The sequence below is a fragment of the Zingiber officinale genome, chromosome 4A (genome assembly GCF_018446385.1).
Source record: "Zingiber officinale cultivar Zhangliang chromosome 4A, Zo_v1.1, whole genome shotgun sequence".
In the NCBI taxonomy this organism is placed as follows: Eukaryota; Viridiplantae; Streptophyta; class Magnoliopsida; order Zingiberales; family Zingiberaceae; genus Zingiber; species Zingiber officinale.
In genome coordinates, this window is record NC_055992.1 from 118,219,260 (window position 1) to 118,290,947 (window position 71,688).

General features: G+C 41.7%; 4 protein-coding genes across 8 annotated transcripts; 2 read left to right on the top strand and 2 right to left on the bottom strand.

The window, feature by feature from the left end:
• The first annotated feature begins 12,055 nt into the window (after window positions 1-12,055).
• LOC121970743 (pentatricopeptide repeat-containing protein At5g57250, mitochondrial-like) lies at window positions 12,056-18,467 on the top strand. 5 transcript variants are annotated; one of them, XM_042521648.1, is made up of 5 exons: window positions 12,056-15,992; window positions 16,163-16,243; window positions 17,449-17,513; window positions 17,597-17,641; window positions 18,167-18,467. In XM_042521648.1, the coding sequence occupies exon 1, from the start codon at window positions 12,208-12,210 to the stop codon at window positions 15,448-15,450; it is 3,243 nt and encodes a 1,080-aa protein (XP_042377582.1). In that variant the 5' UTR covers window positions 12,056-12,207; the 3' UTR covers window positions 15,451-15,992; window positions 16,163-16,243; window positions 17,449-17,513; window positions 17,597-17,641; window positions 18,167-18,467. The 5 variants fall into 5 exon arrangements, with proteins under 5 accessions (XP_042377582.1, XP_042377580.1, XP_042377581.1 ...); XM_042521650.1 differs by having other exon boundaries at window positions 12,491-12,631; window positions 12,714-16,243; XM_042521646.1 differs by having other exon boundaries at window positions 12,056-16,243.
• A 927-nt stretch (window positions 18,468-19,394) lies between these two features.
• On the bottom strand, window positions 19,395-20,801 carry LOC121970744 (sufE-like protein 1, chloroplastic/mitochondrial). The gene is made up of 2 exons (XM_042521651.1): window positions 19,631-20,801; window positions 19,395-19,565 (listed from the first exon to the last, which is right to left on the bottom strand). Exon 1 carries the CDS (start codon window positions 20,767-20,769, stop codon window positions 19,633-19,635), a length of 1,137 nt encoding a protein of 378 aa, XP_042377585.1. The 5' UTR covers window positions 20,770-20,801; the 3' UTR covers window positions 19,395-19,565; window positions 19,631-19,632.
• A 268-nt stretch (window positions 20,802-21,069) lies between these two features.
• Window positions 21,070-23,023, top strand: LOC121970745 (60S ribosomal protein L23). Its single transcript, XM_042521652.1, has 4 exons — window positions 21,070-21,228; window positions 21,351-21,635; window positions 22,659-22,700; window positions 22,782-23,023. Exons 1-4 carry the CDS (start codon window positions 21,216-21,218, stop codon window positions 22,862-22,864), a joined length of 423 nt encoding a protein of 140 aa, XP_042377586.1. The 5' UTR covers window positions 21,070-21,215; the 3' UTR covers window positions 22,865-23,023.
• An 11,551-nt stretch (window positions 23,024-34,574) lies between these two features.
• LOC121970747 (probable E3 ubiquitin-protein ligase RHG1A) lies at window positions 34,575-39,335 on the bottom strand. The gene is made up of 6 exons (XM_042521653.1): window positions 39,080-39,335; window positions 36,962-37,793; window positions 36,037-36,881; window positions 35,209-35,304; window positions 34,987-35,130; window positions 34,575-34,886 (listed from the first exon to the last, which is right to left on the bottom strand). Exons 2-6 carry the CDS (start codon window positions 37,641-37,643, stop codon window positions 34,752-34,754), a joined length of 1,902 nt encoding a protein of 633 aa, XP_042377587.1. The 5' UTR covers window positions 37,644-37,793; window positions 39,080-39,335; the 3' UTR covers window positions 34,575-34,751.
• Between the last annotated feature and the right edge of the window lie 32,353 nt (window positions 39,336-71,688).

Here is a 71,688-nt window from a genome sequence, read left to right on the forward strand (position 1 = left end):
TGAACCCAGGCTACTCAAAAGCTCGAAGTCTTCAAAGTATAGTATCGTTCGACACTATTCCTCGGAATGCTCCTAGGGTCGATCAGAAGTTCGTAGAATCATAATGGAACTCTGATTACAAAAGGGAACGATCGGCTGGATGGACTAATCATGGGCGATCAAAGTGATGAGACCACGAGTTCTTGCAATGCTTAAAAGAAGAGTTGAAAAAACATACAAGGAGATAAAGCTTGTCTAAGCGGACAAGCATTCATTAAAACTTCAAAAATTTTACAAAAGCTCTCGATCTCACTCAAGGTAATCCAGGACGTCATCAGGCAATGACGCGATAAGCTTGTCTCGGCTTATGATGTTACTGGTCAGAGCTGCCGACAAGCAACCTCCCTCTCTGAGTTGGTTGATCATCCCGTCAATGGCCAGATCAAAAAGGTTCAGAGCCTGATCAGTGGCCTTCTCGTTGAAAGAGTATGAATGGATGTAATTCTTGTTGGGACCTTGACGTCCGCTAGAGGGGGGTGAATAGCGGCTCACCCAAATCGTTCGCTTCCTACGTTGTTAGCTTGCGCAGCGGAATAATACAAAAATAAATAAGCTAAACAAAATACAAGACAAGAAAGAATGCAAACCAAGCTACACGATCATTTACGTGGTTCGGAGATAAAGCTCCTACTCCACGGCGTGTCCGTAAGGTGGACGATCCCTATCCGTCGGTGGATTACTCCCCGGAAGACCTCCGGCTAGCTCAAACTCCTTGTGGGTGGAGAAACCTCACCACAAACTCACCAAGACCTCTTGGACACAAGGAAAACTCTTGAGCACTTGTAGACTACTAATTAGACCTTAACCAAGTCTAATTTCGTCAACTCAAACCAAGCTCCCAAGCTTTGGTTTTATAGCCCGCGGGTTGAAAACCCCGCCTACCAGTCGACTGCTAAAACATGCAGTCGACTGCCCTCTGTGGAAATTCGACCGTTACACCCCAACGGCTCGATTTCACACATTCTGTTCGCTGCCAGTCGACTGCCCCAGTCGACTGCACCAGTCGACTGCTAAAACATGCAGTCGACTGCTACAGTACTGCTACAGTACTGCTACAGTAACGCTACAGTACTGCTACAGTAAACCCTAATTCTTATATTTTACTCCGAGTACAATCTCTCAGCACTCGTCCCTGCCCGACCAACCTAGACCTAGCCTTCTAGCCTCCTCCATCAGCCTTGCGTCCCTCGGATGCCTCCGTATCCTTCACGTCTTGCCTTCTGGAGCTTCCATCGGCCTTGTCATTGTTGTCGGGTCTTCCTTTGCCAAGAGGTCGCGCCTCCGGGACTTCATCCATTGCCAAGTTACACTTGGACTTACGTTGCCAAGACTACATGCTTGGACTTACACCGCCAAGACTCATCCTTGGACTTTCCTCTTTTGCCAAGATCACACTTGGACTTCCTTGTTGTACCTGTATCCTGCACACTCACAATGCATATCAAATACAACAATAAAACTAACTTAAACCTTTGCCTAAACATCAAAACCTAAGGTCACTAGATTGCTCCATCTTCGTAACCTCAAAGCGGTTGGGCTCGACATCTTGATAAGTTGTCAAGGCCGCTCGAGAGGCCTCCAGCTCATCCTTAACGGTGGCCAGCTCATTGTTTTTGGTCGTGAGTTGGCCTCGAAGAGCAACTTCTTCGGCCAATCAGTTGATCAGCTCGACGACTAGGAAATCCTTAGCTTCCTTGAGTTTCTGGGTGAGAGCTCGGGCCTCCTTATTCTTCGGTTCGAGGTCTTTGATGGTCCGATTTTTCCTCGCATTGCCAACTCGATCTTGTTGTCGAAGGTGGTGACCTGCTTATTGAGCCGAGCCAACATAGTGGGTTGCCCTGTGCTTTTATCCCTCTCGACTTCTAGGAGCTGGTTACTCTTCTCTAGATCGACCCGTAGTTTAGCCACCTCGGCGTTCGTATGCTCTTGAGCGGCGGAGGATTGACCGCTCGACGCCTTCATCTTCTTCACTTCCTCCTAAAAAAATACGAGCCTTTGACACATGATCAGGCTCTCCACCCAGTACTGCAAGCAGAAAAGAGAATATAAGCACCGATCGGAAATAAACTATGGAAATGCAAAACTTACCCCAGTAGATATCTGGGTGTGGTTGTCTGCGAGCGCCCCCGGAGGCATCATCGCTGCACAGGCCCAAACATCAACCCATATTTGGGCAAGCGACCCTTGGATGATAATTTGGTGCTCGGGAGCTCGAGATTTGGCGCTAGACTCGCACCACTCTTCGGTCAGTAGGTGAAGAATCGTCGTAATATGGCGTTGGCCACTCGGGGCTGATTGTGCAAAAGTAGCTCGCCCAGACAGCCGTGATGAAGATGTCAACCGGATGCCCAACTTCTTGGCCTTTGATTTTGGTGGCATGAAAGCCACTGGCAGGGGTGCAAACTGTTCCTTGTGGCAAACCGGATAGGGAGGGAGTTCGATATGACAACTCAAGAGCAGCAGACTCATGGATGATAGCGGGGGTTGACGTCTCGACCCATTCGACAGACCGCACCCCCCGAACTGGCGGAGCGTAATGAGGCTCCGCTCGGCGCCTCTTGTGCCTGATTAGGGGTGGCAATGTTTGACCCGACGCCAAAACACGACCCAAACCAAACATGAAAAAATCAAGTTAGGGTCGGGTAGTTTCGGGTTCGGGTCGACCCAATTAATAAACAGGTCGGGTTCGAATCAACCTAGATGACCCAATTACAATCCGCGAACTCGTTTATAATTTATAAATAATTATAAATTTAAAGTTCAAACTAAAATTACAAATAAAAAAAATAAAAAAGTTAAGAAGTAAAAACCCTAGTACCCTACCCGTCCCGAGACTCCCGATCGACGCATATTCTTCTATTCTTCTTCAACGACCGACGCTGCGACGCAACAACCGAACTCCAACGGCACGAGAATCTTTTCAATTTTCATCTTCCAATTTTGATTCTTCTTCAGTTCTTCACCCTTCTTCAGAGCTCTCCACTCGCTGATGGTCGATGCTCCAACGCCGCAACGATCTAGCCCCGAGTCCCCAACACGACAACCCTAGAGTTCTAAATGTTGACCCCCAGATGCCTCAACGCCCTTGACATTGACGATCTGACGCGACGACCATCGATGTCGAAGCCACGACGCGGTGACGTCCAAGATAAGCCCTAGATATCGTCGCGGCCACCGAACGAGAAAGGTATCATCACGATTCACCCTCATTTCTGATTTCTCTTTTGACTTGAATGTCTTGAATTAAGCTTGAGTTGTCTTCTGTGTCTTCTCTATTTTTGTTACTAATATATTTTTTTATTGAAAATGATTTTGTAGGTAAAATATCGAAAGGAACGAAGGAGATGAAATTTTAATGGATATTGAAGATGACAGTGAGGATTCAATTCAAGAAATACCACAAGACTCGCAATCTTCTTGCCATAAAGATAAATCGAAAAAAGTTCAACCGTCAACAAAAAAGAGAAGACTTTCATCTGGAGTTTGGTCACACTTTAGTATGCTTCCTCGAAATTCAGACGGGAAACTCGAATGCAAATGCAACAAGTGTGGGGCTAAGTATGCAACTGATAGCAAAAGTGGTACAGGTAATTTACACCGTCATATTAAAAAATGTGTGAGAATGACTACAAAAGAAATTGGACAGTACATAATTGCTACGGATGAAGGTCCGTGCTTAACCACAAGAACAACCTTTAGTCAAGATAAATTTAGGGAGTTTGTGGTGCATGCAATTTTGAGTCTTGAGACATGATTTGCCATTTTCTTTTGTTGAATATGAAGGAATGTGGAATATCTTTAAGTACTTGGAACCGAGAGTTTGCCATTTCTCCAGAAACACTATAAAGTCTGACATTAAGAAGATTTATGGTGTTGAATTTGGTAGACTGCGTACTGAGTTACTTGCATGCCCTAGTAGAATATGTTTAACCTATGATGCATGGACTTTTATTGCAACTGATGGGTACTTGAGTTTAACTACACATTATGTAAACAAGAATTGGTTGTTGCAAAATTTTTTTTTGAATTTTTCCTATATTCCACCTCCACATATAGGGGTTGCTTTGGCTGAAAAGATTTATAGTTTGGCTTGTGATTGGGGTATTGAAAAGAAGTTATTTTCTATCACTTTGGATAATGCTAGTGCGAATGATGTTTGTGTTGAAATACTTAAAACTCAGCTTAGGTTAAAGAATGCTTTGATCTTTGATGGCACTTTGTTTCATGTTCGATGTTGTACACATATTCTCAATTTGATTGTATAAGATGGTTTGAAAGAGATTGACATTGCCGTGGATAAAATTAGAGAATCTGTGAAATATGTTAAGGGTTCTCAAGGAAGAAAGGAAAAGTTCAAGAATTGTGTTTCCCAAACTTCTCTAGATTCTAAAAGAGCATTAATGCAAGATGTTCCGACTAGATGGAATTCTACATATAGGATGCTTTCTAGTGCTCTTTACTATCGTCTTGCTTTTTGCCATCTTCAATTGAGTGATTCTAATTTTCAAAGTTGTCCAACTACAAAAGAGTAGGAAAGAGTAAAAAAAATATGTGGATTTCTTGAAGTTTTTCATAATGCAACTGTGGACTTTTTTGGATCTCGTTATCTAACATCAAACTTGTACTTTCCTCATGTCTTTGTAATTCAGTTGAAGTTATATGAAGAGTCATCTAGTCAGGATTTGTATATGAAGAAGATAGTTGATCAAATGTTTGTCAAATTCAACAAATATTGGTGTGAATTCAATATTTTATTTGCAATTGTTGTGATATTTGATCCTCGGTACAAGTTTTAGTTTGTTGAATTTAGTTATGGAAAGCTTTATGGTTCTGGGTCTCGAGAATTAATGAAAGTTAGAGAAACACTTTTTGGTATTTTTGGTGAGTATATGAAAGATTCAAATACTAGTCAAGCATCATCTTCACATTCTCAAGGAAGCAAAGAGGTCAATGCTCTTACATTTTAGGATGATATTAGTAAAGAATCTTCAAATGTTTTCAAGGTATGATATTAAGTTTTTGATGTTAATAGTAATTTTAGAATAATGAACATTTTGATCGTTTTGAATTATTTTTATCAAATATAATATTTTATTGTCTTGATATGCTATGAATTTGAGGATTTTGAATTTACTGTCAGTGCTCAAAAAAGTCAATTGGAGATATATTTAGATGAACCAAGAAGTAAAAGAACATCTTCAATTAATGTACTTGAGTTTTGGAGATCTCAACAATTCAGATATCCAGAGTTAGCTAAATTAGCTAGGGATGTTCTTGTTGTTCCAGTTTCAACAGTTGCATCTGAATCGGCTTTTAGTCTTGGTGGTAGAATTATTGACCAATATCGTAGTTCAATGTCTCCACAAGTTGTTGAAGCCTTAATATGCAGTAGAGATTGGCTTTTTGGAGAAAACTGTAAATTTTCCAGAGTTATATTTTTTTTAATCTAAAGTTGTATTTGTATTGTAATTTTTTCCTTTTTTTTCGTTTTTCGTGTAGATATATCTCTGGTCAAATTGGAAGATGTAACTCAAGACATTATGACTTTGGATCTCAACAAAGGTGAAACGAAATCTAGTTTGATGGAAGGTGCAAATTCAAATATTGGGTGATTAGATAATTGGTGAGTTAATGTCTTTTCATTAATCTTTGCATCATAAGTTTATTTCATAAAACTTGTTTTGGTCTAGAATTTGATGTTGTAATGTTGTTCTATTTGGATAATTAACTTTGCTACTTTGAATTGAAACAATGGATGGAGGAGTACATTTTGTTCAAAGGTTTAATGTTGAATTGTTGATCCTCTTCTACTCAAAAATCAAAATATCTAAAATATTTTAAGTTTTCCTTTCCTTTAGATTGATCATTCTTGGAGGTTCTTCCAGGTCCAACTTGAAACATATAACGATTCTTTCATTCTCTCTGTTTGAAGGCTAAAGCTAAGTTCATAAGAAAAGAGATGGTGACTGGTGAGCTTGTTCTGAGGTGGTGACTGGTGAGCTTGTTCTCCGAGAATGAAGTTCAAAATAGATTTTGTTTTGGCCAATCCATCCACTCATGTTTCTAAATAACTAAAGTTTTCTTGGTACTTTGCTTGTCTATGGAGTTGTGAATGTAAATTCTATCTAATTTGTTGCAAATTTGCTTGTCTTTTTTAACTTCCATTGATCTACAGGAGCCCGTGTGAGTTGATTTTGACAATTTATGTAACTCCCTCTTGGTTTTAGATGTTTTCATTATTATTGTCTAGTTGGTTTTAGATTTTGGCAATTTCGTTTGACTGTGAATGAGTTTGATTCGTTTTCTATCGTGCCGTTGCTGTGGTGAGTGTCTTGCGAAGTATCTGTTCGTTGATATGCTTAGCTGAGTTGCTGGTTGACGAAATGGGTTGTGATCTAGTTTTTTTTTTTATTTTATTATTGATCTCGACGCTATTAGTTTCACGATTTGTGTTGTAGAGATGCTGTGGAATTGGATTTTAGTGTTGTTATGGTTTGTTTTCATGAGGTCCCTGTGCTTGATATTGGTTTTGTTATGAAGCTTTGTCGTGTATTTGATAATGGTTTTGCTACACCATCCCTGATGGTTTGCATGAGAGAAAATGATTTTGAGAATTTTCGTGACATTTAGGATTTAAATTGTGCCTTCCGTGAAGTTTGGTTTGATACGTTGTGAAGTTCTTACATAAAATGCATTTTTTATGTTGGCTAAAATTGTATGTTGTTTCTGGAAATTTCGAACTGGTTTTGTTATGAGTCTGTTCTTATGCTGGATTTGAGTTTTGGGGTAGATTTTGTTATGAACTGGGTTCTTATGAAGTTCTAGCCTTGAGTAAGGTTCCGGGAATTTTCTTTAATTGAATTTGTGTCCTTCGTGTAGTTCAATGTTAGAATTTGTGTGAAGTGTACGCTGGAGAAAAATCGTTCTGCTATATGAAATTGTTTACGGGTTTTGGTTGTAAATTGTTTTTCTTAGATTGTTGCTAGGATTCAAATCTAACTTTGAAATGAATGTGTGCTTCACGCTGGGTTTGCGAATTTGAAAGGCTTTGAATAGAATCTGGTGAATTTGTTAGCTTTCATTATTATTGACTAGTTGGTTATATCATCATCACCTTTTGTCTATGTTCATGTAATCATAGATGTATATGCTTTAAGCAAAATGAAATTAGATTTGGATCTGTAGGAGATACATGTGTTTGTTTCTACCATGTCAATGGGTTTTCTAATGATCATGACTTTGTTTGTGCTGATAATATGATTGGGTACCAATCCATGGTTTGCAAAATTATATTTTTTGATCATCAAGTTATCTGCTATATTATTAGTTAATGGCTTAACTTGAAGAAATGCAAAGATTTGGTTAAATATTATCAGACATTACATTTAGAAATTTAGTTAGATTATGAAGAAGATATCAGCAGTTTTATGATATGGATTTTCATTTTTCAATTTGTGTAGATAAATGTAATTTTTAATTTAATATTTAAAAATTTTTTTTATCGAATTCGGGTCGAACGGGTCAAACGGGTCGCACGGGTCGGGTTCGGGTCAGGTTCGGGTCAAGTGCAAATAAACAGATCAAGTTTATGTTGAATAGTTTGACTCGAATTAATAAACAGGTCGGGTCCAGGTTGTTGTTTGCCAACCTCGCAAACCTGCCAACCTAAACCCGTCAACTCGAACCTAAACCAAATTGCCACCCCTACGCTTGATCAGTGGCTCGGTTGAGGAGGCTGAGCCCGAAGCCCCCTCAACTTGAATGACTGGCAGTCGTTCGGAAGGAGGTTGTGAGCCATCAGTCGTTCCACCACTTATCAAGATGGGAGACGCTTCGCTCTCATCTTGAGGCTCTTCTTGTGAGCCGATCGACTGCAGATCGTGACTCTCCAGTTCTTTCACAGCAGTCGCATTGATCGCAGCATCCGCAAGCTTCGCCTTGCAGGCCAAACGTGCGCATAACATGACTTTGGCTGCAAAAGAGGAAGAAAAATCAATTAGAATCAAAGGAAGGAGTAAAGAAGTCGCATACCTAAGCTGAACGGAAGTTGGGTACGGATCAGACTCAAGTCGAAGATATAGAGGACACCCTTCAGTAGTATCTTGTGGATGTCATACTTCTGACCGACTAACATCGAAGTTGCGTTGAAGTAGTCCGATCGGCTCTTGTACATCTTTAAGGGAGGCTGGGTCACCACGTCGAGCTGCCAGAAGGTTGGGAAGTCCGACTGCTTGGTAAAGCGCACAAAATAGAAGTACTCATTCCAGTGTTTGTTGAAGGTCAACATTTTATCAAAAAAACCAAGCTCACTCGGGCTTGGAAAAGAAAAGTCCCCGGCTTGGACGACTTGGGATAATAAATGTAATGAAAGAGCGGGAGAGTAAGGGGAATGTCGTGCAGGCGAAAAAGAACCACCACCCCCGCACAATAGCCGAAAGGAATTCGGTACTAGTTGATGAAGGGAGACTCAGAAATATTTACACACGACAAAAAAAAGGGGTGGACGGGAAACTGCAGACCGACGGTAAAATGGTCCCTAAAGAAGCAAATACAGCCGGGCGGCGGAGAATTTGGTCGATCGGAAGGAGAAGGAAGGACGACTTCGTATTCAGGAGGAAGCTCAAAAGCGGCTTTCAAACTCTCAGCGTCGCCGGCGTCAAACCGAGACTCGGTAGAGGTGTACCAAAGCCCAGAGATGCCAACGGGAGGCTGTGAGGAACTCACCATCACAAAAAATAAAGATAATGAAGAGATGCGAAGGAAAGGAAGCCTATAGATAGAATTATCGTCGGAATACATAAAGAAAAGCCAAAAAACTTGAGATAGGTGCGATTGGGAGGAAGTTTACGATAAAAAGGCCGTCGGAGGAAGCTTACGAGAAAAAGGTCGTCGAAAGAGCAGGAGAGGAGGACCGTAGCCGGAGCACAAATGGAGCGTTATCGGAGAACTCGAAGATAAAGTGTGCGAAGGCGGCGACGCGCACGGGTTTATAAACCTAGAGGTCGGCCGATCGGAGTCGTCCGATCTAGGTCGCAGAAACCTAGACCGAAATCTGACCATTGAATTTGAACCGTTAAACGTCACATTAGCAGCGAATATCCGTCTATCACGTCAGGCGTGCGCGCGGTAGTGGGCTTGACATGTGGCGCTTCGCTACAGGCCGACATTTAATGAGGGCATGGGGGCGCACTTAGCCTTAATGCGAAGAGATTTGCACGATTTCCCAAAAATCTAGGTGACGTAAGCCAGGATCATGCTCGCCCGAGACAACCCAAGAAAAGATTTCACAAGTATAGATGTTTGTTGTGCTGATCAGATTGAATGAGCATACCTACGGCCGAACGACAACCTTCAACAGGTCGACCGGCAGTGAGCAGTCACATCCAGATCAGAGACCAAGTAGTGCCGAAGGTCGATCGGGTGGAGAACTGCTCAGACAATTGTCCAGTCAGTCGGACTTACAACCTCCTTCGACTAGACTTAAGGGGGAGACATGTGATGCGGTGATGAGGAGGGGCCCCACCCCACTGAAGATAGCTACCACGGCGGAGGTCAAAGTCAAGACGGTCAACTATCCTCAGTCGATCGGGCGAAGCATGCCTCGACCGAGGGAGAAGACCTCGATCCCGTGTTCGACACGAGGGAGGAGTCAAACGACCTACGCTCAATAGAAACGATGTGCAGAAGCCGAACTAAGCGGATTCCTCGCTTGGCGAGGTAGCAGGTCTAGCATTGGCAGAGTTCAACTTCGGCCGAGCGGCTACCCCGCTCGACATGGCAGCAGGACTCGGTAGTGGCAAAGTGGAACTTCAGTCTAGCAGACAAACACGCGGGAGTAGCGAGGTTCTGGCCAACCAGACGGGGCACCAGAGCGACGAAATTCTGGCCGACCAGCCACCTGATCGACCTAGCAGTACACTCCCTCTAATATCTATCGACATCCTTTTGGGAGTTGGTGCCGTTGACATCAGGTATAGAGAACCAGGAGATCGTACGGCGGAAGCTTCCACTGTCACTTCAGAGATATGCTCGACCCATTAAGGTACTGTGTCAGGGACACTTTACTGACAAGTCTTTCATGGAAAACTTTGGGAAGCATGACCGTCTCGGGAGAGCGTGCATGCGCGCTGCAGGAGCTCTATATAAGGGGAGGTTCAAACATCGGCGAATGTATGCAATATTCACTGTTTGCGCTACAGTTTTCTTGTTGCTCCACCTTATACTTCATCGCCGATGACTGACTTGAGTGTCGGAAGGCCAACGCCGGGTACCCCCTTCCCTGGCTCGACATTGACATAGTTTGTGTTGTAGGTCCGAGCGGAGTCTACAAGCGGTCAGCAAGCTAGCATTCTATCTCATTTACTTTCGAACAGAATCAATAAGATATCGATTTGTTTAAAGATTAAGGAATAATTATTTAATAGTTGAATTTATTATCGGTTCTTTATCAAAAGGAGCGGCTACGTTTTTTTATTTACCAAAAGAAATCTCCTAGTTTTAAAACTACCAAAAAGAGTATAAAAATAGTATTATTCCTTTCCTACCTCTCCCGCTAACTCCCTAAATCCCCTCTCTCCATGCTATTTCCCAACACATCCCTTGGTGGGTCAGATATGGGAAAATATCAGACCCAGTGTGAGCCTGATATGGTCCAATATCAAACTGACATGATATGAAAAATATTAGGTCCACGCTGGGCCTGATGTGAGAAAATATCAAGCTCACACTTAACTTGATATAGAAAAATATCAGACCCACCGTGGACTTGATATGAGACGATGGGTCTGATATGGAAAATTATCAGACTTTTTTTAATATTGGAAGGAGGGATACATTAGAAAATGAGAATTTAAGAAGTTGATGGAAAATATAGAAAGAGAATAATACTATTTTTGATAGTTTTAAAATTAGGATGCGAGTAAATAAGAAAATATGATGACTCATTTTTGATAAAAAATCGATTTATTTTAAACTCTTAAGTTTAAAATTAATCGAGAAAAAGAAAGAAAAAGAAGGAGAGAGTAAGATAATGATGAATGGAAAAAAATAAATTGTGGGATGAAATATTATAAATAACTTGCTCCAATATATTAGACTTTAAACTCATCGTCGAAGGTAAATAATATAATTTGATCTCTTGATAAATCTTTGATTAGCATATTCATAAGTTTCTTCTTAGATTATTCTACTAGAGATGAACTACTAACAGCTCCACATTACCTCACGTGGTCTTGAAATCAAATTTTGGCCTTCCATTTAAAAACCTTGCCAAATTGCCATTTTTAGGAAGAAAATATGATTTGGCCGTCCCGTGCAGGATATGATGTGACGTGTCCCACTCGCCGTAGCTTGCTACCATCAGTGGCATCTATCTGATTGTCAGCCTGATCCAAATTATACCTTAGGGACGGTGAATCCAGAAGATTATGACTGGAGTCTACCGGCAGTTGGCAGAGGAGAAGTTGGAGTCGATAGTGGAGGAAAGTGGGTCCGATAGATTTCAGTCACGGGTAAAAAGGCGATAACACTTGTTCTTAGCGCTCCCGTCATATCTTTGCCCAAGGTTATCACAAAGGAAGTTAATCATGATAACAAGAAAACTAATGTGCAGTGAAAAGAAAGATACGTGGATCAAGAATTTATGCTCTGACTACTCCGCGCCCAGACTTCAATCACGATCATGTTGACAATGATCTTCTTAAGTTTACCTTCTCAGGATATAATTTGAATCGGAATCAATGGATGCCAACGATGGACACACTACGATGAGCATGAGGACACGCAAATTTCGAGACAGACGATTCCATCTCCTGAGTCATAGGATGTTGTTCTCAAGCAATACGGAATTAAAATCTATACAACATATGCATGTGAAGAATTTAATTTGGGGGGAAGAATTTATTTTGGACTAAATCGTCGACTATCAGTGAGCTGAATATTGATATATAAAAAATTAATTTGCAAAATAATTCATTAACATATTTTATTTTTTTATCGAATAAATATAACTGGAGCCAAATTTTTGGGCCGACCAACGACAGGCCCTAATCTGATCCCCGCCGCCGTTGCACTCCGGCCTCCGTCTCCTCACCACGGATCGCGGTCGCGCCGCCGTCCGCCGGCCTTGCTACTTCGGCACCCAGGCGAAGGCGCTCAAATCAATCGAACATGCCCAGGCTCTCAACGCCACAGAATCAAATGAAGACTGGCTTGCTCAGGCCCTCTGTTCGCTCACTCAATCTCCTCCTCCTCTTCCTCCATAGGGCACGCAAGCCAAGCCTTGCTCTCCATCTTTTCTCTCAAATAACCTCCAACTCCATCCTCGTCCATCCCTATGCTCACTCCCTTGTCACCCGTACACTCCTCCAATCCGGCCGCTTCCAGGAAGCCAAGCGCTTCATTTTCCGTGCTGAGTCGGACTTCGGTTTCACTCCCAAGAGCTCCCTCTTCGAGTCCCTTATCCATGGCCTTTGCGTCGCCGAACAAAATCCAGATGAAGCCCTAGCGATCCTGCAGGAATGCATTCAGCATCATAATTTTTGTCCCTCTGTCGGAATCTATCGTGCGGTCGTTTCGGCTTTCGGTTCTCAAGGTAGATTTGATAGAGCAGTACAGATCTTGGAGGCCATAGGCGATGAGAAAAATCTATTTTTGACTGATAATTTCATATGCAGTTCCATCATCTCTGGATTTTCAAGGAATGGGGTGCCTGCACTTGGTCTGGAGTTTTATGAAAGGGCCAAAGTTGCTGGCTTGGATCCTAATCTTGTCACCTTTACTACGGTGGTTGATGCTTTATGCAGAGAAGGGAGAATTGATGAGGCTTGCAATCTGGTTCGGAAGATGGAAGACAATGGAATGGTGCTTGATGTCGTTTTATATACCTGCTTGATTGATGGGTATATGAAGAGAGGTGAGATCATGGAAGGACTTCGGAAACATAAATTCATGATGGAAACAGGAATAAATCCAGACGCAGTTAGTTATACTAGCATCATTGACGGTCTATGTAAGGAGGGGAGTGTAGAGAAAGTGATTGGTTTTCTGACTGAAATGGAGAATCACGATATACAACCCAATTTAGTGACTTACACAACTATAATTCGTGGTTTCTGCTTGAGGAATAAGTTGGAAGAAGCACTTTGCTTACTGAGGAAGGCTGAAGAACTTAGTTTTGTCGCAGATGAATTCCTTTATTCTATCATGATTGATGGCTTTTGTAGGAGGGGGGACTTAGATGGTGCTTTCAATATGCTCGAGAAAATGGAGAAAAAAGAGATAAAGGTTGGGTCTGTGACCTATAACACGGTCATCAATTCCCTGTGTAAAATTGGTCAGATAAACAAGGCAAATGAGATCTCAAATGGGTTCGTCAACGATAATTTTACGTATTCTATACTGTTACATGGGTACCTCAAGGAAACAAATGTAGGAGGTATCCTGGAGGTAAAAAGGAAATTAGATGAGTCTGGCGTTATTTGTGACATTGTTACTTGCAATGTACTCATCAAGTCTTTTTTCATGGTAGGTATGGTAGAAGATGCTTGCAAGCTGTTTAATGAATTGCCTTCGATGGGTTTGGTTCCAAATTCAATTACTTATTCTACTGTGATTGATGGTTACTTCAAAGAAGGTTTGGTTGAAAAGGCACTTATGTTGTTCAATGAGTACCAAAGGAATTCAACATTCACTAGTTCTTCCATCCATGATTATATGATTAAAGGATTGTGTAGGCATGGTATGACAAAAGCTGCTATCAAAGTGTTTGAAGACCTTGTTGAGAAAAGTGTATTTCCTGATGCAACTACTTGTAGGATGCTAATTCAAACTATATTTAGTGAAGGTAATGGTGATAGTTTGTGGAGGTTTGTTCACAGAGTGGAGAACATAGACCCTGAGCTTCTCTCTTTAATATGTAATGATGTTGTCCTTTTTTTGTGCAAGAAGGGGCATTTTCCAATTGCATTGAATGTGTATATGCTCTTGAGAATGAAATACTTGCCGGTCAAGAGCAAATCATATGACGTGCTTCTGGAAGGTCTTTCACGAATTGGAGATGAACACACAGCTGAAATAATAATGGGTGAATTCATCAAACAATATGGAACCTTTGCATCTGATAGGTCAAGTGCAATCTTCCTTTACCTTTGCAAGAAAAGTGTAGACAAAGCTATTCATTTTTTGAAGTTTAAGAGCAGAAGGATCCTTGCCACAACAATTGAATCCCTTAAGAAGAAGGGTAGAATTGAAGATGCCTACAAGTTTTTATTGCAATCTGAAGAAAATGGTGTGTCGTTGGATTTATTTGTTTACTCCATCGTGGTGGATGGACTTTGCAAGTCGGGTTATCTTGAAAAAGCTCTAGACCTATGTGCAACCATGAAAAAGAAAGGAGTACATCCAAATATAGTCATCTACAATTCTGTGATCAATGGGCTATGTCAACAGGGATGTCTAACTGAAGCATTTAGGGTTTTTGATTCTTTGGAAAAACTTATAATTCCTCCTACAATTGTTACTTATTCTACTCTTATAGGTGCTCTGTCTAGACAAGGTTTTCTGGATGATGCAAGCAAACTATTAAAGAGGATGATCAACAAGGGTGTTATTCCTAATACATATGTTTACAACAAGCTAATAAATGGCTATTGCAGCTTTGGATTAGTTGATAAAGCCATGGAACTTCTCTCAGATCTAGAAAAGAGTTGTTTGAATCCTGACGCTTTTACAATTGCTTCTATTATGAGTGGATATTGTCAACAAGGGGATGTTGAAAGTTGTCTAAGCTTCTTTATTCAGTGCAAGAGTAGAGGGCATTTTCCAGATTTCTTGGGCTTCATGAGCCTCATAAAAGGGTTCTTTGCCAAGGGAAGGCAGGAAGAAGCAAGAGGCATGTTGCGGGAAATGTTGAAGTCTGAAGAAATTACAAAGCTGATAAATGCTGCTGGAAATGAACTCCATCTAGAGTCCTTGCAGAATCTTCTATCAGTTGCATGTGAGCAAGGAAAAATTGAGGAAGTCATACCTATTCTAAATGAAATTTCTTGTATGTTTTTTTCTTCAACAAGGTTTAACGGCCACAGAATGTTTACAAAACTGAATAAGCTGCATGATTCTGATATGTTAGACATGAAAGCTGAAAAGACAGAGGGGACACATATTCATCACCCAGAAAGTAATAGGGAGTCAAGGCCAGAACATGAACTTAGTTTGAAATTCAACATAGACAAAGACAAGGAAGCTCATGAATATCAGATAGTAAAACCACAGGGATACGACTTTGCTACCTACTATTCTACGATTTCATCCTTATGTCGCAGAGGGGACCTGCAGAAGGCTAACATTGCAATCAGAGCAATGCTTCAAGATAAAAAAAAGTCCTCAGTCAGCCACTTGGGACTCTTTGATTAGTCAGGACCTTTCTGTAGGTTTTGGTCTGCTAATGGACAAGTGATAAGGGAAGCTGAGACTATTTTTGTTTACTGTTTTCATTCAGCTCCTTGCAACACTTTGTTGGGTAATAATTTCTGCAAGGGATTAAATTTTGTGCAGTGAGTCAAACCTAATGTGAAGTAAAAACTTTACCTGGTATGGGGTCTATATTTCAACGTAAAGAATCCAGCTGTAGTCTCTCCAATATCTCCTATGACATTCCTGGATCTGTTTGAAAGTGGAAACTTAGCCTTGTTCCAGAGTTGGCACGGACCAAAAACCCTGTAGCTTGTAGATCATAAAACATGCACAAAATCCTGATGCTTTTTGACGCCAGCTGACTTTACCTTGGTGACCTGATCTCTGATGCTTCCAGTGTTTGTCAAGAATTAATGGTCTGAGGTTCCTTGTAATATCCATGGGGCTGTGCTAATTAAACAGAGTCCATCAATCCTCAAAAGCACACTGTTACGGTGCGCCACTCAGTCAGCTCGAGGACATCAATTAGTTCACAATTCATAGTATATCCTCTTCATTTAGATGTCAGCTAAAGTTTTACAATAGTTTTTGCTGTTGGTTCAACTGCTAACAGTCCGAGCCATTATTTTTCTCTTATTCATCCTCCCTTTCTATAATCTTTAAACCTTAAAAGTGGAAGGCAGTTGACTTTTGTCTGGTGGAAATGACCTAGGGAACACGCACATTGGTGCTAGAACAACAAGGATAAATTGTGAATTTCAGCTATTTTGAGCTAGCCTAGTGGCTATACAAGGTGATTGGAAAATTGTCTTCTTCTGGACATAAGGCGCATCACTGAAATATCCAACTTTTGCATGAAAACGTTAGCAAAATTTGCTTGCATTATTAATGTTTTATTCTTGGAGAAATCTCTATAGTTTGCATTACCAATAGAAATCACATTTAAGATAATGATACAACATCATTGTCATCAACATCATGCCATATTTGTCCCTACTATTTGGAGCCAGTTAATTTATGATACAACAACAACAACCAAGCCTTTTCCCACTAGGTGGGGTCGGCTGTATGAATCCTTTTACGCCATTGAGCTCTATCTCCTATTATATCATCATCTATATTTAAATAAATTTTATCTTGTTTTATTGTTGCTAACCAAGTCTTTTTTGGTCTTCCTCTTCCTCGTTTTATATGCATGTTTATCATAGTTTCACATCGCCTAACTGGAGCATTTATTGGTCGTCTAAGTACATGTCCATACCATCTTAAACGTGTCTCTCTGAGTTTTTCCTCAATAGATGCAACTCCTACTTTCTCTCTAATGCTCTCATTTCTTATTTTGTCCATCCTCGTATGTCCACACATCCACCTTAACATCCTCATCTCTGCAACTCTCATCTTCTGTTCATGTGCTCGAGTCATAGCCCAACATTCAGCTCCATATAACATAGCAGGTCTAATTGCGGTTTTATAGAACTTACCTTTAAGTTTAAGAGGTACTTTACGGTCACATAAAACACTCGACGCTCCCCTCCATTTCACCCTGGTAATGGTTAATTTATGATAGTGATACAAAAATCAAAATTATTAATTCTTAAACCTCTCAGAAAGTCCTCATACAAATTTGGTAATGGTATAGATAACCATCCTGGTATCTTCTCATCTGGTTATGCCAACTGTATTTTACTAATTAACGAAACACCACCTCAGGTAATGCTGAAATGTAGAGGGCATGAGAGAGTATAAAGTCACCACCTCCCATTAATCTCACATGGTTAAGTGGAAGCCCTTTTGGGCTTCTTGAATTTCATGGGTTCACACCTGTTGCACAAAAATAGAATATGGACTTGATATTAGCTTCATGTTAATTTAGAAACTAGAGGATCACTAACTATTCATTCACCTTTTTCTTTGCTAATCGCCTTGTAGTATGTATGACTGTTGATTTTTTTTTTTTCCCCTCTCTGTAGTGTTTTCTGATCAATTATTAAATTGCAGAAAGGAATAGATGAAAAATTGGGAAGCCACTTTAGGACATAATCCTGAAGCTTTTTTCAAGAGTGGTATGAGGCATGCTTGTTATATACTTTTGCTATCGAATGAGAATCAATTTCTATTACATTTGATCAAATCTGTCTCTCTGTAGGTTATGCTCTAGGTAGATATGGAAGTTAATGGAGTGCCTTTGAAGGTAATGTAAACTATAAAGACTTAGTTGTCATTTTTAGTTCTGCAGAAGATGAATCCAGCAAATAAGTGGATTTTGGATAGATCATATTACAATGATAAGCAACCCATTCGTAATTAGTTTATCACTAGGAAAGATGGGAAAATCATATGGCATCTATTTTTGTCCATGGGATGAAAGATAGTGCCACTTCAGTTCCATTATCATTCTCAAGTTAAAATACATTTGGTCTGTTGAATTGTAGTGTTTGGTACACAAATTTGAGATATAGGTCTCAAACTACATGTAATACTTATCTTGTACTAATTTGAATTCTGTGAACTCTAAACTTTCTTCAAAATAATTGAAAGGTGATAAAGTTATATAGAGATAAAATGCCTTTGAATAATCTGATGGAACCTCCTATATTTCAGCCTATAGAAAAGCCATCAATCTTTCTTCTGGAAGGCTTGACAATGGTTTATTTTTCAGTATTACAATCATTGTTCTTTCAGACTGATTTTAGTTATCTTATCCTTATGTTTCCAGGCTTTTGTTGATAGTGGAGCACAATCTACAATATTTTCTAAAAGTTATGTGACAAATGTGGGTATGATGACCAGTCTAAGCCTCCCAGTCAATGTAGCAGCAATTGGACCTTCTATGCTAGCTGCCATATAGGAATGACAGATGGATTGCTCTATGATGCAATTTGGGGAAAGCAAAAGAGAAGATGCTTGTTCGTATATTAGGAGGCTCTATTGAAACTCCTTATCAGCATTACAGAGGTGTTGCTATTGCAGTTGGCCAGTCAGAGATATTAGGCTTAATGCATGTTGCACCAATTAAGGTACTTTTTGTTTTGACCAGTTCTATCAAAAACATGATCATTTGCAGATCTTTAGTTATTGACTGGTGATGGATCTGGCTACTCACTCTCATTACATGTTCTCTTTATTTGGAAATTTATTTCACTTTGATGGTTGATAAATCAACTTGTGTGATGGTACACTGTATTAATGTCTCTCTACTCGATCAATAGGTTGGCTTCTAAAATTCCATGTACATCAACACATGTTTACGAGGCAATTTATCTGTTTTACTATAACGCCGATAATAATTCTAAAGCTTGGATATAATATTTCAATTCATGAATCACTAACTGTCTATCTTGGTCATAGATTGGCCCATTTATTCTACCCATGCTTGTTTTTATTTTCTTTAATCTTTCAAAATGTTATGCTCTTTACGCCTTATAATTCCTTTTCAAGCGAGTTCCACACAGATAAACTGTCTCCCAAAGATCATTCTATCTGGGCCATTATTGTGCTTGACTGCGAAATATTCCGACTTAAGTTTGCATTTTTTTTTGCAGAAAAGGACATATATTCATGTATCCCTGATGAACAAAAACTCTCAAAACAAGCATCAATTTCTAGCATTACCAGTTGAAGCTTTCAAACTTCTCTGTTATTCAGTGTATCTGATACCTTGGCGTTGTCCTATGCAACTGAAGATTTTGCAATCAAGCGATGAAGTTCTTATTTGAAATTTTCTGAAAAGAGAGTTTACCAAGAACACTGCAAAAACACACTATGCCCATATAATGAACGTATCATCATTAGTGAATGTTTTTGGCTATTATTTGAACACTTCCATTCGTGGAAGCGTTTATTCAATGAATTCTGAGTTCTTTTACAATGTCCAAAGAGAATTCCAGCAAAGGTATCTCATAGCTGTTGGCAAGTGACTAAGCTCTGAAGAACAATACACAAACTGGAGCAGAAACAAGGAAAAGATACATATTTGGAAACTCAACGCACGATAACATGAACTAACATTACAACAATCAGCAATCATTAAACTTGAAAATAACATCACATATTCACTAAATGCATACCATCTATTGCTTAGTCTCTCTCGTTTTCTCTTTTTCTTTGCTAGAGATCTACAAGGAATAACAATTACTATGTAGACGAAGAAAAAAAGAAAGAAGAAATGAATAGTGAGAACCTTTAGCCAGAGTGAGCTTCTGATGGAGTCTTGGCATCAATGGACAGTGCATGCAATCCACTTTGCAACTCCTCTTGCAGCAGGTCATAGATAAGCCTGTGCCTCTTCACCAAGCTTTTCCCTTCGAACTCCTTCGTGATCACCCTGACATTGAAATGCGTCTCTCCATCAGTGCTTCCCCTGACTCCGGCGTGGCCTGCGTGGAGATAAGATACATCCTCCACCTCCAATTCAGACGGAGATAGCCCTTGTTGCAATCTCTCGACGATTCTCTTCTTTCTTCCACCAATATCATCCCTTTCCGATGTCTCATCCTTATCAGCGAGATTTGAGTTACCGTTGACCCGTGAGGCCGATTCTCCGGGGACTTCCTCGGCTTCGCCACCCAAAATTGAATTTTTCTCTTCTTTACTTGTTGTGCTTGCAGTCTTGGATTCTACAGGTTTACTTTCGCCGGTCTCGGCAGATTCGATGTACAGCTGGACGGCCTTCTGCTGCATGAGCTTGAGCATGTTGAGGAACCCGTTGTTCCTGGACGGGGTGAGGCTCTGGCGGAGGCCGAGGAGTTGGACGAAGTCGGGCGGCACGCGGGCGATGACGGTGGCGGGGGATCCAGAGAGGCCGAATACGAGAAGGGCGGCGAGGCCCTTGGTGAGGGCGGAGTCCGAATCGGCCTCGAAGCGGACGGCGGTCGGGTCGTCAGGGTCGGCGAAGGCGCGGACCCAGACCTGGGATACACAGCCGCGTACGCGGTGGGCGTCGGTCTTGAACGCGGGGTCGAGCGGCGGCAGCCGGGCGCCGTAGTGGAGCAGCTGCTGGTACTTGGCTTTCGGCTCGGGGACCGACTGGAAGAGGGCGATGATGTCGCGCAGCTTGGGAGGGAGGAGGGAGGCGTCCACGGATTCCAAATCTTGGTCATGCTGCCGCTGCTGCTGCTGCTGCTGCTGCTGCTGGGCTCGGAGGGGGATAAGGGAGGATCTTGGGAGAGATTGGAAGGAGATTGGGGAGGAGAAAAGGAGCGATCTTGATAGGCAAAGGAAGGAGGAGGCGTTGGAAGGGAAAGAGGACGACGAATTTGGGAGGAGCTTGGGAGAGGCGACGCGGCGGAGAGCGAAAGAGGAGATGGAAGACGACGCCATGGCTGGACACGGGGAGAGACGGAAGCTGGATGGATCTCTCCTTTTGTGCGTGTCCTTATCGGATCCTAAAATTCATACCCGATATCGGATTTGGATTGTCTAGCTACTTCCCGAACCCGATTTTTTGGAAACCCCCTTCTGTTTCCGGCATTGACTGTGACCACTGAATCAAAGTCAAACACGAGGTTCCGCCTATGCAACTGCAAAACATGTGGGTTAACGTAATTTTTGGATCGGGTCGGGTCGGGTCTTATTTCTGATATAAACTGATCCGATTTCATCAGCAGGCCCACTTAGGCCCACCATTTCAAAGGCCCAGTGGCATTCTCGTAAATTCATACAACATTGAAACCCTAGGTTGATTCCGTTCCTTCTATAAAAGTCCAGCGAGGGCGCAACATTTGTTATCTTCTCGTGGTGGCAGCCGCGCTTCATACTCTTCCAAGATGTCGAAGCGAGGTAATCCTCTCGATCTCTCTGCTGGCTGCTCGTAATTGATGTGATCTGCTGTTGAAGATCTTCGTCGTGGAGAAAGTTGAGTTTTTGTGACGTTTTTTATTTCTATTTGCGGCCTTTCTTAGGTCGCGGAGGAACGGCGGGGAACAAGTTCCGGATGTCTCTGGGTCTACCAGTGGCGGCGACGGTGAACTGCGCTGATAACACCGGAGCGAAGAACCTCTACATCATTTCTGTGAAGGGGATCAAGGGCCGGCTTAACCGTTTGCCTTCTGCCTGCGTCGGGGACATGGTTATGGCTACCGTCAAGAAGGGGAAGCCTGATCTTCGGAAAAAGGTCATGCCTGCTGTCATTGTTCGTCAGCGGAAGCCGTGGCGCCGAAAGGACGGCGTATACATGTACTTCGAAGGTATGCTGATTGATCTCTATATTCAAGTCGATTTTTTTTTTTTATATATTTGATTCATAACTTATTGTAAGGTATAGTTTTTTTAATCCACTGACTGCATGTCACTATACTTGGATTGAACGTGGTTGATTAATAACAAGTTGAGAATGTCCTTAAATTTTCTCTCTAATTTCTTATTCGGTTCTATGCAATTTCTTACTGAAGTACCCTCTCTTACAGTTAGCTTATGTGGAAGTTTGTGATCGTAGTGATGTGATTTAATTCAAGGGTAATAATTTTTGTTTACTGATTCCCGGTTGTAACAATTAACGTTAGGGATGGGAGAAACAAGGATAAGTGTCTGCCAACAGTGTTATTATGTAGGTTTTAAAGTCTCCTCCCCAACCTTCAGTATCTGTCTACTGCTAACATCACCTTGACTTCTACATGGTAGTGTGCTTCTACACTGGAAAATATATCACTTTTTTTTTTAAACTTCTTTCCACTGGTAACATTGGTGACAACACTGGCATTAATAACGACAAGGTGTCCTGGTACCACATTAGATGTGTAACAATTGCCATCTGGGATAGGAGGGCCAAGCCTAAACTACTTCCAATAGTGCTTTATATGTATTTGGATCGTCACCCCCTGAACCTTCTGTATGTGTGCTATTAATATCGTCTTGCCTTTCACACGGTAGTTTACTGCTTATGTTCCTACACTCTGAAGATTGTTTGACTCTTGGTTTCCCTCACAAATTGTGTTTGGTTATCCGTATGATATGCATTGGCTTATTTACCATTTTGCAAATATTACATTTTTGCGTCTCTGTTATAGTTATTTCTGTATGTATCCCTGTTCTATGTAGGATAAACTTTTTACATGTTGTATTGTCTCTTTTTAATTTTTACTGTCACTATAGCCTGTTAAGTATTCATGGACTGATTCCAAACCAGTAACTTTTTATTTTATTCTGCTTTTTGAGTGTTTTCATTGACATTTTCTCAATTATCTGTTTCTTTTGCTTTTCCAATCATACAGACAATGCGGGAGTGATTGTTAATCCAAAGGGAGAAATGAAAGGTACTATACCATGCTGTTTGGTTCTTGAACCCTTTGTGGTTTGATCATTTCAGGATTTCGTTAACTGTTTGATTGTGTCAGGATCTGCAATCACTGGACCAATTGGCAAGGAATGCGCAGACCTGTGGCCAAGGATTGCAAGTGCAGCAAATGCAATTGTGTAATTTGCTTAAGTTCAACCGCTGAGTTTTTAATGTTCACTTTTCAGACATTGGTTAGGCACCAAGGTTCTTTAAATTACTTGTTGAGTAGTTTTTATTTTGAAAAACCCGTGGAATGTTTCCATGTAGTGCTGATTCTACCATTTTGGATTTTGAACTCAATACTCTTTTTGGTGGTTCGTGAATTTCCAGTTGATAAATGATGATTTCTGGTGAGTTTTTCGATCAAATTACTCTAGTTATTTACCACTGTGATTTTTGTTTTCTAAAAGAATAAAAAAAATAATTTAATTTTATAATTCAACTGTTACGAATTAGGATTATGTGCTAGATTTTATTACTTTGATCAGTTTGTTTTGCTCATAATTATTGTATTTTAATTGTTGCTTATTAATTAATTAGATTGAAATTTGAATATTTTGATTTCTTCAATACCAGTTAATTTTAAGGGCAAAACATTGTAATTAAATTAAGTTTGATTATTCTCTACAGTTTATATCGATAATTTTTTTAAAAATGGTTACTTTGTAAATATATCGTACTGCGGTACCCTGTGGGCGGTGTGATGATTAAAATATAAGGTGTTATTATGAGGTTGGGATTGAAATGTGTGGTGTGATGATTAAAATATAAGGTGTTATTATATAAGGTTTGGGATTGAAATTTGGTGCTTCTGAGCATGTTTTTTTTTTTTTTTTTTTTTTTTTCATGTCTTGGCCATTTGGATTTATTGTTGGTGATCATTTGAGATTTACTTTTTTCGTGTTGACTAAGGATGAATTGATGGGTAGTTACATTAGTGGTTAGTAGCTATCTATGATTTATTTTTTTTGTGTTAATTTAGTGATAAATTGGTGGGGACGTATTTTGTCGTATAATAGTTAATTATTTTTTTATTCAATATAATTAGAAACTTCTTTTAATGATTCCTAAATAAAAGACAAACATTTTTCTAAAACAAATAAGAAGTATGCCCTTTAATTGAAATAAAATTAAAACTCGATGCAATATAAAAACTTCTTAAAAAAATACTAAAATTGAAATAAATTAAAATTTTGTAACATATATAATTTAGTTCCTATGCACATCCTTGTTTCATGGTGTAGGGACCAGGGTGCGGTGATTTGGAGTATTGTTATGTAAAATTTTGGGATCTAAACTTGGGCAATTGAATGTAAATCCATGCTCTCGATTTATTTTTATTGGAGCATTTTCGAGTAGCTAGATTTATACTCAATTCAATTGTTTATGAGTGTGTAAGATAAAAAAAAAATATGGAACCTCCCCTAGAGCCATGAGTGTGTAAGATAAAGATGTATAAGGTATCAAATCTCTCTATTTATTATTTTTTATTTAGCTCTGGCAATCCGATTTTATTTTTAAGATTTATAGATTAAATTATAGTATTAACCGTAAAAAAAAATCAAATTGAAAAAAAATTTAGTCACACTAACTCTTAACAACATAACATAAAAAGTATCATTGAACATCAATTTGTTTTCACAAGACATCACAAATCTTGGAATATTAATGTATTAACCAAGTTTGTTAGTATATATCAAAAAATTTAATTTATTCCCATAATTTTTAATCTATATCTACTCCAAGTGTCTTATTTGTTTTGTAATACGTCCCTAGGGTTATAGTAATGTAATAGGATATTTAAATTATCATCTAAATATCCACGATTCGATCCTTAGCTATGATGTATTTATAATATTTTTCTTTAAATAGGGAGTACAATTAAAGAATACTAGATTTGTGAATTGATTATCGTATGTGCTTTTCGATTTATTTTGATGATTGATAAAAAATTTTGATGGAGTCAAATTAATCATTTTAAAAATAATCAATAAAGATAACGGAGATTATCTTTAGTTTTTTTTTTTTTCATTTGTTTCGTAATCCCATTCTCCTCTCACTTTTATCTAAGAATCATTTAAAAATGAAAGAAAGTAAGAACCATCTAAAATGACAGATGCTGCACTTTTATAATACTAGTTGACTATTACCAATCACTGCTGCAAATATGGTGAAATCGAGAGGACAATGAGTGTGATGAGATACATAAGATCCGTAGATTTATGTTTCGACATCTCTATGATTTAACCTTGCTTTTTCAGTTACAAATATAATCATCATTTACTATCTCGAATAACCCTATGAGATTAACTTTTACCAATCACGCTTTCACAGACGATTAATCACCGGAACTTTAGAGATCATAAATAATAAACTATTTTAAAGATCATTTACATCGTGCTTAAATGATTCAAACTTAATTATCTCGTTGCATATGTTGGACAGTACATGAGTTGCAATGCAACATTAAGAAGATAAAAGGGTATTTATTCATCTCCATCTTTTTTCTATTATATATTATTAATACATCGATTACATATCAGTAGATTCTTCTCCTATATATTGATATGTCTATGAGCAATCGAGGAGGATCGGTGAATACACAGTGGAGGTGACGGTGGGCAAAAAGAACATTCTATCGTGATTTAGTTTATAGAAAATCTGAAGACGTTTCAAATAGTGATTTTCTGACAGTAGCAGCATCTTCGCCGACGTCTTCTTCGATTTTTTCTCGGGAAATCACTGTGAGTGGTTTACAGTTTTATCTTATGTTTCATGTATAATAGAGGCAGCAATGATATAAGAGCAATGCTTAAACATGAAATATATCTCTTCGTCGAAAAGAAATGTCTCTTCCGTCGTCGTCAGGCGAGATCGATTGCGATTTGTTGTAGTTATCGAGCCTTGAGAGATTATTAGCTATCGACTTCTGTGGCTGGAGAGTGCCGGCGACCACGTTGAGAGGCGGATGATCGATAGTCATGGCAATCGCGTTCGTCGCAGAAGAAGAGAGTGTTATGGTCGCGACAGAGAAGAGAAAAAGAAATTTAATAGATTAAAACAGATCTTACTCGATTTAAAATCTATGTGATCGATTAAACTGATGAAGCATAGTAAATCTGTATAATCGATTGATGTAATCGATTCAAACTAGCTATAATCAATTAAATAGATTTTTAATCAATCTAAGTAATTGATTAAACGATGATGCAATATTAAGTTCCGGTTCATCCGTCAAATATTGTGTTGTGAGAAAATATTTAATTTATTAAATAAAAAAGAAAAGAAATTCCTCTTTCAAAATCACGGGTAATGAATAAAAAAACGAATCTTTTGTATGTTTAATTAAGTCTCATTAAATATATTTATTAATTAATTATATAGCTGTAGAAATATATTATTAATTAATAAATACATATTTAATTAATTTATGGTTCAATTAATTAAAAATTAAATTAAATCAACTTGTTCAATCAAATCAAGATCTGATTTAAATTATTAGTTGATTTAATCAAATCAAGATCTGATTTAAATTATTAGTTGATTTAAGTAGACTAGTTTAATTCAATAATATCTAGATCCGGCTTAAATCATTTGTTGGTTTAACCGGATCTATTTATTATTGAATTAATTGGGATGGATTTGATTATATAAGTTGGACTAATCAAATATGATCGGATTAGTTCTATTGTGTCATATTTGATAAAAAGATTAGATTTATTCTAATGGGTCAGGCTTAATCCAATGGACATTGGATTAATCAAACAGACCTGAGTTTGATCAAAAAGTCTAAAATTGACTTAAATGAACTTAGATTAAAATAATAACAGACATAGGTCAAAAATCTCTGTCTAATTAAATTAGTTCTAATAAGGACAATGAACTAAACTTAGGATCTGAATTCCTGATCAACTGATCTAATGGGTCAGTCGACTTAAACTCCTAAAAATCAAGAAGATTTGTTTTTATTGATTTATAATGATGGTTCTATGCCTGTATAAATTGAATTAAACTGATTTTGTACTAGTTAGTTGGTTTTGTACTGACTTATTTAAATTCAATTTCTCAGATGACACGAACGATTACCACATTGACTCATCGTGAAGTGCGGCGAAACCAACTCCGGGAGGAAATCCAGGGGATAGAGTATAACTCTGCTTATGGAGTCAACGAACATGTTAGACAGCTTGATAGACTATTTTAGAAACTTGAGCAAAAAGGGTATCCAATCCATGACAAAGACAGAAGATGGGCTCTTGTTCAGTCACTACCAGAACATCTCAGTGATATAGTACACCAACTATGAGATTACTTTGAAGGGCGAATATGATATTCGGAGATGTGCCAACAGTTACTTCAATTGGAATGGAATCCTGAAGAATCTGAAGAGGATCCAGATCCCGAAGAAATGGATTGTGGAGAGTCTAAAGAGGATCCAGATCCCACAAAAATGGACCTCAAAGAATTTGAGGAGGATCCAGAAATAGACCTCGAAGAATTTGAGGAGGATCTAGAAATGAACCTCGAAGAATTGGAGGAGGATCCAATAATAGATCCAACCAAGGATTTAGAGATGAATCTTGTGGAATTAGAGGAAGATCCGGAAGAATGTGTAGTAGATCCAGAAATGGATCTAAACATGGATCTAAAGGATGATTTTGAGGCTGATCATGTCATCGTCGAGTCTGGGATGAATGAGATATAATTGCCCATTCTACTAACATTTATCTTAGTGGGAGTGGTACTAGCTTATCTATGTCACTAGTATTTTGTTTACGGTCATTATATACGAATAATATTAGCCCATTTAGTTTTTGAGTCATGTAATAATTTCTATCATTATGTACGAATAGAGTTATATTATGAAAAGTTATGTTATGTGTTAAAAACTTGAAAATGATTAGGGAGATAAGTAACATGATTCGAGACTTAAAAGCTATCGGTCATGAGTTAACCAATGAACAACATGTGCAGACAGTTATCCGTTCCCTTCCTGATTCTTGGGAAATGATGAAACAAAATCTGACTTATAATGAAAGTATTAACACTTTCACTGATGTCTCACGTCATGTTGAACTTGAGGCAGAGAGGAATGAATCTGCAAAAATTTCTGGTCAAGCTTTTGTAGCTGAAGGTTCTGGTTCCAATAATAAGAAAAAATGGTTTAAGAAAGGAAAGAGAAAAGGAAAGGAGACTAGTGCTGCGAAAAACCAAATCAAGAAGAAAGGAAAGAAATATGGACAAAGACCTAAAAGCAAGCTGACTTGCTACAACTATGGCAAAAAGGACCATTTTGTCGAGATTGTACTGAGCTTAAAAAGGTAGATCCATCTCTACCTTCTTTTCATGAACATAATGTTGTAATTACAATATTTTTAGCTAATTCTTATCCTTTATAGATTGTAGATTTAGGAGCAACGAAATATATAGCTCATGATAGAGCTACACATGTGGAGTACCATTAGGTACTAGCTAGCATCAAATGGATATATGTGAAAAATAATGCAAGACTTGAAGTCAAAGGAATTGACACTTGCAAGTTCAATCTATATGGTGGATGAACCTTGTTTCTATATAATATCCTGTATGCTCTTGAGATTCGATAGAATCTGGTTTCCATCATTTGTCTTCTTGATTTAGTTTATTGTGTATTTTTTTATAGTCATTGCGTGGAATTTCGGATTAACTCAGTGTTAATTGGGCATGATTATGTAACAAATGATTTTATGGTTCTTGATATAGAATCAAATAATAATGATGGTCGTTTTTTAAACATTGCTCTTACTAGTAATGCTGATGTTAATGATGAAATTTGGTATGCTAGATTAGGACATATAGGACAATAACGAATGACTAGATTAGCTAAGGAGGGTCTTTTAGGTACTCATGCTAAGATTGACTTATCTATATGTGAGCATTGCCTTGCTGGAAAAGCAACTAGGAAACCATTTGGAAAAGCTATTAGAGCTGAATCACCATTGCAATTAATTCATTTTGATATTTGTGGTCCAATGAATTTGAAGGCTAGAAATGAGAGTTCTTATTTTATTGCATTTATTGATAACTTCACACATTTTGGTCATGTATATTTGATTTCTCATAAATCTGAAACATTAGATTGCTTCATTCGTTACTTGAATGAAGTTAAAAATCAATTGGAATGTAAGGTTAAAACCTTGCGCACTGACCGTGGAGGTGAATATTTGTTTGACCAGTTCAAGATAATGTGTAATGAGAAAGAGATCATTAGACAACTAACTATCTCTGGAACTTCACAGTACAATGAGGTTGCTGAAAGAAGAAATATGACTCTTCTTGAAATGGTTAGGTCTATGATGGTGTAGGCTAATTTGCTAATCTCCTATTGGAGAGATGCAGTATTAGCTGCGGCCTATATACTTAACAAAGTATCTTCAAAGTCAGTTCCATCTACCCCACATGAACGTTGGACAGGCAGAAAGTCAGATTTAAGTAATCTGAGACCTTGAGGGTCAGTTGCCTATGTTCATGATAAGACTCACGAATATGAAAAATTGTGACCTAGAGGTAAGAAGTGTATCTTTATAAGATATTCTGAGATTTCTAAGGGTTATGTCTTTATTGGTGAGTGTTAAAATGGAACCATATTTGAAATAGAGTCAAGAGATGTTACTTTTCTTGAAACTGAATTCCCAACACGAGGTGAAGTTGATAAGACTATTCCTCTATATAAGATAGAGGAGGAGAATAATGTTCCTTTATCAACAAATCAAGAGATGCCTAAATCTAGTCAACCTATTGGGAGTAATTTGTCACTGAATGAGTCAGTTTCTCAACAGTCCAACCTACGAAGTAGTCGTTTGATTATTGCTTGGAGAAGGTTTGACATTGAGAATGAGGTATTGATGATTCTCCCAGTTGATGATGAAGAACCTCGAACAATTGAGGAAGCTTTGAGAAGCTTAGTAAGAGAAAAATAGAAAATTGCAATAGATGAGGAAATGAAGTCAATGAGAAAAAATTAAGTTTGGGATCTAGTCGACCTTCCTCTGGGCCGAAGGACTATTGGGAATAAGTGGATTTTCAAGATAAAGAGGAAAGCAGATGATTCAATTAATCGGCAAGAGGCTCATTTAGTTGCAAAAGGATATACCCAACTAGAGGGTATTGATTTTGAAGAGACATTCTCCCCAGTTGTAAAGTTTGTGTCAATACGTGTCATACTAGCTATAGTAACCCAATTTGACATGGAATTACATCAAATGGATGTAAAAATAACTTTTCTTAATGGTAATCTTGATGAAGAAATCTATATGGCACAGCCAAAAGGTTACATTGCTAAAGGCCAAAAAAATAGAGTTTGCAGACTTAAGAAGTCTATATATGGGCTAAAACAAGCATCAAAACAATGGAACATAAGATTTAATGAAGTCATTTTATCTTATGGTTTCGAAATGATCAATGAAGATCATTGTGTTTACCTAAAAAAGGAAAAAAGAAAGTTTGCCATTATATCATTATATGTTGAATAGAAGTCAAATCCTGGCTTTCATCACAATTTAACATAATAGATATGGGAGAAACAAAGTATATCTTAGAAGTGAAGATCATTAGAGATCGATCAAAAAAGCTTTTAGGTTTGTGATGTTGGTCATTTTACATGTCACTAGATACTTCAAAATTAATAAAGATTGGAACCCATTGAAACTAAAGATAAGAGTTGTAGTAAAGAACTCAAATCGTATTTTTTTTCCAAGGATAACTAATAAATGTGTGTAAATTCTAGATTCAAAGCTATTTTTTGGGTTTTCTTGTCACTTTGAATTAATGCATCATTGAATCAAGTTCATCAACTAATAGATTGTCCAAACATAATCATGACTAACAACATATAACTGAGCTAACAACTAACATCTCAAGTAAACCTTCAATTTACAAGCATAATCATAATCACAACAAAACAATTGAATAGAACAAGAATTTGCTGACTAAATAATCGAAACTAATCAAACTTGTAGTAAATGGAATGATAAATTCAAAATAGAAAATAGATTGCAAACTAAGCTATCAGATTATCAGATTTGAGCAAGTGATTTTGAAATCAAATGTAAAGTAAATGTTCCACATCTCAAATCCTAGATTCAATCACTCATTCTGCTGTGAAACAAATATGCTCCAGGGAACCTCCCTTCAAGCATCCAACTAAGAATGACCAAGCTTCCAGCTATTATCAGATGATGCTCACGGCTCCTGGATACCTCCATTCAAGCTCACTATCGGTTGGTAATCACATCGCCCAAGAACAGAGGTTGAATTCTGGAATTTCTTAACCGGATCAATTGATCAAATCGATCTAGTTTTGTTGCGGACTGAAGATCGGAATGACATCGGAAACTTCAAAAAACCTCCCTTCAAGCTCTGTTGAATGGCGAAGATCGTAAATCGGGAACCTCCCTTGATTTGGAATGCGACAATGAACAGAATCCAAATTGCGGACTGGGGTACCTCCCTCTGCTGTTCTCTGACCTCGGATGATGAACGGCGGTAGCTCAGAGATCGTCATCGGTGAAGGTGATGAGCTCTCAGATCTGGAATGTGGACGGAAGCATCGGGGACGAAGGTGAACAATTCCAAAATCATGAGAAGAGAAAAACGCTCAAGCTCACATTCACTGTAGCTTCTCACACCTTTTAAATTTCATCAGATCTCAATCAGCGGCTGAAAATACTTCAGATCTCATCTAACAGCCGGATAAATTCAGATCTGGATCAAAAGCTTCAGATCTTAATCAATGACTGTGATCTACTTCCCCATGACTAGGATGGATCAGATCTTTAATGGATGATTCAGATCTCTCTTGGTCTTGATGAATGGTCCAAATTAGTTCTGGATTGACTCTCCTTGATTAGCCCCATATTTGAGCCCAAATTTGGTCTGATCTGATCGGGTCCATGACCCTTTTGATGCCTACAAAGAATATCAAAATATTAGCATCAAATACCATGATTATAAGCTAATTTATAATTAAGTCCAAGATTAAATATAATTTATTAAATGTGATGTAAATATGAGTTTAACCTATGAGAAGATCATTAAAAGCATGCATTATCAATCAAAATATTGTAGCAAAATCATGGTTATCAGTTTGTCTTAAGAAGCTTATATCACTAAGATGTTACAACATTTTAATATGTTAGATTGTAACATTGAACAAACACATATAGCGAGAAGTACTATTTTGAGTAAAAGTATGTATCCCAAGACCCCTGAGGAAATAGCTGAAATGAAGAAAAAACAATATGGCAGTGTTATTGATAGTTTAATGTTCACTATGTTATGTACTCGTCTTGATATAAACTATGCTGTTGGCTTAGTTAGTCTTTTTCAGTCAAACCCAGGATTGAGAGACTGGAAAGCGGTGAAAGAGATATTCAGATATCTTAAAGGGACAGTAGATTATTACCTCTATTTCCAAGGATCAGATATGAGCTTAAATGACTACACAGATACAGATTGGGTAGGGGACCTTGATGATAGAAAATCTACATATGACTATACCTTCTTGTTGAATAGCGGTGTCATCTCATAGAACAGCAAGAAACAGACTTGCATAGTTGATAATGGAAGCTGAGTATGTGGCTTGTGCAGCGGTTGTGTAAGAGGTTGTCTGGCTAAGAAGGTTCCTGAAACATCTAAAGATTGCTGAGGACAGTGGGAGTCCTGCTACAGTGTACTATGACAGTCAAGTTGCTATAGCTTTTTCCAAGGATCCCAAATATCACAGTAAAGGCAAGTATATAGAAATTAAGTATAATTTTGTTAAAGATATGTTGACAAGAAAAAGATAATTCTTGAGTATATCCCCACACGTGATATGTTTGCCGATCTTTTTACTAAGCCATTGACTAAAGAGTCATTTCAGGGACATGTGAAGTCTTTAGGACTTCGAAGAATGTAACATATTGTAAAGACATTTAGATAAATGAAAATGTTATAATCTATTCAGTGTATATGTCTTTGTTACATTCGAATAAAAATCTCGATAAGCATGTTGGTAGATTGAGATTGGTCCATTCACATAGGCAATCATCTCTATTTGTTAAGTATAAATAGAGGTAAGACCATTGTTTATGGGACAACTTATGTAGTTGTGGATATAAACATACCCATAAGTTAAGGTCGCCTTGATAATTATATCAATATGAGATTATTTATATAATAATCAGAGTAAATGAATCCACCATTTACTGAATTTGTTGAAGGTCAGATTAGAATTCATATGTTGAATTCAAGATTAGATATTAGGAATGTCTAGGTTGAAATATGTACGATGTTACATTTTGAAAAAAAACATGCACTCTTTTTAGTAAAGAGAATAATATCGTAGCATATGATTCATACCACATGTGCTATGGCGACAAGAAGGGTAGCAGGAGAATGGATCCCTGTTTCTCTACTATGTGAGAACCTTGAGATTATAAGTTAATCTCAATCTTACCCTAAGTGACTATTTAGTTGCCTATTTAAAGTTCTGATCAGTGTCTGCCACTTTAGCATGTTTTCTATTAGCTATGGGTGATTCGGTCTATAGAACATAACTAGGAAAGTAACAGATTAGAATGAATAGATTCTAACTAAAAAGGAAGATTAAGATTGATTTACATCTGTGACATTTATTCACTGGTACCAGTTACATTTTTAGTTCAATATATAAAATATAATTGTGAATAATTGTATTGATTGGAGATATTGAACATACTCTTGACATAATAGTCATTATGAGAGATTAAAGATATTCATATTGATATAAATAATTTAATATGGGGTAAAGACAAGTTTTGATGTCTCTGATTCGTTCTATAGAAAAAAATAATAATAATCCTAGTTAGTTTTATTGACTATCCTTGGGGTGACTGGCCCGGTCCCATGGAAGTTTCCCACTGACCACTAGGGTAAATCGGGAAGTGCACGTAGCGACCAGCCCAGAAGCCTAGCATCTTTTTATTTGCGCCCCCCATTTGGAGGAAAAATTCCTACAAATATGTCATAACTGGGGTTCGAACCGCGGGTGCTTGGATGACAACTTGGATATCCTATCGCAGTATCGCGACACTATAGTCCCAGGGACCTGATTCGTTCTATAGAGCAGTTATGTAAGGTGTAACAATCTTCTTAGCAATGAATATTCATTATGCTTGCCGTCGCACGAATCATTTTCCCTAATGTATGAAATGATGTTCTTATTTGGTCTTTGTGACTAATTATTTGATGCTCTGGTTTTGTGACCTGATTATCATAAAGTCTATGTGACTTATTTAGTCTTTATGACCAATTAATGTTTTGCTCTAGTCTTGTGACATAATCATCTCGTAGTCTGTGACTTACATGGTCTTTGTGACCATATAAACTTTATGAATTGACTTGGACGAGTGGAAGATATTGGACATTGCATGAGTTGCAACGTTAGGAAGATAAAGAGGTGCCCATTCACCTTCATCTTCCTCCATTATATGTCATTAATGCATCAGTTGCATATTAGTAAATTCTCTTGCTATATATTGATTCATCCAAGAGCAATAGGAGAGGATCGGAGATTGCACAATGGAGACGACGGTGGGCAAAGAGAATATTCTGTCGGGATTTGGTTTGTAAAAAATCTACGAAGGTTCCAAACAATGATCTTCTCAGCGACAGTAGCAACATCTTCGTCGGCATCTTCTTCGATTTTTTCTCGAGAGGTCACAATGAGTGGTTTACAATTTTAACTTGTGTTTCATGTATATTAGAGGCAACAGCATAAACATTCATGACCAAGAATCAAATACCTGTGGGTGATAGAATTAGTTCTAGCATCCACTATTTAGTGTAGAAGTACTTTGGAATTCATCAGGAACATTCATTTCAAGCAAGCCTAAATATGAACATAAAAAGTAGCACCACTGTGCATGCATTTTCAAGGAAGAAATAGAAAAATGATGCCGGTCACATAATTAATTTAGCAAAGAAAAAGCCACTCAAACTCATCTTTTTCTATCCATTCTGAAACTTATCAGGCACCTTGAATGCCAGTGGCTTTACAGATAGGGCACAAATTCTTGATCCCTAGCCATTTCTTGATGCAGACGGTGTGGAAATCATGATCACAATCGAGCCGGCTTAGTTCCTGTCCTTCAACATACTCTTCCTGTCAATAAAGGGAGCAACATGATTTAGGTAGCTATTCGAAAGAAAATACTTCAACCGGTGAGTTGTGCCAAACACACTAAGGCATTGCATAATCATACCCGACAGATGGAGCATTGTTCAGCATCCTCTGATGGTTCCAATGAACTAGATATATACTTGCGTTGCCGTAGGCCGCTCAGGATTTTTTCCTCACTGAGACCACAGTTGACATTACCGATACGCTCTCCTAAAGCCAGCAGTTCCTGCACGTGTGATGTTTTTATGGTTAAAAGTTCGAATAATCCTTGCTCTAAGGAACAAGAAAAGACTGAGTTTATTACCTCATAAGACATATCATCGATGTCCATCCGCATATCTCGATATCTGTCATGTGAATGTCTAACCCAATGGACTGCCGACTCAAAAACCTGGGGACCCTGCAGACAAAAAATGTTAATAAGTCGAATGCCATCGTATCCAGGGATCCTATTTCTAGCCCTATATATGTATATCACCCAATTGCAATTTTCCAATTACTTCCTTGTATATTTACAAGTTACAAAATAAAGGTTTGATTAATTAAACTGTAACAAAAATTTTACAATTAAAAAGATTTTTTTCAGATGAATGAAGGGACCAATTTATAAGGAACCTTATTGTGATATTCATCCCTGACATCCGTGTTTGTTCATAGGTTAAAGGACTGCAAATGCCTATTTTTCAACTATGCAAGTCTCAACCTCCTCGTTGAAATTTATTTTCTGTACGTTTCGATAGAGTACACTATAGCACAACCAGGCTCCGTTTGACACTGGTTATAATTGAAACAAAATCATTTACAGGGACAGAAATGTTTCAAAAGATACATTATTTTCAGACGTGTGTCCGACACAACTAAGATTCATTCTTTTGATGAAATGCATGTGCTGGGAAAGAATTTGTCTAACCAATATTCTACGAAAAATATTCTTATAGAAAACATATACTGTTAGAGTGTACCTATCCATGTAGCTAACGGGGAAATAGAAGTATGAAATCTATGCTTTGATGTAGTTAGGTATGAAAACTAACAGGTGATTGGCGCTTAAAAGGGAATAAAAGGATCAATTGTAGAAAAGGAAAAACAGAAGTTGAACAGCCTTAAAAACAATAATCCATTCATTTTATACCTCTAAAATCCTGCTTCTTCCTTCTCTTCTTGCAGTTGCATGACTACTTGCGGACAAGGGAACACCTGAAACACCACCATTTTGGCTTGGCAACATATTTAGTGTTCTCGTGAATGAATGAGGATAAACACGGCTAACAGGTCCAAATTCACGATGCACATTCTCCGCCAACTTGGATGGATGATCATGATGCAGATCAAAGTTAAAGGGCTCAATTACAGCTTCTTGATTTAATGCACGACGATGGTGTAGGTGAGCAGTACAGTTCTCTCCTGTCAATTGATGGAACGCCAAGTTGGTGCCAACCTGTGATGTAGGTACTGCATTTCCAGATAAAATTGTGCTACTTCTGGCCAAACTCCTGTTTGACTGGTCTTGCACTGGCCCCATTCTGTTATGAGAAGTAAAAAATCGATGTGTGGTAGTACTTGAACCGCTAACAAAGTTTAGTTCCTCAGTAGCTTCATCAATACAAGGCATTGGAGACTGTGAAGAACTTCCTACTTCACTGATGGAACTTCCTAATACATGGAAAGGAGGACAGAGATCCAAAGTTGAGCCAGGAATTGCATGTGCAAGATGCTGCCTATTTGGTGTCACATTTCTACCAGTCAACCTAGAGTGCACTGAAGGATTTGATGGAACATCTAAAAAGGATATTTCAATAGAAGGCCAAGGATCACAGAGAGCAAAGGAATTCTCTTCTAGATAAAGATTAGGTGTAGATGTAGTAGCTTGATTTGCATGGGTGATTTTTCTACGTGTGTTCCTCTTGGAACCTACTTCATTTCCAACACCAGAAACCAAAGACCGGTCTTCAGAAGCTACAATTCTAGCCGTTATACCTGATGAGGAAGAGAGATGAGACATACTTTTCCAAAATAACATTAAAAAAGTAAGATAAAGGGCAACAAATTAATCTCACCATCATTGAAAGTTGTAGTACTTATAATAGGCGAAGACTCCCCACAAACTACATCGACATTTTTTCTCTTGTGCGAAGAGTTTGCATCACCAAGTTTAACATTTTGTCTTCCTCCATTGTCCTTGGAAAAGAAATCAGTAACTCTGAAAGAATTCTCAAAGGTTCTTGAAGGGCTTTCATTGAGAGAAACATGTGGCCTTTGCAATAAACCTCTATTACACGATTCTTCTGGAAGCCCTGGTTCAAGAACCTGGCTACCAATTCCAACTGGCTCTGCATTGCTGCAAGAATAGGCACAGAGATCATTAACATCATAAAATGGCGGGAACGGCACTCCATCGTTTTCATAACTGTTGGAAAGTCCTACATATTCACTAACAAAAGGCGACCAATTGTTTGCTTCAGATACACTTTCTCTTATCCAGGATCCAGTTGCTTCATTATTTGTAGAAGAACTTAGTGCCAAACCACTTTCTGTTTTTATTTGCTCATGGCTACCTAGGTTAGCTGGAGGCATGCTGGAGCTAGGCGCAAGTGGATCCCATATACTTAAGCTAGCAGTTTTTGGACCAGTGAAACTTCCACCTAGGTTATTGTCGGTGGGAGACAGTAAGTTTCCATGTAACTCATGGTTATCTTGTGAATCATTGAAAAATTCCTTCAAGGGTGTATGTTGATACATCACTAAGTGGGTTGAACTGGATGCTTGATCAAAACCAAAAACCTCCAAGGGCTAAAAACTACTCCTTAGCTTCTTATCACAACTGCAACCTCTGTAAAATGTGCTAACCACTACCAATAAATAAGCTTTTATATGAGAAGAGAGTCGTTCCTGTAAGGTGAACATATGGAAAAGGCAAATTAATTGGAATAAAAGACATCAATCAACAATTTCAAGAAAATTGAGTAACTCATAAGATTTCTCAATCGTCAAGACATGTTTTTTTATCAGCTTGTGGAAGTCAAAATAAATGCTTGAACCTAACAAACAAAATTGTTTGAACCAAGTACAGAGCAAATCCATACATACTTGTTGTGAAAAACCTAGACTCAATTGCTATATGGATAACAAATCATTAGACCTATAATAAGTCACCAGCCCTTAGTCATTATACAAAATATTGTAAAATTTTCAATCCTCATTCACTGAAATTGCATACGTTACCATGTTGCGCATTACCTAGGTAGATGTTCATGACAACTCAAATTCCTTACATTTTCAATATCCAGTTAATATGAAGTTTGAAGGTCTTGAACCTAAGATAAATTGGTTTTGACATACACAATTAGAGTGGACTACTTGAGGAAAAGATCTATGAGCTTAATGATAACAATCATCTCCATTTGTAAACAATTTCCCAACAAAACTGATAATTATCCAGTAAAAAATATGCTTTGTATCTGTATTAACTAGTAATTAGATGTATATCCATATCCATTACATTTTGTGCCAAGATGAGCTACAATCTAGTCTTATACTAAAATAAACTATGCTTTGTATCCATGGTTTTGTACCACTCCGACTATCAGTTGATTAAACGAACACCAAAAGAAGCTTGATTGAGAACTTGGTTTTCTTAATGCACAGATTAGCAGTTGTACTCTCCTATTTAAATGCAGCTCAAATACTTAGTTTCTTTGTTTTTGGTATCACCCCAAACTCTATAATTTGATCAGATATTCCGAAGTTTGTCATACATCTTTCCTTAGATCAACCTCCAAAGTTAAGATAGATCTTTCATAAAAACCATTACATAAACAATACAACAGATGCCCAATTCTCTCATGTAAAATCAATCTAAACTTTTACACAATGACATGCCAGATTAAGAAGACTCAGAAGGTATACGCGAGCCAAACTATGACCTAAAATAAGCGATCACCTCCCATTAGTCATGATTCTTATCTTCGTTCTGAAAAGGTTAGGGGACCCCAATCTAGAAACGATGCAATCAAGAACAAATAGCACTGGCAGTTCAAAACAATGACCACGCCATCAAACCCCAAGACAAATCCGGCGATCGTTACTTCCCCTAATTAACGGACGCAACAAAAACAAAGACTCAAAAAATCGCATACTTAACGCGTAGTTCCAATCATCCAACCAAAAGGCCTCACCTTCGAGTCAGAAAAGGATTCAGGGATCTCAAAAACCAGCCGGAAAGGAACCTCCTTTACCCCTCCGCTCCCAACTCCCCCTCTTTCCGTTCAACAAGCGCACCACCACCAACTCCACGGGGTTCGCCCCAAGCTCTCGCTCACAGGAGGATGAAGGGCGGCGGGGACCGGAAAGGCGATGTCGATCGATGGCTTTTCTCCGCTCGCCTCTGCCTTGATTGCCAAATCTTCACTAGAAAAAGGGTTAAGCGTAGCTTTTGGCGGATAAGAACCAGATAGTTTAACAGATATAAATTTCCAAATTTTGCTACGAAGATAAAAAAAATTATAAACTTTATAATTATATTATTAAAAAGTATTCATATATCTTACTATTATATTATTTAATTAAGAGTCTAAATTTTTAATAATTAATTTTAGTAAAGTTTAAAATTAAATTATATTAATATTCTGTAAAATTTATCAATAATTTTTCTAATTATTTTTTTTATAAAAAATATATGTAATTATGATTCTCTTTAATCCACATCTTAAGATTGACATCATCATCAACAAATTTTTTTTTATAAATATCTTATATTAATAATATTAGAAAGTATATTATCTATTCTTATTAGTTTAATATCTAATATAAAAAAAATTAAAGTAACTTTATATGAATAGTAATTTAGTTTTATTCCTAATTTATCTTCTAACTCCTCCCACTTTAACAAACATTAATTAACATCATTAACTATCTTCCATATGCTTTAATTTGCTTAGTATTATATCGAGTATTTAAGATAATTAATTAGTTATAAATATTTAATAGAATAGTATTTAAATATAAATAAGAAATTATTTATTAGTAGTATGTATGGTATTGGCTTTATATTAAAAAACTGATACTATATAAGAATTGGTATGGATTATTCATAATATTGTATAATTATTTGATAATTGTTTAATTATTATTAAAAAATTAATTATTATATTAATAATCACACAGTACTTCCTCTTGTATGATGTGCTTCAAATTCTTTGTATCATGGTGCGCTTCCCGATTTATCCGATGGTCGATAGAAAATTTTTATAGGGTCAAGCCAGTCACCCCAGGGATAGTCAATGAGGCTAACTAGGATTATTATTATTTTTAATGATGTGCTTCAAATTCTTTTGTACCCACCGGTAGTAGGGTTGTAAATGAATTAAATATTCATGAGCAAGTTTAGTGTTCGATTTAGTAAGAACTTATTTATGTTTATTCAATACACATAAAGTCAATTAAATGAATAAGTTTAAATAACTTAGCAAATTGAATGAAAAAAGGTTGAATACATATGTGTTTAGTTCGTTAGTGTTCATGAATAAGGATTTGCTCCCGACACAACATAGTGGTAAGAAGCACTGTTGATTACTCAATCACTCAGGGTTCAATTCTCATACATGATACCCTATGTCCGTAGTGCTCCAACTATTGGGACAGTTGGGTTGTCGTGTCAGAAGCTACTCACATTTCCAGATTTACCCAATGGACGAACCAAGGGGAAAGTTGTCCACCTCCATGACTAGTTGGACGCAAGCCAAATACTTGGATTAAAAAAAAAATGATGCAGATGGTAAATAAAGGTCCACATGTTGGATCCTTGACCCGGTCAATAGGGGGACCAGGATGCTTGCACAACGAGGACTTGATCAACACAGAGATTATAACCCCTTATGGGAGAAGTTCTAGAGTTTTCTTATCATGACCCTTTAACGACTCATTAATGGCCCCTAATGGGGGATGTTCTAGGGTTTTCTTCTTATGATCCTTTAACGACCCATTAATAACCTCTTAATGGGTAGGGATTTCTTCTCATAACCCTTTAACGACCCATTAATGACTCGTTAATGGGGAGAGACTATAGGGTTTTCTCTCTATAAAAGAAGGGAAAAAGAAGGTACGAGGGGATTCTCAAATTAGGTTTTTTCCTCTATTTTTCTACCTTATTTAGGCTACTATGAAAACCTCCATGCTAATTTAGGCATCGGAGTAGTTTTGCTGAAGCTCCTCCCGATAAACCCTTTGATATATGTTACTCTTCGTAGGAAATTGGGACATCGCTGGAAGAAATCTAGAAGAAGATCTCGATGTCATCATTCTTCGCGCTAGGATGGATTTCTGCTATCGCATCATCAGGGTGAGATTTCTCGATCCGAACAAATTAACATCGTCAATGGAAATGTAAGAGAGAGACATTGAGTGACTACTTTCATGATCTTTTCCTACGTCCAACTAAAACATATCCTTCATACAGATCTCGTGGAATTTAATTATTATTTTTATCAAATCTATTTTTTCTTCTCTTCGCTGTGACAAGTGTTGGTGCAATTGGCCTCTAGGGTTTCGATGTTTGACAATGCACCTAAGTTTGAATAGTTTGACCAAGGGTTAATCCAAATAGGACTTGATGTTTGAAAGAGAGTAGTCTAGTTAGGACTAGATGACTAGCAAGGGAAGTCCTAATCGAAGGATAGACAAGTGAGAAGTCCTAACGAGAGGTTAGGTAAGTGGAAGTCCTGGTGAGTGAAGTCGGGCCCTAATGAGTGAAGCTAGGTGATGGAAGTCCTGGTGAATGAAGCCGGACACTAGTGAGTGAAGCTAGGCAGTGGAAGTCCTGGTGAGTTAAGCCGGGCCTTACTGAGTGAAGCTAGGTGGAGGAAGTTTTGGTGAGTTAAACCAGGCAATGGAAGTTTTGGAGAGTGAAGCCGAGCCCTAGTGAGTGAAGTCGAACCCTTGTGAGTGAAGCTAGGTGGAGGACGTCCTGGTGAGAGAAGCCAGACAATGAAAGTCCTAGTGAGTGAAGATAAGCAACCCTAGGGAGGTAACTCTAGGTAATGTGTGACCAACTGGTTTCCGGTCAACCGCATGCGGTCGACCGAGCCAGCGAATCCTGAAATATGTTGACACTGTTTTACTTTACTATTTTATCTATTGTACTAACCCAGTGTGGAGGAGTTGACAGGTCTGAGGGAATCCAGATAGGTCAACGGACCGACCGGGGTCTACGAACCGGACAACTGGCAAAGTGGTAAGTTAAGGTAAGCCACTGGAGGAGAGTGACTTTGTGAGGACGCGTCCCGATTTGAGGGACAGTAGATATCGGTTCAGTTTAGGTCCATTTAGGATCCCTAAACTGAAACCTTGACTAGTTCCTAGTCCTGAGAGGATATGAACTAATTACTACTCTTTATTATTATTAAATTGCTCTAATACTTGTTTTACAGGTTATTTGGGCTAACATTATTTTGCAGGACAAAAGGAGAAAAGTTGTCTTCGGATAAACAGTGTCTGAGGCGCCTTCAAGCAGTGAAGGCGCAATGAAGGTGCCTTCATACTGTTCATTGAAGGCGTCTTCCGCAGGATAATTTTTTGCCGAAGTCGTGGATAAGTGCCGGGCTATTTGAGATCAAAGTTGCCTCATTGGAGGTGCCTTCCTTGGCTATGGAAGGCACCTTCCATGCCTTTTATAAGGCTGTCTCAAGAAGACATTGGAAGAACATCGATATACGAGCTTCTACGCATCGTTTTGAGCTTTCGACTGCTCTGGGCTTCTACTATGGCTCTGTTGCAAAGCTACTGTGCCCAACAACTGTTCCGAGAACTTTTGATCGTGGCTGGTAGACCGACAATAGTACACAAACGTTCCCACGCTTGATCCTACGTGTCGGTAACAAGTTCTATTTGTGTACTTATTTATTGCAAAAAGACAAGTGCAGTGTGTTGCACTTGTTCTAATATTCTTGTACTCGATTCCCTCTTCCGGAGGTACCGGAAGAGGTTTTTAGTAAATTACCCATCGATAGGTCTGTGAGACCTAGGTCTTGGTGTAGGAGTCGCCGAAAGCTCTAAACCAAGTAAAATCGCCTATGTTTTTTTTTGTCTTTTAACTTCGTTCATGTTTTCCGCTGCGCATACTCACGATTTTAAAAATGAGAAAATAAGTTTTTGAAAACCACTTGATTTACCCCCCTCTCACTGATGAAAATAATAGGTAGAGGAAAGAAATAACATAAAACTTTTTGATCATCTTATTACTAAAGCCAATAGACTTATTTATACAAATTATCCAAAATAATAATTGAAAAATTAAATAAGGCATACAATTATAATAATTATAAACATAGTATATATAATATACTTGAAAATATTATTTTTCTTATTTGATTCATGTCGATCTTGATTGTATGTCAAATATAATAAATCCCAATTGATTTAAATTAATTAGAGATTATTTTCATTATTGTCATTACCCCCGACAAACTCAATAGGAGTACCTGAACGTTGAATTTGAGTGCTAACTTGGTAAAAAGTTGTCTAGATAATAACTTAGTAAATATATCAGCAATTTGATCTTCTGTAGAGATATAAGAAATTGAAAGCTGTCGAGTCGCCACACGCTCGTGAACAAAATGAAAATCAATTTCTACATGTTTGGTACGAGCATGAAAAACAGGATTTGCCGCAAGATAAGTTGCTCCAATATTATCATACCATATTTTAGGCGTAGAAGTTGGGAAAAAGTGTAATTCTGAAAGAAGATATCATAGACAAATAATTTATGACGTTGCGTTGGCGATAGCTTTATATTTAGCTTCAGTACTCGAGTGAGAGACTGTAGGTTACTTTTTTGAAAGCCAAGAAACAAGATTTCACCCAAGAAATATAACATATCCACTAGTAGAACGTCTATCTTCGGGAGATCCAACCCAATTTGCATCACTGTAGACAATCAACTCTCATGAAGACTGACAATATAAAAGAAGACCATGTAGAATAATACCTTTGAGATATCGAAGAATTCTCTTAACACATTCCCAATGATATTCAGTAGGAGTATGCATAAATTGACAGACACGATTCACAACAAAAGCAATATCGGGTTGTGTAATTGTGGCATATTGTAGAGCACCAATAATATTATGGTAGATCAGGGGGTCAAACATCGAAGAGGAGGATAAAGGTGCAGTGAAACCACCCTCAATGATTGGTGTGGAGATAGGACGTGCACCATCCATTTTAGCTCATTGTAGGAGCCTAGTAATGTATTTTCTTTGAGAGATAAGACAACCTTCAGAATGTGAGAGAAAATATATGCCAAAGAAAAAATGAGCATTGCCAAGATCACAAACAGGAAACTCTTGACGGAGAAGATGTAGTAAAGCAGTAATGCCGTTTTGATCACTACCAATTATTAATATATCATCCACAAAAATCAGAACAAATATTGAAATTTCTCATTACATTTGTAGAATAGGGAAGAGTTTGTTTTTGAGCCAGAAAATCCTTAAGTATGAAGTCAGGTAGATAAACGATGAAACCATGCATGAGGTGCTTGTTGAAGACCATATATAGACTTCTGAAGTTGACACACATGTGTTGAAAGTTGCGGGTGGATGAATCTAGGAGGTTGCTCCATATAAACAATTTCTTCAAGGTATCTGATCCTGTCCGAATGCTGAATCAATGGACGCTGGGCACGTGGCGCTCCCCAGCTGCTGACGTGGGTCTTCGACTGGTTACACGAACCTCCGGCGAACCTGCACAGAAGTCGGGCCGGGAAGGGGTTCCCGGCGGCGACCCTCCGATGCTCAAGTCAGGCAAGCAAGTAGTGAAAAAAGTGGCTCCAAAGGTGTTCAATGTTGGTGCAACCTTAGGTCAAGGTTGACCTGGTTGACCCGACTCAAGTTGACTTGACTCGAGTTGTATTTTGATGTTTGACTTGGGAAGATTGTTGATGCAACTTTAGGTCAAGGTTGACCTAGTTGAGTTGCATGTTGATGTTTGACACTCGTGAGGGAGTTCTATTCTTGATATGGGACAAGAATAGATGTTTGGGAGATTATTGGTGTAACCGTAGGTCAAGGTTGACCTGGTTGACCTGAAAAGTCCAAGTATGGAGACTTGGCACTGGAAAGGTCCAAGCAGGGAGCTTGGCATGCGAAAAGTCCAAGTATGGAGACTTGGCACGGGAAAAGTCCAAGTATGGAGACTTGGCACTGGAAAAGTCCAAGTATGGAGACTTGGCACGGAGAAGTCTAAGCAGGGAGCTTGGCACGAGGGAAAGTCACGGTGAGTGAAGCCAGGCGGTGGGAAAGTCCTAACTGGGATGTTAGGCGGTGTGGAAAGTCCTGGTGAGTGAGCAGGTGAGAAGTCCCGTGAGTGAAGCTGGGAAAGTCCTAACTGGGATGTTAGGCGGTGTGGAAAGTCCGGTGAGTGAAGCCAGGAGAAGTCCCGTGAGTGAAGCCAGAATGGAAAGTCCCGGTGAGTGAAGCCGGTGGAGAAGTCCCGTGAGTGAAGCCAGCAGATGGAAATCTGGTGAGTGAAGCCGGTGAAAATCCTAGTGAGTGAAGCTAGGTGAAAGTGGAAGTCTGTGAGTGAAGCCGGGCATTGGAAAGTCCCGTGAGTGAAGCCAGGCGGTTGGAAGTCCGGTGAGTGAAGCCAGATTGGAAATCCTGGTGAGTGAAGCCAGGTGAAAACCCTAGTGAGTGAAGCTAGGTGAAAGTCCTGGTGAGTGAAGCCAGGCAAGGGAAAATCCAGATGGATCAAGGGTGATCGGACATCTGGTGTTGGGAAGTCCAAGTAGATCAAGGGAGTGATCAGATACTTGGCACGAAGAGGAAAGTCCAAGTGGGTCAAAGGGATTGACCGGACACTTGGTGGAGAGTCTTAGCAGGTCAAGGGAGTGACCAGATGCTAGGAATTAAGTACCAACAGGTCGAGGTTGACCGAATGTTGGTTTGGGAGACTTGGGACTTGGTTTGGGCAAAAACCAAGCTCTGGATCGGTCTGCAGACCGATCCAGTGATACGTTTGTGTATCTGATCGGTCTGGTGACCGATCAGATAACATACTGATCGGTCTGGGGACCGATCAGCATGAAGCTTGATCGGTCTCCACGACCGATCAGAGACGCAGCCGGGAGAGGTGGGATCGGTCTGTGGACCGATCCAGCTGTGACCTGATCGGTCCACAGACCGATCAGGAAACGAACAGAAAGGTGGGCAACTTTCTGTGAATGAAGCTGATCGGTCTGGGGACCGATCAGTAGGTTCCCTGATCGGTCCACAGACCGATCAGGGCACTAGCCGTTGCAACGCAACGGCTAGATTTCTTCTCCGCTGGCTTCTGTCTTCGCAGGTATAAAAGAATCGAGGGCATCTTCTGTGCGACAACTCTTCTTCTTCTTCTCTTTGCCCCTGCTTCTTGCTGTGCTTGAGCTTTGCTGAGCTCTCTACTTCGTGAAGCTTCGTGTGAGCTTCCCCGGCTGGTCAGCTGCTGCTGTTCTTCGTCAACGGAAACCAGTCGAAGGCAAGATAGTGTGTGTTTTTACATTCTTATTGTTCTTGCTTCTTGTTGTATTTCTTGTACACTTATCTTGCTGTTGCAAGAGACTTTGTGGCGAGGTTTCTCCACCCAGAAGGAGTGTTTGATTTAGCCGGTTTTCCGGGGACTCATCCACCGACGGATTGATAGGGCTCGTCCACCTTACGGACACGCCGAGGAGTAGGAGTTTCATCTCCGAACCTCGTTACATCGATGCGTTGAGGTTTGATCTCTTTCTTTGTCGTTTCTACATTGTATTTTCCGCTGCGCTAACCCTAATCGTAGGAAGAAACGCGAGAATTTGGGGCGGCTATTCACACCCCCCTCTCTAGCCGTACGAAAGATCCTAACAAGTGGTATCAGAGCGAGGTCGCTCTTCATCGGATCAACACCCGTGGGAGCAAAGCTAGAGATGGATCAATTCGGAGAAGACATCACCATTCCACCCTTCTACAACGACAACTTCGCATATTGGAAGGTAAGGATGATGTATTTTCTTAGGACTAATATGTGGAACTGGTTTTGTGTACAAGAAGGGTTTACTCCTCCAATGGATAAAGAAGGAGAGCCTCTAGAGAAGAACAAGTGGACAAAGGAACAAGTCCATCAATCCACGATCAACAATGAGGTAACTAAAACAATTGAATTTTCATTACCTACTAATATTTTGCGTAAGATAGGTGAATACAACAATGCCAAGGAGTTGTGGGATAACTTGGCCAAGTACCATGAGGAGAGTTCCACTTCAAGCCATGAAGAGGAGCCTAGTGAGCCAAGTAGCTCACATCATGGAGGGAGCGAATTGGGAGTTGAGGGCTACTCAACATCCAAGGAAGAAGAGGAGGAGAGTTCCTCTTGTTCAAGTTCGGAGCAAGAAGAAGAGACATCTACCTCCGGAAGGGATGAGGAAGAGAGCTCACACCCATCCCCAAACCTAGGTAACTCAAGCATTTCAATTTCAAATAAGTTACATATAATATGCTTTGAGTGTAGGGAATTTGGGCACTACAAGAGTAAGTGTCCAAAGAGGGTAAGGAAGACTCCACCGGCGCCAAAGGTCAAGGTAGCCGGAGTCCCGACACGCAAGGGCAAGGAGCACGTGGTGTGCTTCCAATGCAAGCGAAGGGGACATTATCGGAGTCATTGTCCGAGGGGGAGGCAACCTCACAAGGGCAAGAAACCGAGCACTTCTATAGGGGAGCTAAGGCAAACCCTAAGGTATCATTTAAGTCTCATTCGTGCAATACTAGTAAGATACATGCTAGAAATTTTATTGCACTAGTCAATAATGATAAGCATGATAACATTAGAAATCAATACACATGCTTAGGTGCCAAACATGTGAGCCTAGATAAGGATAACCCTAGGAAAGCCAACCCTAGAATTACCTCATCTAAGGTTAAGGAGAACCTAGGTAGGAATCCCAAATCAACTAGACACATGCCTAGGAATGCCTCAAAGAAAATGACAAATTCAAAATTGAGGTATTAGAGAGGAGAATCAAGTCTTGAGGTCAAGACTTGATACTTTGGAAAAGGCTCTTAAGAACTTGGAGAAGTCATCTCTAGGGTTTAAGGGTCAAAACCAATGTCCAAGGACAAAAAGGGTTTGGGTCACAAACCTAAGTCCCAAGTGGTCAAGCCCACTTATCATAATGTTCCATTCAATTATGGAACAAAACCTAGGGCTAGGAAGACCACCACCAAGGTCACAAGGAGTCACCCTAGAGTTGATCTTGATGAGTCCCAAATGACCAAGGCTTTAAAGCCTAAGAGGGTCATTAGGAGAGTTGCTAGGAAGTCATCCCTAGTGAATATTTAGTGAACCCAATGAGCTCTAATAGGTATTGGGTTCCTAGGAGCATCTTCTCTACCCCATAGATGGGTTAGAGAGTGTCAACTCAATTAGAAGGGTAGTTAACCCAACTTTGAGGAAATTGACACTCAAGGAGCATTTTCAAGGTCTTGATAACCTTTGGAAATGAAAAAGAATTATTATTTACTCCTTAAAGAGTAAAATGTGCCATTATGGAAAAGAATGATTTTAATTGGCACAATTTGAGGAAAACCTAGAGAAATACCATAATTGGGATTTTGGTTTCTCTTAGGGATATATGGGCAATCTAGGGTTAGATTTTAAGTTAGCTAAGGCTAAGGATACTTAGATACGGATTTAGGTATTTTATTTGAGCTAACTTGCCATGATTGGTTGCCATATGCCATGCCATGACATCATATTTATTTTATTATCATTTGAAATGTCATGATAATACTTAGGCTAGTTTATATGTCATGTGTTAGTTTAGTTTCAAACTTTATGCCATGACATCATGACATTGGCACATGTTCTCATTTATGATACCATTTTATGCCATGTCATCATCTCTTGCATTAATAATCAATTGAATTGATTTAAGGATGAAAAACATATTTTGATATTGAGATCAAATTTGTGTTTAGAAAATGCATGAGACCTTAGCCTAAGATACCTAAACCCATATCTCACATCAAAATTGACATGGATGTGCTTGATACACTTTAGATGTGTGTGAGATATTAGGATCATGAATTAGGATCAAGGTGCATAGTTCTTGTACCTAGATGAGCCTAATTCAAGATATGGAGGATCATAGGGAAAGCTTGTGTACAAGTTATGTGCATATAGCCCTAAGATTATGGTCCTAAATTCAAATGGTTTTAAAAGCATTTTAAAATTGATTTGAAAAACCTTGATGAAGCTTTCCTAGTGATAGCATTCATCATTGAACATTGTGATACAAAGTTGAGTTAAACTTGAACTTTTTCAAAGTTTTTGAACTTTGTATCAAGATTGAAAAATGGAAACTATCTTCATAGAAAATTATTTTTCCATGATAGTGTATGATATGAGGAATGTATCCTCAAAATTTCACAATTTTTCGAATTTTCTGGAATTTATTAGGGGTTTCTGAATTTCGGGAGAAGAAAAATCAGAAATCCCTGTGATCAGTGTCTGGATCGGTCGCTGGACCGATCCAGGGAGGGCTGGATCGGTCACTGGACCGATCCAGAGTGCTGTGGATCGGTCTGGTGACCGATCCAGTGAGGTCTGATAGCGTGCCAATGTGCTGAAATTCGACTGCATGTCTGAAATTTCGGCTGACAGTTGGTTTTTAGATTTATAAAGGTTTGAAACTCTCCAAGACATTGTTGGTGCAATGGTCAAGGGGGAGTTGGCCTTTAGGGGGAGTTTTAACTATTAGTCAAGGGGAGTTGACTTTTAGGGGGAGTTTTTACTCCTTGAGGATTAGTGATATGGGATTATCACTAAGTGGATTGTTGAGCTTAGTATCAAGGGGAAATTAAGAGTTTCAATGAAAGGTATGGGACTTTCATTAAGAAGAAACTCTTGACCTTGATACTCTCCTTTTTCTTTTTGATGTGTGTCAAAAAGGGGAGAGTGCTCATTGGAGAGTTATTGGAGAACCCAAGTTAGGTTATCGGTTTAACCTAAGCTAGGGGAAGAATGTCAAGGAATGTTCGAGGAAGAACATTGGAATTCTTTTTGATGTGTGTCAAAAAGGGGGAGAATTATTGGAGAACCCAAGTTAGGTTATCGGGTTAACCTAAGGGGAGAATGTCCAGAGAATGTTCAAGGAAAGAACATTGGACATTGGAAGATGGTTGGAAAACCTAAGTTAGGTTATCGGGTTAACCTAACTTGATTATGATTTTGTCAAACATCAAAAAGGGGGAGATTGTTGGTGCAACCTTAGGTCAAGGTTGACCTGGTTGACCCGACTCAAGTTGACTTGACTCGAGTTGTATTTTGATGTTTGACTTGGGAAGATTGTTGATGCAACTTTAGGTCAAGGTTGACCTAGTTGAGTTGCATGTTGATGTTTGACACTCGTGAGGGAGTTCTATTCTTGATATGGGACAAGAATAGATGTTTGGGAGATTATTGGTGTAACCGTAGGTCAAGGTTGACTTGGTTGACCTGAAAAGTCCAAGTATGGAGACTTGGCACTGGAAAGGTCCAAGCAGGGAGCTTGGCATGCGAAAAGTCCAAGTATGGAGACTTGGCACGGGAAAAGTCCAAGTATGGAGACTTGGCACTGGAAAAGTCCAAGTATGGAGACTTGGCACGGAGAAGTCCAAGCAGGGAGCTTGGCACGAGGGAAAGTCCTGGTGAGTGAAGCCAGGCAGTGGGAAAGTCCTAACTGGGATGTTAGGCAGTGTGGAAAGTCCTGGTGAGTGAAGCCAGGCAGTCGGAGAAGTCCTGGTGAGTGAAGCCAGGCAGTGGGAAAGTCCTAACTGGGATGTTAGGCAGTGTGGAAAGTCCTGGTGAGTGAAGCCAGGCAGTCGGAGAAGTCCTGGTGAGTGAAGCCAGGCAGTGGGAAAGTCCTAACTGGGATGTTAGGCAGTCGGGAAAGTCCTGGTGAGTGAAGCCAGGCAGTCGGAGAAGTCCTGGTGAGTGAAGCCAGGCAGTCGGGAAAGTCCTGGTGAGTGAAGCCAGGCAGTCGGAGAAGTCCTGGTGAGTGAAGCCAGGCAGTCGGGAAATCCTGGTGAGTGAAGCCAGGTGAAAATCCTAGTGAGTGAAGCTAGGTGAAAGTGGAAGTCCTGGTGAGTGAAGCCAGGCATTCGGGAAAGTCCTGGTGAGTGAAGCCAGGCAGTTTGGAAGTCCTGGTGAGTGAAGCCAGGCAGATTGGAAATCCTGGTGAGTGAAGCCAGGTGAAAACCCTAGTGAGTGAAGCTAGGTGAAAGTCCTGGTGAGTGAAGCCAGGCAAGGGAAAATCCAGATGGATCAAGGGTGATCGGACATCTGGTGTTGGGAAGTCCAAGTAGATCAAGGGAGTGATCAGATACTTGGCACGAAGAGGAAAGTCCAAGTGGGTCAAAGGGATTGACCGGACACTTGGTGGAGAGTCTTAGCAGGTCAAGGGAGTGACCAGATGCTAGGAATTAAGTACCAACAGGTCGAGGTTGACCGAATGTTGGTTTGGGAGACTTGGGACTTGGTTTGGGCAAAAACCAAGCTCTGGATCGGTCTGCAGACCGATCCAGTGATACGTTTGTGTATCTGATCGGTCTGGTGACCGATCAGATAACAAACAGAAGGCAAAGCAAGCTTACTGATCGGTCTGGGGACCGATCAGCATGAAGCTTGATCGGTCTCCACGACCGATCAGAGACGCAGCCGGGAGAGGTGGGATCGGTCTGTGGACCGATCCAGCTGTGGCCTGATCGGTCCACAGACCGATCAGGAAACGAACAGAAAGTTGGGCAACTTTCTGTGAATGAAGCTGATCGGTCTGGGGACCGATCAGTAGGTTCCCTGATCGGTCCACAGACCGATCAGGGCACTAGCCGTTGCAACGCAACGGCTAGATTTCTTCTCCGCTGGCTTCTGTCTTCGCAGGTATAAAAGAATCGAGGGCATCTTCTGTGCGACAACTCTTCTTCTTCTTCTCTTTGCCCCTGCTTCTTGCTGTGCTTGAGCTTTGCTGAGCTCTCTACTTCGTGAAGCTTCGTGTGAGCTTCCCCGGCTGGTCAGCTGCTGCTATCGTTCCGTGAAGTTGCTGCTTCGTCAACGGAAACCAGTCGAAGGCAAGATAGTGTGTGTTTTTACATTCTTATTGTTCTTGCTTCTTGTTGTATTTCTTGTACACTTATCTTGCTGTTGCAAGAGACTTTGTGGCGAGGTTTCTCCACCCAGAAGGAGTGTTTGATTTAGCCGGTTTTCCGGGGACTCATCCACCGACGGATTGATAGGGCTCGTCCACCTTACGGACACGCCGAGGAGTAGGAGTTTCATCTCCGAACCTCGTTACATCGATGCGTTGAGGTTTGATCTCTTTCTTTGTCGTTTCTACATTGTATTTTCCGCTGCGCTAACCCTAATCGTAGGAAGAAACGCGAGAATTTGGGGCGGCTATTCACACCCCCCCTCTCTAGCCGTACGAAAGATCCTAACATTCAAAACCATACCTCCGGCGAAGTATAAGGCTCCTTATATAGAGCGGTGAAAGAGCTCACGCACGTCCACCGAGGCGCATACGTGTCCGCAGCCCATACCTCGGTATGTATCTGTCAGAAAGCTTACCTGACGCCATACCGCTACAGTCCAAGCACACCTTTGATGGGATAACAGAACACCTCATTGTCAGACTTGGAGTATGGCCTAGCCATAGGACTTGACAGCTGTCATAAGATGTTCTTGTCCTTCTCTACCCACCACAGGCCGGGGTGCCCGTCCGGCCGGCTGGACGAGGAGTCCGTCCGCCCGACCCTCATCTTACGCACCGGTCGGACGACACTCACATCACGTCTGGCCTGCCGTTTGCATCGATATGCTGGGGAGATTTTCGGTAAGGTGCTATGTAGGGACTGTTAGCACTATGTTACCTTGTATCTTCGGCTAAGCATGACTTCCGCTCGGCCCCTCGTTACTGTTCAATCGAGCGCCGGAATCCCGACTCCTGTCGGGGCGCCTTTTACCATCAGTTATTCATCGGTCGGCCGGCCGGGAGGTCGGCCCATCCTTCTCTGGTCGGCCACCTGGCCTTTTGACTCCCGCGTGGCATTGACCCCTTAGAATGGGGGTCCCCTGTTCTAACCGCCGGATCACTTGCCTCCCCCTCAAGTCTAGTCGAAGGAGGCGAAGTCCGATTGACTGGACTGCTGATCTGACTGAGTAACGACCGATACATTAGTCCGCTCGGCCAGGCTCAGGGATGCTCATCCGTTCGGCGGTATCTTGCCCGTGCCTTGTATTGCCTTGGAATTCATGTCGAATCCTCTTCTCTACTGCCTACCACGTGCGTTGCGTGCGATACAGGGCGCTCATTAAATGTAACCCGTATCTTGCTGACACGTGGCAATCTTACTTTTGTCAGGGTATGGCGGTGGCGTCACCTCCGATGGGACAGCCGCCGTTTGAAATGAACGGCTGGATGATGACCTCGTTCTTCACGACCTGAATCGGACGGCTAAGGCCGTACGGGGCAAACGTTATAAATCTCGCGGCCCCCTCTCTCCGCCGCCTTCTTCTTCATCGACCTTCGACCCCCCGCTGTTGTTTCTGCTCCGGCGATCCTTATTCCCCGCCTGTTTGGTGTGCTCGCCATCTTCTTCCTTTCCTCAATCTTTCTTGTACCCGTAAGTCTTCCTTTTCAGCTCCCCTCCTCCTGTATTGCTTTCTTTTTCATTCTGTCGGCATTTTCTTTTAGTTTTTCTGTCAATATCTCTTCTGTTTCGACCATGGCGAGTAATTCTACGCCTACAGTCGCCGCTCCTAGTCTTTGGTATACGACTATAGAGAGCCGATTCGATGAAGAAGACGCACTGCGTCTCATTCGAGCGTATGAAATTCCGACTGACCATGAGATAGTTGTAGCTACTCCTTCCGATCGGCCTAATGATCCGCCGCCCGACACCATTTGCTTCTTCCGTGATCAATTTTTGGCCGGGCTGCGCTTTCCTCCACATCCGTTCATCATCAAAATATGCAACCACTTTCGCCTCCCGCTCGGCCAATTAGTCCCGAACTCGATTAGGTTGCTGAGAGGGGTGATAGTCCTTTTCAAATTGAATGATATCCCCTTGGACCCCCAAATCTTCCACTATTTCTTCTACCCAAAACAATCCGAGTGGGGGACCTTCATATTTCAATCTAGGTCGGGTTTCGTCCTATTTACCAACATGCCGAGCTCCAATAAGCATTGGAAGGAGCATTTCTTTTTTATGCGTCTCCCCGAACGGCCGGCCTTCCGAACGAAGTGGCAGACGGCGGTGCCGAATCAACCGGGTCTTGGCAAATTCAAGAGCCATCCGACGTATCTTCATGCGGCCAACCAGCTGGTCGGCCAACGTTACGATATCAACAAGTTGCTCCTTCCTGGAGTAATGTATATATTCGGCTTGTCTCCCATCCAAGCCGATCTGCCTTGTAGCATGAGTAAGCGATTCTTATCTCCCCTTTTTCTTTTGTTCTAACTGATTTATTCTTTGTTTCTGCAGCTGAAGTTATGTGGCGTGCTAAGGCAACCGAAAAGCTCAAGCTGAAAGCCGCCCATATTGAGGCGGTGAAGGACAAGGAATCGGCCGAACGGGGGCTGGTCCTGACCGGCCCTACAACTGAAGGGAGCGAGGGAACTCAAGGTGCTCCCGAGGCTTCAGCCGCCCGCATCTCCACTGACGAGGTCGCGGTCCATATCACAACATCTTCCCAGGTCGAGGAGGAAGGCCGATCGGCTGACGAGGCACCTTTGGTGACTCGAAAGCGCTGGCGTCTGGAGCAAGCTCCTCAACCGATCTCATCAGATGGGCAGCCTTCCGAGCGAAGTGATGCAGCTCACGCGGTCTCTGAGGCAGTCTCTTCAGAGCACACTCCGACGCAGGTTGGACTACCCCCGACTGTTTCCGAGACACAGCCTTCCACCTCTTGCCCTCTGCGTCGCCTCAAGCGACTAGGCGAGCGTCCTGCCCTGACCGGCGAGCCTTCTGGCCAGGCCACACCCGTCTCAGGAGGATCCGAGCGGCCCGAGGGTGATCAAAACAGTTCTCCGATTTCCTTCGGAGGAGTATCTATCGGCCGCCGATCGGCCCGCAGTCCTTGAACAACAAATAACCCTCACCGGCCCGCTCGCCAAAGTTTGGGAGAACGCGCGCATACGCGTCGCGCTCATGTCCCCCAGTCAGCTAGGGGACAGTAACCTGCAGCAGGCAACCGGGGTATGCCTTTTTGCTTTACTGATACTTTTTATTTTAGCTTTTAACTTAACTGTCTTTGTTCGCAGAGTTGGGTAGAGCAGATCGCAGTCAGTAATCGACTGGCTGAGCTGGAGGACGAAATGAAAAAACTTAAACTTTCGGAGGCAAACCAACGGCAATCCATTGTTGCTCTGGAGAAAAGCAAAAAGCTTTTGGAAGCCGAACGGAAACGAGCTTCCGATCTGGCGAGCGAGGTCGCTCGGCTTGAAGCTGTGGTCAAACAACGAGATAAAGAGATCAAGACGGCGACCTCTCGGAAGCGCAAGGCCATTGACGACATGAATCTAATGAAGGTGGAGATCAGAGGGCTAGAGCAACGCGTCAAGGAGCTGGATGCCCTCCTGGCCACCGAGAAGGAGAGCCGCTCGACCGATCTGCTCAAATTTGAAGGAGACTTGAAGATCTCCATGCCGCCAACGATGCTTCCCGAGCCGCGCTCAAAGGGTATCATGATGGGGAGTCGGCCCGCTCTGACGAAGTGAGGAAGGCATTTGTCCGCTCGGATGACTTCGGAGAGAAATTCACCGACAAGATTTCCCTCACTTTCGAAGAGGCGATCAAGGCGGCGGTGGATTACTTGAAGACTAAAGGCCACCTTCCCGCCGAGCTGACCATCCCCCCAGAGGATCTGGCTACCGTGATGGGCGTCATTCCTGATGCTCTTTTTGATTTTGACGTGTGAGGAGTGTTTATGTTTATGTACTCTTGCTGTTCGGCACAACTTATTTTTGCTATAACTTCTTTTGTTTGCCCAGCATTTGGCGTAAATAGATCCTCTTTCTGTTCTTGTAACTTTTGTTTTGGCAAAAATTTTTCTTTCGTCATGTTTAAAGTGTTCTTTAAAACTCCTCCGCTCGGCTTTATACTCTAACATGAGCTCAAGCCGATTGTCTTCAAAAAATGTCTTTCGCTATGCGACTCAAAGGGGTTTTCCCTATATTTTTGCTAAGCGAGCCGCTCGACCGTATGTTGGCCTTAAAGAACAGGCTCTGTCGTCGGTCGGCTCTTACCGCCGGAATGTATCACGTGGATGGCTATCCGCACGGAGGGTTTATAGACGCCGGCTCGTCTCTTGATATTTAACGTCGGAGCTCGACGGTCTTCCGCTCGGACGTTTATAGACGCCGGCTCGTCTCTCAATTTTTAACGTCGGAGCTCGACGGTCTTCCGCTCGGAGCGTTTATAGACGCCGGCTCGTCTCTCGATTTTTAACGTCGGCGCTCGACGGTCTTCCGCTCGGAGCATTTATAGACGCCGGCTCGTCTCTCGATTTTTAACGTCGGAGCTCGACGATCTTCCGCTCGGACGTTTATAGACGCCGGCTCGTCTCTCGATTTTTAACGTCGGAGCTCGACGGTCTTCCGCTCGGAGCGTTTATAGACGCCGGCTCGTCTCTCGATTTTTAACGTCGGAGCTCGACGGTCTTTCGCTCGGAGCGTTTATAGACGCCGGCTCGTCTCTCGATTTTTAACGTCGGAGCTCGACGGTCTTCCGCTCGGACGTTTATAGACGCCGGCTCGTCTCTCGATTTTAACGTCGGAGCTCGACGGTCTTCCGCTCGGAGCGTTTATAGACGCCGACTTGTCTTTCGATTTTTAACGTTGGAGCTCGACGGTCTTCCGCTCGGAACGTTTATAGACGCTGGCTCGTCTCTCGATTTTTAACGTCGGCGCTCGACGGTCTTCCGCTCGGAGCGTTTATAGACGCCGGCTCGTCTCTCGATTTTTAACGTCGGGCTCGATTCTTCCGCTCGGGCGTTTATAGACGCCGTCGCTTCGTCTCGATTTTTTCTTTTGTTATTCGTTTGCTTGACCAGCGTCCAATCTTAACTTTCGTCTCGGTCATAATTTTTCCGCGTCAAAGTACATTTGGTAAAGGAGCCGCCCGGCCATACGATGGCTTCATTCTCGCTAGTATAGCCGGCCCTATCACAGTTCGGCCCTCTCAACTAAGGACCATGCACAGAGCCATTCATCCGACGGCCTTACAGGCTCCGGCGGCCCGTCTTTTAACATCGAATTTTATCATCGAAACTCGATTACCTTCCGGTCGGAAGGTTTATAGACGCCGATTCGTCTCTCGAATTTTAACGTCGGAGCTCGACGGTCTTCCGCTCGGAGCGTTTATAGACGCCGGCTCGTCTCTCGATTTTTAACGTCGGAGCTCGACGGTCTTCCGCTCGGAGCGTTTATAGACGCCGGCTCGTCTCTCGATTTTTAACGTCGGAGCTCGACGGTCTTCCGCTCGGAGCATTTATAGACGCCGGCTCGTCTTTCGATTTTTAACGTCGGAGCTCGACGGTCTTCCGCTCGGAGCGTTTATAGACGCCGGCTCGTCTCTCGATTTTTAACGTTGGCGCTCGACGGTCTTCCGCTCGGAGCGTTTATAGATGTCGGCTCGTCTCTCGATTTTTAACGTCGGAGCTCGACGGTCTTCCGCTCGAAGCGTTTATAGACGCCGGCTCGTCTCTCGATTTTTAACGTCGGAGCTCGACGATCTTAAAGGCAAACTTGAACATAGCCGCTCGGTGAACACATTAGCCATCCTTTGAATTAAATTTGCTTCCTGCATTACAAGGGCATGGGCGACCAGAATATATGCAAAAATGAGTTACATCAGTGCACCTTTCACCCAGCCCGATAAGGCTGGAGATGATTCACGCTCCACGGCCGGTCCAGCTGGCGCCCGTCTTCATCCTCCAAATAATAAGCGCCCGAGCGGAGCTTTTCAATAACCTTGAAGGGGCCCACCCAAGGAACTTCCAGCTTGCCGACGTCGCCAACCGGCTTGACTTTCTTCCAGACAAGGTCGCCGACCTGGAATGATCTGGGGATTACGCGGCGGTTGTAGTTTTGCTTCATCCGCTGCCGGTACGCCATCAGCCGAACGGACGCCTTGGCTCGCTCCTCGTCGACCAAATCCAACTCCATGTTCCTCCGTTCGGCGTTGCCATCATCATAGCTCTGGATCCGGACGGACTCGACGTCGACTTCAACAGGAATGACCGCTTCGCCGCCATACACCAGGTGGAAAGGCGTGACGCCCGTCCCTTCCTTTGGAGTCATTCGAATGACCCATAAGACGCCCGGCACTTCATCCACCCAACTTCCTCCCAAATGGTCGAGCCGAGCACGCAGAATACGAAGAATTTCCCGATTAGCTACTTCAGCTTGACCATTGCTTTGGGGGTATGCTACGGACGTGAAGTGTTGCTCGATGCCATAGCTTTGGCACCAATCTTCGAGCAACTTTCCAGTGAACTGCCGTACGTTGTCGGAAACAAGTCGGCGAGGGATGCCGAACCGACAGATAATGTGTTGCCAGATAAACTTCTTGACCATCTGCTCGGTGATCTTGGCTAGCGGTTCGGCCTCCACCCACTTGGAAAAATAATCGACTGCCACCAATAGAAATTTTCGCTGCCCGGTCGCCATAGGAAATGGACCAACAATGTCCATTCCCCACTGGTCGAACGGGCAGGAGACTGTGGATGCCTTCATTTCCTCTGCCGGACGGTGAGAGACATTGTGATACTTCTGGCAAGATAGACATGTCGCGACGGTCCGAGCGGCATCAGCTTGCAAGGTCGGCCAAAAGTATCGAGCTAGCAGGATCTTTTTAGCTAATGATCGTTCGCCCGAATGTCCTCCACATGATCCTTGATGTACTTCTTGGAGGATGTAAGCCGAGTCTTCCAAGCTCACGCATTTCAACAGCGGGCGAGAGAAAGCCTTCTTGTAGAGTTGATCACCGATGAGTGTGAACCGACCGGCTCTCCTCCTTAACAGCTGGGCTTCATTCCAATCGGACGGTGTGGCGCCCGAGCGCAAGAACTCCGTGATGGGTGTCCTCCAGTCGCTTGGAAACGTGAGACCTTCCATCCGGTCGACGTGCGCCATCAAAGATACTTGCTCAATTGGCTGCCGGATGGCGACCGGCGTTATTGAGCTTGCAAGTTTGGCTAACTCATCGACCGCTTGATTTTCCGCTCGGGGTATCTGTCGAACGATGACCTCTCTGAAATTGGCTTTAAGTTTCTCAAAGGCTTCAGCGTAGAGCTTCAGCCGCGCGTTGTTAATTTCAAAGGAGCCAGAAAGCTGCTGAGCGGCCAGTTGCGAATCCGAATGAAGCGTTACTCGACCGGCTCCAACATGCCAAGCTGCCTGCAAGCCGGCTATGAGGGCTTCATACTCAGCTTCATTATTTGTAGCTTTATAATCCAGCCAGACAGATAAGTGCATCTTTTCTTCTTGGGGAGAGAGCAGCAGTACTCCGATCCCGCTTCCGAGCCGAGTGGACGATCCGTCCACATATATCCTCCACATAGATTCCGGCTCCGGCTTTTGCACCTCAGTCACAAAATCCGCTAAGGCTTGCGCTTTGATTGCCGAGCGGGGTTGATATTGAATGCCGAATTCACTCAATTCTGTTGTCCACTTAATAAGCCGTCCGAAGGCTTCTGGATTCAGCAATACTCGCCCGAGCGGGCTATTGGTTTTGACAATGATGGTATGCGTCAGGAAGTATGGACGAAGGCGCCGGGCGGCGAGGATCAGAGCGAAAGCCAGCTTCTCGAGCCCAGTGTAGCGAGATTCAGCATCTTTTAAAATATGACTAAGAAAATACACAGGCTCTTCTCCGCTTGCCCTCACTAGTGCCGAGCCGATTGCTTGCTCGGTTGAAGATAAGTAGATACAAAGTGGCTCACCCGCAGCCGGCTTGGCTAATACCGGGAGAGAGTTCAGATATGCCTTCAAATCTTCGAACGCCCGATCGCATTCTTCATCCTAGTGAAACTTAGTGGCCTTGCGCAAGATTTTGAAAAAAGGAAGGCTCCGGTCGGCAGTTTTGGATATGAACCGGGACAGAGCAGTTATCCGACCGGTCAAACGCTGCACTTCCCTCGTATTTCTTGGGGGCGGCATGTCTTGTAAAGCTTTCACCTTGCTGGGATTTGCTTCGATACCCCGCTCGATCACTATGTATCCTAAGAAACACCCTCCTTTTGCTCCGAACAGGCATTTATGAGGATTTAGCTTGACTCCATATTTCCGTAACGTTCGGAAGGTTTCCTCCATGTCTTTGAAGAGATCAGCCGCTCAGATGGATTTGATAAGAATGTCGTCCACATAAACTTCCAGATTCCGCCTGATCTGCTCCTTGAACACTTTATTCATCAAGTGTTGATAAGTGGCTCCCGCGTTCTTCAATCCTAACGGCATCACATTATAGCAGTAGGTGCCGTCGGCCGTCACGAAGTTAACTTTTTCTTGATCTTGCTGGGCGAGCGGCACTTGATGATATCCCTGATAGGCGTCGAGCATACATATCAACTCGCAGCCGGCCGTAGAATCCACCAGTTGATCGATTCGGGGTAAAGGGTAAAAGTCCTTTGGGCACGCCTTGTTAAGGTCCCGAAAATCGATGCATACTCTCCACTTGTTGCCGGGCTTGGAAACTAGCACCACATTCGCCAGCCAGCTCGAGAACTGGACCTCGCGTATATGGCCGGCCTCCAAGAGTTTCTCCACCTCCGCTCGGATGATGGCATTCTGCTCGGCGCTGAAGTCCCTTTTTCTTTGCTTTACTGGCCGAGCGTCCGGTCGGACGTGGAGCTCATGCTGCGCTAAACTTGGTGAAATTCCGGGCAGCTCATGTGTCAACCAGACGAAGACATCATGGTTTCTTCAGAGGCATTGGATCACCTCCTCTTTCTGATTTGCCTCTAAATCGGACGCGATGAATGTCGTGGCCTCCGATCGGGTCGGGTGTATATGCACTTCCTCTTTTTCTTCATAAACTAAAGAGGGAGGCTTTTCAGTTATAGCATTCACCTCGATCCGTGGCGACTTCCGAGCGGAATTTGCTTCTGCTCGGACCATTTCGACGTAGCATCGCCGAGCTGCCAGTTGATCTCCTCGTACTTCTCCCACTTTGTCTTCGATGGGGAACTTGATCTTCTGGTGGAAGGTGGAGACGGCCGCCCGGAACTCGCTGAGCGCCGGTCGTCCCAAAATGACGTTGTATGATGAGGGAGAGTCGACCACCACGAAGTTTGCTGTCCGCGTCCTCCTGAGCGGCTCTTTTCCTAGTGAGATAGCCATCCGGATTTGTCCGACCGGCAGGACTTCATTGCCCGTGAACCCGTAAAGTGGGGTTGTCATGGGCAGTAGCTCGGCGTGGTCAATTTGTAGTTGATCAAAGGCCTTTTTGAATATTATATTGACCGAGCTTCCTGTGTCAATAAATACGCGGTGAATAGTATAGTTGGCTATTATCGCTTTGATGAGCAGAGCATCGTCGTGGGGCACTTCGACTCCTTCCAAGTCTCTGGGCCCGAAACTTATCTCAGGTCCGCTCGCCCTTTCCTGACTGCAGCCGACCGCGTGGATTTGGAGCTGCCTGACGCTAGCCTTCCTTGCTCGGTTAGAGTCTCCTCCGGTCGGACCACCAGCTATGATGCTGATCTCGCCCCTGGAAGTGTTGTTTCTGTTTTCTTCCTCCCGGACGGACGGTCGGGGCCGCTCCCTGGACATCCGAGGATTGTCTTCACGCCTAGGAGTATGCTGCCGTTCGGGAGTCCGTCTTTGTAGGCGATCAGATATAGTTCGATCGGCTCCATGAGTTCTCTGTCGCCTATCAGACGATGGTGATCGACGACCACCACTTCGGGGAACGGGATGGGCGATCAGGGGAAGACTTCGACAATCTCTGGTATTGTGTGTGTCCGTCCGGTGGAATGAGCAAAACATGGGCGTCCATTTCTTCTTTGGCTTGGGCCGCTCGGCTGCTACTTCTTGCACGTGGGACCTACCATGGGGGGAGCGGATTGCTTCAACCCTTGGTCCTCTTGGTGGTTGATGAGCTGTGTGAGGCTTTCGCTCGGCAGGAGGAACCAGCTAGGTTGGAGTTTCTTTTTTCCGGGCTGCTTGGACTTCCTCCACGTTGATGTATTCGTTGGCCCGGTGTAGCATTTGGTCGTAGTCTCGGGGCGGCTTCCGAATGAGTGATCGGAAGAAATCCACATCCACGAGGCCTTGTGTGAAGGCATTCATCATGGTCTCCGAGCTGGCCGTTGGAATGTCCATGGCCACTCTGTTGAACCGCTGGATGTAAGCTCGGAGCGATTCGCGGGCTTCTTGTTTGATGGCAAACAGACTAACACTGGTTTTTTTATAGCGCCGACTGCTTGCGAAATGGTGGAGGAAAGCCGTTCGGAAGTCTTTGAAGTTTGAGATAGATCCGTCCGGCAATCTCCGAAACCACCGTTGAGCCGACCCAGAGAGGGTGGTGAGGAAAACCCGACACTTCACCCCATCTGTGTACTGATGCAGGGTTGCCGTGTTATCAAACTTGCCCAAGTGATCATCCGGATCGGTGGTTCCATTGTATTCGTCGATCGTCGGAGGTACGTAGTGCTTGGGCAGAGGGTCTCGTAGAATAGCCTCTGAAAATTGGCAATTAATCCGCTAGGGCGATGCGTCCGCTCGGGGGGCCTTTCCTTTTCTGTCTTCTCGTCTAGGCATTTCATCCGAAGAAGATCCCCGATCTCTATTAGTTGCTGCGGCTTCGGGGGTGCGGAATAGGGCCCGATGAAATGCAACGGTGGCTTGTGGTGCTTCCGCTCGGCCACCAGACGCTGACGTTGCTTGCTGCTCCGGCCGCTCGGTTGTTGCTTTCTGTTTTTGCTCCACAAGCTTGGCGACCCTCAACTCGATCAGAGCGTCGAGTTCCTCCGTGGAAAGCGTCACCGTGTGTTGTCGTCCAGCCTCGTCCATTGTTTCCGTTCGGATGCAGGAGCGTTCCCACAGACGGCGCCAAATTGATCCTGTCTGAATGCTGAATCAACGAACGCTGGGCACGTGGCGCTCCCCAGCTGCTGATGTGGGTCTTCGACTGGTTGCACGAACCTCCGGCGAACCTGCACAGAAGTCGGGCCGGGAAGGGGTTGTTGGAGCAATCCCAATGGTCCGCGGGATCATGTGTTTTGGTGTTTGGGCAAAGGGTTTAAGTTAGGTTTACCCTCGTTATTTGATATGTGTACTTGAGTTGTGCAGGACTGCAGGTGACACATGTGACTCAGGTTGACGGCTTCGGGTCCGATGAAGGATGACATTGAGGACAAGCCGCGGGCTTGAATGCATCTGAGGGATCGTGGACAAGGCAGCAAGGACAAGGGCCGAGGGAAGCGACTTCGAGGCATACGCGAAGGATGGCATTGGAGATAAGCCGCGGGCTTGGATGCATCCGAGGGACGAGAGCCAAAGGAAGTAGGCTTGAAGGCAAGAGGTTAAAGCTGCAAAGAAGAGTCAAGTGAGTCGTGAGGGTCCGAGTGCTGAGAGAAATGTACTCGGGATGGGAAACCCTAAGTTTAGGGTTGTACCAGTCGACTGGTACTGGGACCAGTCGACTGGTGGTGAGCACAGAAGCATTCTGTGCCCGAAATGGCTGGGATCAGTCGACTGGTCATGGGACCAGTCGACTGATAGATAGCCGTTGGAGTGCCGTTGGGCTGGCACCAGTCAACTGGTGCATGGACCAATCGACTGGTAACGGGCAAATCAGCAAGGCTGATTTCCCCAAGCTCTATAAGAAGGAGCTTGGGATGACCGGCCAACTTGACGAAATTAGACTTGGTTAAAGCCTAATTAGTAGTCATCTAGTGCTCTAGCAATCCAAGTGTTCTTGATTGAGTTGTGGCGAGGTTTCTCCACCGACAAGGAGGATTGTGCTAGCCGGAGTTTCCGGGGACTAATCCACCGACGGATTGCGGGATCGTCCACCTTACGGACAGCCGTGGAGTAGGAGCATCATCTCCGAACCACGTTACATCGAACGTGTTAGCGGTTTGCTTTTCATTTCCATTCTTGTATTTAGTGTTTAGCTTTCTATTTGTGTTTGTTTGTATTCCGCTGCGCTAACATCATAGGAAGCTAACGATTTGGGGGTGCCGTCTATCCAACCCCCCTTCAAGCCGGCCACCGATCCTCCAACAGGGGTTCCGGCGGCGACCCTCCGACGCTCAAGTCAGGCAAGCAAGTAGTGAAAAAAGTGGCTCCAAAGTGTTCAAAACCGTACCTCCGGCGAAGTATAAGACTCCTTATATAGAGCGGTGAAAGTGCTCACGCACGTCCACCGAGGCGCATACGTGTCCGCAGCCCATACCTCGGTATGTGTCTGTCAGAAAGCTTACCTGACGTCATACAGCTACAGTCCAAGCACACCTTCGATGGGACAACAGAACACCTCGTTGTCAGACTTGGAGTATGACCTAGCCATAGGACTTGACAGCTGTCACAAGATGTTCTTGTCCTTCTCTACCCACCACAGGCCGGGGGGCGCCCGTCCGGCCGGCTGGACGAGGAGTCCGTCCGGCCGGCCCTCATCTTACGCGCCGGCCGGACGACACTCACATCACGTCCGCCCTGCCGTTTGCGTCGATATGCTGGGGAGATTTTCGGTAAGGTGCTATGTAGGGACTGTTAGCACTATGTTACCTTATATCTTCGGCTAAGCATGACTTCCGCTCGGCCCCTCGTTACTGTTCAATCGAGCGCCGGAATCTCGACTCTTGTCAGGGCGCCTTTTGCCATCAGTTATTCATCGGTCGGCCGGCCGGGAGGTCGGCCCATCCTTCTCCGGTCGGCCACCTGGCCTTTTGACTCCCGCGTGACATTGACCCCTTAGAATAGGGGTCCCCTGTTCTAACCGCCGGATCAGTATCCATGAAGGAAAGCATTGGAAACATATAATTGGTGTATTGGCTAACTGGAGCTTACAACTATAGATAGTAGCAATCTGATAGTTGTAATTTTGAAGACTGACTAAAAGTATCATTGAAGTCAATACTTGGCTATTGATTAAAGCCTTTAGCAACAAGGCGAACTTTGTAACGTTCAATAGAACCATCTGCATGATATTTAATTCGGTAAACCCATTTAGAGCCCACAATATTCATAGATGGGGTACGAGGGACTAAGCGCCAGGTTACATTAAGAAGAAGAGCATCAAATTCTGTAGCCATCGCAGCACGCCAATTTGGATCTTTGACTGTCTGTGTAAAACTAGAAGGTTCAACAAAATTTAAAGAAGCAATAAGAGCACGTGGAAGAGAATAACGAGTGGAAACTGGTTAACATCGTGCATAAATATCACTTAGAAGAAGCATCCGCCAAGGAATATCATCATCAGAGCTACTCGGAGATGAGTGGTCAAACGGATGAGAATCAGAACTAGAGAGTGGATCACCACTAGCCACCGAATCTACAAGAACTTGTTAAGATGGAGCATGACCCAAGATACCATCTGCCTTGTACTTTCAATATGTCCTGATGAATCAATATGTGGGGCTTCTAGTATATTGCTTGGTGATATTAGATATTTGTCTTGATTATCTGAAGGAGAATCTGAGGTAGCAATTGCAAATGGAAATAGAGATTCATCAAAAATAATATGTCTAGAAATATACATTCGACCGATTGAAATATGGAGGCAACGGTACCCATGATGTAAATTACTATAACCAAGGAAAACACATTGTAAAGAGCGAGGGTTTAACTTGTGCTTAGAGTAAGGTCGTAGCCATGGATAACATGCACAACCAAAGATACGAAAGGAGTAATCTGGAAGACAATTATAATATCTTTCCAAGGGACACTTATTTTGAAGTAGTAGAGTGGGTAAATGATTGATAAGGTAGACTGCGGTTTGGACGACATCATCCCAAACTTTAAGTGGAACCGAGGTATGATTAAGAGCTAAGGCAGTTTCAACCACATGATGATGTTTTCTCTCGACGGATCCATTTTGTTCAGGAGTGTGGGGACAAAAGACTCGATAGATGATTAAGATAACGATGAAGCGCTTGATACTCTTCACCCCAATCAGAATGAAGGGAAAGGATTTTATGATCAAAATAGCGCTCAACATGTTTTTGAAAGCGACAAAAAATATCAAGAGATCAGACTTTCTTTTCATAAGAAAAATCTAAGTAAACTTGCTGAAATTGTCAATAAAAATAATAAAATAAAGAAAACCTTGATTAGATAGAATAGGAGCAGGACCCCACACATCAGAGTAAATAATTTCTAAAGGAAAACTAGAAGTGCGAGAAGAAGACACAAAAGGTAATTTATGAGATTTTGTTTTCATGCAAGCTTCACATAAATGAGAAGAGGAGGCTAAAGAAATTGGTGTTAATAATATTCTGAATAACACGTAGAGACGGATGACCAAGACGTGAGTGCCAAGAGAATTTATCAGTGTGTTCTCCAACAAACGCATAAGTATAGGTGGGCTGAAGATGATAAAGACCGTCTTTAATATTTTCTCGAAGTAGAATATTTCCTGTTATGGGATCCTTCACCAGACAGTGATGAGGATAAAATTCAAAGAACACATTATTTTTAAGAGCAAATTGACAGACGAAAAGCAATTTTTTAGTAATAAAAGGAACATGAAGAGTGTTGCACATGCAAAAAGTATGACTACATGAGTGAAAACATATGTTTCCAATGTAAGTAATTTGCAAACCTAAGCCATTACCTATTTGTACCATATCGGATCCATCATAAGGTGAAGTTTTTGTGAGAATATTATATTCTGGTGTAACATGATGAGTTGCTCCAAAATCCGAATGTCATCCTGAGTTCTCAAGTGTCGATGAAACTATATTTAGAGAGATAGAATGTGAGAATACTCCAGAATGAGATGACCGAGCTGTAGAATGCCAAGAAGGTGGTGATCGATTTGAAGATGCATGTCTTCCTTGTGAAATAGTTGGTTGTCCCAATACTACAGGACAACTAGCAAAAATTGAATCAAATCTTTTAGGATATTGAATATCAATATGTTCAACTCTGAGAGAAAATTGACATCTTCTCTGACTATAAAACCAATCAAATTTTCTAGAGCAATGAATAACAGTATGACCAATGATGTGATAAATTTGACATCGATTTAAACTTTACTTTTGGCCAGCTTAATGTCGTTGAATATCTGACATCAAAAATAAATAACTCATCCCTTGATAGTAATAAATTTTGCTGAAAATTTTTTTGATAGTTAAAAATAATACTTGTCATTGAAACCTTGCTGTCCAACGACACAACGAGATCTTCAGTTGATGGATGGTAAAAAAAAAAAAACGAGAGATAAAGAAAATAAAAAAAAGAACGATGAGGGATAAAGGTTCTGTTTCGTGAGTGTAGAAAATAGAAGAAGAGAAACGAAGTTGCTAGAAGCGAAAGATACTGCTGCTATTAATGACAAATTGTTGGAAAGAAATTGCTTATGTTCCGTGAGGACAGTTGATCAAATTGCTGGAAAAAAAAAAAGAAGGCTGCTGGCTAGAATAGAGGAGGAATAGAGAAGAGGAAGACTTATGTGGTGGTTGGATAGAAGAAACGAGGAAGGAATGAGAGATTTTGAGAGGAAGAAAAAAAAATATCAGAAGAAGAGAAAAATAGTAGTTGGTACTGTTAGTGAGAAAGGAGGAAAAAAAACAGAAAGCAACAGTAAAAAAAAAAGAATAATTAAGAGGAATTAATTAAGAAAACGGAGTAACGGTAGAAAAAAAATGAATTGGTCGAGCATCAAAATAGTAATATAATAGATTTAAAAATATTATTTTTCTTATTTAATTCATGTCGATTTTAATTATACCAAATATAATAAATCTCAATTAATTGAAATTATTTAGAGATTATTTACATTATTATCATTACTCGTGCAAATCGATCTAACAACAAGTTCCAAAAATCCTTCTCCACGAATAGTGGATGCTGTGAAAAGGATCATCAGTTTCCTCCGTTGGACAACCCCCTCTCATATAGGTGAGATTGGACTATCATGTATCCTCGAGACGGTCTAGTGGCTAGCAAATGCGATGTTGCCATCATGAGATTCGGGGTTCGAATCTCGACAAAATCGAAGTAATACCTTCCTTATGTGTTAGTCATTATTCCAAAGGTTAGTAGCCACCCGTGATTTATCTCCTCTATGTTAGTCTGGGACGAGTTGACAGAAATACTAAAAATAAATGTATTCATCTTTTATCACTATAAGATTAGACTATCATATCTTAGGATTTTCGAGGCACGTCAATGCCGAGCCAGTGGCCCTCTTCTCATTCCTCGAGGATGCCCTTGTTCTTATTTTTCGGACTTACTTTTTAACTCAGGGCTTTCCGCAACCTTAGAATCTATCTGTTGCAGTAGCAGTGATTTTTTTGTTAATGTTTATTTCATTTTGACTTAGATTTATCTGATACATTCTATCTATTAGATTATTTAATTGGGTTTCTATGGCAACCGACGAATCCAGAGTTTATACAAGACAAGGATTAACAAGGTGGCGACAACATACTGGTCATATGAGTTTTTATGGTGATGGAGTATTGGTGTGGTACGTTTCCTATAATGGGGAAAGCAACCGATGGAGCAATCAAAAAATTATTAAATTATAGTTTCTCCTGAAGCTAAAAAGGGATATGGTAGAAGCTAAAGTTTGGATCTGTTAAAAGGGATATGGTAGAAGCTAAAGTTTAGATCTGTCTTTTGTCAAATCATAACATCTCTAGATAAGATATTCATTTTCTTTAAACTATTTTAAATCCATCCTATTCTCAATTGATAATTCTTGATTTATGAGTGACAGGGGATTTTCCCAAGGCCATGTGGTTAAAAGAGTCAACAATCACATCATGTTGGCTAGCAAAGTTAATAAAGTGTGATACTAACTCCCAGCTCTAGACTCTCGGCTATCGACTCCTTGTTACTGACTTTTAGCTACCAACTCTAGACTTCTGGATACAGGCTCTCAGATATAGGCTCCTGGCTATCAACTACTGACTCCTAACTTTTTGCTATTGACTTTTCAGCTACCGACTCCTGGCTCTCGACTATCGACTCCAGACCCCTAAACCCTAAAGGGGTAATAAATGACTATTTATTTCCAAGAATGTGGTAACATCTCTAAGAGACCTTGCCACAACTTGGGGAGTTGCTAACTGAATACAACTAGTCGGGACATATGGTCAACACTAGTATTTAGGAGATCGTCAGCTAGATTACTGAAGGAGAGTCCTGTTGTTGCCTCTTCACGCTTTGCGCACCGCCCAATCATAGGGCCAACTAAATTCAAATCTAGGCGGGTGTCTTCTGATTACTACTGTCCTTGGGAGGTCCCCATGCCATTTGGGACATCGCCTTCACTCGCAGGGGGAAGAATGCACTTGACAAGTGTATCATTAAGGCGAATCGTGGGAGCCGGGTCCGAGGGGCGGCGAGAAGTGCTATCACCTGGGTCTCCTAGTTGGAAGGAGTACGAAACAAATAATTTACTTGGTTGGCAATCAAATAATTGCTACTCAAAGGAAAATAAGCTCACTATGAAATCTCCTTCTTAAACAAAACATCGGAGGTGGAGAAACCTCGTACATTGAAATAAAAGTGAAAAATAGAAAGAGATTCGAAGTACAGAGTGTGTTGTTCGAAATAGAGAAGACCAGGATTATATTTATAGCCTATTGGTTGAAACTGACCGTTTGCTGATGTGGCACGGTTTGGGTGCCTAGACCCTCTCCGAGCACCCCCAGCGTGTCAAATCTCATCTTCTCACAAGTAGCTATGCACGTGGAATAAAATTTTATCCCGCTCCGAGTGCCTATACCCTTGCTGATGCTTATCCATATCACCGAGGAGTCGAAGCACCCCGACTGGCACCAAAGTGGTCTGGGCGCTTGGAGCTATTCTGGACGCTCGGACAAGGGTCAACTCCAAGTTGACTTTTTGTCTGAGCTTCCACTCTGACTCCGGTCGCTTGGGTGATTTCGATCATCCGAAATTAGGTTCACCCGAACCCATCTTCCGACCTTCTCGAGCAATCTTTCACTCTAGCTTTTCGTCCCTCGAAAACATCGCGTGCTTCCTTCTTGTCAACCAATGTACTCTTCCATATCACCTCGTCTCTCGGATGCACTGAGCCCTTCGACTCCTTTCGGTGCCATCCTTCTCACTAGTTACATTTTTCGCATGACTTCTTCTGCTCCTAAGTTCCTGCATATTTAGACACAAGGATAAAAAAATAACTGGACCTAAATCGACTTGGTTGATCACATCAAACTACCATAGGGTACATATAGAATAGTACTCGAGGCGTGTCATATCAGACTAGAGGTGCCTTAGCTTGGATGAATAGTGCTGAAGGCGCCTCTAATGGCTTGGAAGCGCCTTGGATGAATAGTAGCAAAGGCACCTTCAGCTGATCAAAGACGTCTCCAATGAACAATAGTCGTTAAGCTGTCGTTGTGTGAAGATAAAATTTTATTCATTTGGAGGTGCCCTGGATGCCTTTGGAGGTGCCTCCAAGCCATGTCGATAAATAGTAACTTTTTTTAGAATGCTATAAATAGTACCCTAGAGCTAGGAGTTCAACAACACAACTTGTATTTCATTTCTATATTCTATTTTGAGATTCCAAAGTCTGTAAGAGGTTATTCCTCCTTCATCGAAGGAAATCTTTAGTGCACTTTCACTTGTCTTAGATTAACAACCACATAGATTGTAACCAGATAATCTCTGACCTCTTATTTCATTTAATATTGTTTATTATTTTGATTAATTAATGTTTAAGTGTCCTTGCTAAATAGAAAACAAGAGAAATATCTAACATAAATTGCAGGCTATTTATCCCCCTCTAGCCGGTCCACCACATTCCAATAGCGATCCTCTCAGCTGCGGTAGCGGACTCCCCTTCGTATAAGGGTCGAGTGAGTACTATATCATCATGTCCATTTCAGGATCCAGACTCTCCCGACTCTGACATAGTCGGGGTCGAGATCCTGTTGACTATAGTAGCGAACTCCCCTTCACACAAGGGTCGAGCAAGTACCATATCGTCGTGTTCTTTTCACGGTTTAAACTCCCCCGACTCGAACATATTCAGGGTCAAGATCCTCTCAGTTGTGGTAGTGGACTCCCCTTCTCACAAGGGTTGAGCGAATACTACATTGCCTTGTACTTTTCAAGGCTCAAACTCCCCCGACTTTGATATAGTCGGGGTTGAGATCCTCTAGGATACAGTAGTGGACTCCATTCGCACAAGGGCCGAGCGAATACCATATCATCGTGTTCTTTTCAGGGCCTAGACTCCCTTGACTCGAACATAGTTGGGGTCGAGGTCCTCTAGGTCACGGTAGCGGACTCCCCTTCGGACAAGGGTTGAGCGAGCAGCGTGTCCTTTTGAGGGCCCAGACTTCCTCTACTCTGACATAGTTGGGGTCAAGATCCTCTCGACTACGATAGTAGACTCCTCTTCACACAAGAATCGAGCAAGTATCATATCATCGTTTCCTTTTTAGGGCCTAGACTCCCCCCGACTCAGACATAGCCGAGGTCGAGATCCAGGTTACGGTAGTAAACTCCTTTTCGTATAAGGATCAAGCGATTACTATATCGTCTTGTCTTTTTCAGGGCTTACTCTCTTCCTAACTCGAACATAGTTGAGAT

Bases quoted from the DNA above. Each gene is read 5' to 3' on its own strand.
- LOC121970747 (XM_042521653.1), bottom strand. From the start codon at position 37,643: ATGTATCAACATACACCCTTGAAGGAATTTTTCAATGATTCACAAGAT. The intron at 35,131-35,208 runs GTAATAAACTCA...TCACACGTGCAG, and splicing joins TCGATGATATGTCTTATGAG to GAACTGCTGGCTTTAGGAGA. The intron at 34,887-34,986 runs GTATGATTATGC...CTTTATTGACAG, and splicing joins AACAATGCTCCATCTGTCGG to GAAGAGTATGTTGAAGGACA.
- LOC121970743 (XM_042521646.1), top strand. From the start codon at position 12,208: ATGCCCAGGCTCTCAACGCCACAGAATCAAATGAAGACTGGCTTGCTC.
- LOC121970744 (XM_042521651.1), bottom strand. From the start codon at position 20,769: ATGGCGTCGTCTTCCATCTCCTCTTTCGCTCTCCGCCGCGTCGCCTCT.
- LOC121970745 (XM_042521652.1), top strand. The intron at 21,636-22,658 runs GTATGCTGATTG...CCAATCATACAG, and splicing joins CGTATACATGTACTTCGAAG to ACAATGCGGGAGTGATTGTT. The intron at 22,701-22,781 runs GTACTATACCAT...TGATTGTGTCAG, and splicing joins TCCAAAGGGAGAAATGAAAG to GATCTGCAATCACTGGACCA.